This window comes from Pinus tabuliformis, chromosome 3_2 (assembly GCF_031772625.1).
Source record: "Pinus tabuliformis cultivar Carrire ecotype Pingquan chromosome 3_2, CPIR1, whole genome shotgun sequence".
Taxonomy (NCBI): Eukaryota; Viridiplantae; Streptophyta; class Pinopsida; order Pinales; family Pinaceae; genus Pinus; species Pinus tabuliformis.
Window position 1 is genome coordinate 1195131054 of NC_142302.1, and position 72089 is coordinate 1195203142.

The following is a 72089-nucleotide window of genomic DNA, read 5'->3' on the forward strand; positions in this document are numbered from 1 at the left end:
GTCATCCTGGTAAGCATATTTTGCTGTTTGCTTATTTTCTTGTCATCTGAGCAGCATTATCCTTCCTGTACTAATTAAAGTCCCCAACTATAAAAGATGCAACTCACAGAACCTAATGACGAAGTAAGAAAGGAAGACTAGACTGCATCCCTGGAAATAAACAACTCCTGTCTGAAATCAACAACCAACACAATCTAGAGAAATATTATTATATCAACCATCAAAAACAGTCTGTACAGAATGGGAGTTGCAGTTAACCAAATGTTTTACAATGACTTGCTTCCACATCATTAACTGATCATGTGTAATAGCACAGAAGATAAACGGTTATGTTGCTCTTTCTATAAGGCTTGGCCCAATTAGATTTGTATCAACTAGTTGAAAGGGTGATCACTTAATGAGGGTTTCTATTATCATTAACCTACTCATCCTAATTGTTTCTTCTCGGGTAAGGTAGGTGCCCTACAAGCCTGGGTGGTCAAAGGTATCCATGGAGAAGGCTTATCAAAAGGGTAATTGCTTAACAAGGTTTGCTGGTATAGTTATCCTGCTTGGGTTAAACTTTAAAGCATAGCTAACATTTTTGGCTGAGACAGGCCAAAAAATTTGAAAATTTGTGAATAATTTAGTGCTGTATTATTCACTTCTAATTGGATCTGATCTGGTTGCAATACAGGCCAACAATTTTGAAAATTTGTGAATAATTCAGTTTAGCTGTATTATTCAGTTCTAATTGGGTCTGATCTGGTTGCAGTATTGTTTACTATTGAAACTAAATCCCCAATTTTAACCTGAATTATGTTTCAAGTGTTAAATCCCTAAGCTCCTTGGTTGTGCCCAGATTGCTGTCCGTGGAGGCTGATTTGAGAGACATGCTATTGACGGACGATCAACCATGAATTGAAATGTCAAATCAATATGCATACTCACCGGACGCAACGCTGCTCTTCTCTTGCTGAGTTCGGCACTGGATAATGACATAGGGATCCATGTTACCTGCAACCACAGCCACATTAGAGAAAAATTAAATCAAAGATCCAACTGAACATACACCAGCACACATAATTCAGCGGTCTCTTTAACAATATTCGAATCCAAAGATTTATCAGATCGCCTAAAACGCAAGAGATTGGCTCGGATGATAGAGGAAATCAGTGTTTTGCAGCCCCTCGGCAGTGTTTTGCAGCCCCTCGGCGTTGACGAGCAGCACCTCCAGAGTTCCCCTCGGCATCTTGATTCTTTTCCTTCTACCTGCTGAAGTCGATATTCACAGATCGGGTCCTGGAATATAGTATCGCCGAGCGAGTAGGGTCTAGCGAGGGCAACCGTCTATCTGCTATCTGCGGGGTCGCATCGTATACCGCTCTAATCAATTGGATGGCTAAGATTGTTTTGATCGTCTAACATTTAAATCAAAGGCTCATAAATGTACACGTAAGTTAAGAGGAAAGTTGATTTCAAATGGAAACGCCTTACGGCGTAATAAATGTACACGTAAGTTAAGAGGAAAGTTGATTTCAAATAGAAACGCCTTACGGCGTAATTATTAATAATTATTTTTTGACTTTTTTATTAAAAAGTACCATTTACAATTAATATTATTAATAATTATATTATTCTTATCTACGTGTCTGTACACATTTCGTTATTTTCCAACCTCAATCATTAATTATTTCAGGAAAGTTTGTTCAAAGTCCGACATTATCCTTCAATTTTATTTCAGCAAAGTTTGTTCAAAGTCCGACATTATTCTTACATTTAATTATTTTCCCACCTGAATCATTAATTATTTCAGGAAAGTTTGTTCAAAGTCCGACATTATCCTTCAATTTTATTCGGAAGACGGCAATATTAGTTTAATGTGTGGACGGTCTAAAGCAAACGCTAAGATTTGATGTGGGATACTTACTGATTAAGTAACATGCAATAGCAACTACTTTCTTCCATAACTTCTTCTCTAAGCTAGCTCCACAAAGTGTAGTCGTAGTTATTTCCATCTAACATACTGTTCATTAGTTCTAGAACTCCATTCTACTGTAGAGTTGTCCTGTGTCTTCTAATGCCATTTTCATTACAACACTTATCGTACTCTACGAAACAAAACTCACTAGCATTATTAGTGTTGAAAATATTGATTTTCCTAACAATATGATTTTCCAAAATATTTTTAAACTCCTTGAATTAAGTAAAAACATCATATTTAGTTCTAAAAAATATATCCATGCCTTTCAAGAATAATCATCAATGAATGACACTTAACAAAGAGCCTTAGAAATTGAAGAAATTTTTACCAGACCAAATAGTAACACTGAAATGAATTAGGTTTAGCAACCCAAAATATTTGTTAGAACTAAATATAGTTGAACCTAATTTTGTTTTCTATATATGCAATGCCTGTAAAAATCAAATTCAAGGGAATGATTAATCAATCCTTCAACGAAGTTTTTGTTTATCAAGCCTTGTAGTTCCTTCTCATTAATATGACCCAACTTTGCTACTATGTCATTGTCTTCTATAGTGCTAGCTTGCTTTTAGAAACAAGAGCTTGTTTAGAAGGTTTTGAATAGAATAAAATATCCAATGTGGGTTATGAAGAAAATATTTTAATATGAATTAATATTGACATATACTTAAAAATATATTAATAACAAAAAAACCAATTTAATTTGCATTGATAAGATGACTCAATGCAGATGTTATGTAATATCTATAACATTCAAAAATACAATTTAAACAATAAAAAATTACACATTTTTTTTTTCACTCTAAGATAAGTTTGCATGTGAAGAAATTTGATCCCTGGGTCTATCCTACTTAGTGTTCAAAATCTTGATTGTCCTAACAATATGATTTTCCAAAATATTTTTAAAAATCCTTAAATTGAATAAAAACTTCATATTTAGTTCTAAGGAATATATTCATGCCTTTCAAGAATAATTAGTAATGAATGACACGTAACACAAAGCCTTAGAAATTGAACGAATTTTGACTAGACCAAATAGTAACATTAGAATGAATTAAGTCTAGCAACCCAAAATATTTGTTAGAGCTAAATAAAGTTGAACCCAATTTTGTTTTTTGTATATGCAATGCTTGTGAAAATCAAATTCAAGGGAATGACTATTCAATTCGTCGATGAAATTTTTGTTTTTTCAAGGCTTGTAGTTCCTTCTCATTATTATGACCCAACTTTTCTACCATAGAATTATGTTCCATATGGCCAACTTGTTTTTAGAAACAAGAACTTGTTTAGAAGGTTTTGATCATGAAGGTTTACATCCTATAGACATCTATGCTATCGAAATTAAAATCTATTACATTGAATAGTGCATGCATCAAGTTGGAATAAAGTTCTCTCGTGAACACTCTTAGTGAGCACCAAAGCTCATCAAACCATCTTACACCCTTTGTCAAAGAAAACAGCCTACATGCCTACATCATTAATTGTTCTTACTAATAGTAGGTTTTGTGCTAAAACCTGTAATGTGCAAAACTCAAGTGCTGCCATCAAGGAGTCTAATCAAGACTTTACAACAATCAACCATGTTGAGAGGGAATCATCATCAAGACATACCATCCCACCATCATATTTCTCATGCAATGAAAACTAGTGTTGATGGGAAATAATATGGAATGAAGCTCCAGATTCTATTAACCATGCACTCTAGCCTGCACAAATTGCAGACTCTACAACAAAGGCATCTCCACCATTCTCTTGAGAAGTTTTTTCATAATCATCATTCTTTTTTCTTCTCTTTTTTTTCCCCTTACAATCTCTTCTAAAATGTTTGACCTTAACACAATTTCAAGATTTGAGACTTTCATTTCCTACTGGAATTGGATTCTCCCTTTTCTCTCCTTTTCCTTTGTCCTTCGATCTTCCATGAACAACCAGGACTGCATTGGTGGATTTAGGATCTTTTCACTTCACCTCCTCTAAGAATAAGACATCTATGACCTCATCAAGTTTCAATAGCTTTATAGTGCTTCCAATGACCATTATCAAGTTGTTCCATGAATTTGTAAAAGAACACAATAGTGTCATTCCATCGTCCTTCTCAACCATCTTCCCTCCAACTAAAATCAACTAGGCCACAATAATACTAAATACATTCAAGTGAGAAACTATGTAATCACCATTACTCATTTTTAAGAAAAACAACTTTTTATAATAAATTTATTAACGAGGGCACAAATGTTCTATAATTATGAATTGGACAAGCACAACCTAACAAAGTTTCTAGCCTTTCTTTTCATCAACACATAATTTTTGTCTTTCATACCAATTTTGGTTGAGATAGTGCACCCATAGATCTTAATCTATAAAAAAATCCCTTCCACAACTCAAAATCAATGCCATTAAACTTGTTAATTTATAACTTAAATATGTTTTCCCAAATTTAATTTATAGCTTAAATATGTTTCAAATCCCTTCCACAACTCAAAATCAATGCCATTAAACTTGTTAATTTATAACTTAAATATGTTTCCCCAAATTTAATTTATAGCTTAAATATGTTTCTTTTTTCCTTGCAACAAGCTTCCCATTCGAACCAAAATTAAATAATAAAACCTTAATTTTAAAATCTTGATCCAAAAATATGCAAACCTTTACGTTTAAAATCACCCTTAAAATATATCTTCATTCACCTTAACCAATCTAGCAAATTTAACACTTTGCAATGGAATTCTTCAAATTTATAAACAATTTTTATTACATAGTCATACCATAGATGACACGATATCATTAAATCTTAAACATATTTAACTCTCTTGGGATACAATGGTAAACCTAATGGATCGAAGTCAAAGTGCTTCTGTATATATCAGTCCCTGCACAGCATTTACAAAGGTAGTCTTTTCCTATAACATTTTCCAACCCTTGGTTCATTACACCTCTTACTCTTTATAGAGTTCATTACAATCTTGGATTCCTTCCTCCAACATGAGGGGAATTCGAATTTACTTGACTTGACACCTATTCATACTTTGAACAAACTATTAATTACAAGTGGTAGTTAACTAATAGTCCTAGAGTCCTAATACAATTAGGACTACAACTCCTTATTATGCTAGCAACAACCTAGACTTTGGAATAACTCCTCCTCCTTAACTTCGACTTTGGTGATGACTATAACCTCCATGCTGGCCTTCAATCATCTCTCCTTTGACTATCCTAAAAACTAGGCAACTGTCCCCTGCAATGCTGCTTTGGTCTTCAAGGATATTCTTCGAAGTTTTTGCTAGCCACACTATCTCTTTTAGTCACATGACACATATTAAATTAATCATAGGACCATACTCTTACATTTTTGCCAAAACAAAACTCCTTGAAGTTTCCTTAAGGAAGACAAACTGGATGAGCTACGAAATGTATTGTTATTTTCGTAGCGCAAGGCTTAGTTCTTGCATATATCTTGCATTCCTTGAGTTCATCTTTACTTAGGGTCTCAACATTCTCAAATGATCTTCTTACATCTCTGCAACAACATCCTTCTCAAAAATAACCCCTTTTTCCTTTCAAGATTAATCCAAAAACAAACTGCAGCTACAGCAATTTCGTAGCGCGCTACGAAACTGCTGTGCATTGCATGTCACCTACAACAGTTTTGTAGCGTGCTACGAAACCACTGTGTGAGTCAAATTACACAGTTTTTTTCCCAAAAACTTTCCTCCTTAAGATTCTTCTCAGCTGTTCTCTTATGCCAATATCCCACATACACTTGAGCTTACCCATCCGTAAAACAACTTCAAAAAGTAATTTCCTAGCTTCAATCAAAATTGTGTTAAGGTTTCATCACTTACTGCCTTATTCATTTGTGTTGCTACCTTGATTTGAACCTTCTTCTTCTATGACTGTTGAGGAGTATCTTGAGTAATCAGTGTTGTCATTGGTTCCTTAACTTGCTTTCTAGTTTTTAGTTTCACAAACCTACTTGACCTAGCTTCTTCTTGGTGATTAGCTGTTGACGATGATATTTCCTTAGCCCTAGGGCTAAGTCCTGTTTCAGCTCTAAAACTAGACATAAATAGAAAAGCAGACCATTCTCTATCTACTTTCTGAAGTTCATGCAAGACAATTTATTTGAATAAGCCATGATGGAACAATGATGTTTCACAAGCTTCTTTCTTCAACTGTATTTTATCAGACATCTTGCCTAAGCTTCGAAACAGATAGAAAGGTAGGTCTAGAGATATTATTCCAGTGAAATGCAATAAGAGCTTGAAATGGTAAGAATACACCTTGTGGTATCTTCCTTCGCAGGTAAAATATCTTTGTATGCATGAGACTAAGTTGGCAAATGAGTCTTTGACATAACTCCTGGGCACTACTTTAGTTAAATCTGAGTCTATAAATTCTGGCTTCAGGAATATCTTGCAGGGTGCCATCTCAAACTTGAAATTCTTAAACCATCTCTCCTGACCTCTAGGAATCTTTGTGACTAAAGATATGATCTCAGGAGAAACTATTAATTCTAATACTCCAACCTTTGTATTCAAACCTGTGAAATTGAGAGAAAATTCCTTGCTTACTTGGCTGTGACCTCCTTGTAGTTTTTCGCCGAACCTCCAGCAGCCCACTTTTTTGAAGGCTTCTTCAACATCTTTATCCTTTGTGAGAGCATCTAAGCCTTCAGGCTCAGTACTCAAACACTAGCCTGATCTATGATTTTTCTTCTCTTCAGATATTTCTTCTTTAAAATCCCTGTAAAGGAAAACTGGAAGAAACTGCCCTGTTTAGTTTAAGAGCTGCCTCACTTGAATTGGATGAAGAGCTGCCTCGCTTGAATTGGATGAAGAGCTGCCTCGCTTGAAGCCTGCGAAAGAATTCTGGTCTATGCTCACCCTGGGCTTGTTAACTCGACCTTAAGGAAAGCATCAAGTGTTTCTCATGCCTCAAAATGACACGAAAATGACCAGGACCAATTCACCCTTACTTTTTCTTTTGGAAATTTGAAATGAGTGCGGACAAATGACTCCTAATGAATCTAATGATGAATGTGAATGGTTGCATGTGATAACTAAGGTTCATGGACTGACACCTGATGATGAAACATTAATGGATTCTGGTGTATTTGACAGCTAGACAAGATTTGGCACGAATCCCCGATTTCATAGTGCATCCACTCTAAATTCAGGGTTTTGCGCTACGAAAACTCCTAACTACAAATCCCCGATTTCATAGCGCATGTTATGTATTTTCATAGTTTTGCACTAAGAAAACTCCTAGAAAGTTTCGTAGCGCGTTCAAATTTTAAAATGACCAAATACATGACACTTTTGGAATGATGTGGGATCCATAATGGACAAAACCAGGTTGTTGACCTTTATTTGATAATGGAAACGAGACTCTGACTCTGTAACTTAGACTCTAAATAGAACATAAAAATGACCTGACCATGTCCAACACCATGACTAGAAACAAGGCAAACTTTCCAAAGTTTTAAAAAAAGATTTAGGGTGATAACATGTTGTGTAGCTTCTATGGAAGATCAGATGATGTGTTGGAGATAGTTCATATAGAGTATGCACTTTATTGTTCATAGTTTCTATTCTAGATGTATCATGTTGTTGCTCATGATATCTTGATGCATGTTGATGGATGAGATATTGTGCACTCATGTGGATGAGCCATGATGATTTATATTTATGTTGATATATGGAGTATACATCTTGTTTCTGGTGATGATTTGTTGCTCACTAATTTGATTCTTGTGCCTCATTCATGATATGTTGTTCACCTATGTTGAGGAGATGATGAGTTTCATGTGTTGTTGATGGTGCTACGTTTCTAGATCTTATGCTATTTTTGTTGTTTCCTAGTATTTCTTGGATATATGTTTGCTTGACCATATAGGAGAGATTATCTATATTGGTTCATATGCTCCTAATGCTGTTGTTTTTGCTATTGTTGTTCATGATTTGAGTTGATGATGCATTAAGTTGATGGTTGATTAGCCTCATGATGATGAGGATATGTATTTGTTGTTGCCCTATGACATATTGCCATGTTGCTACTATTAGATGATTTTATTGTTGTACCTATGTGGAGCATGATGGTTGCTAGTGATTCTAAGCCCATTTTTATAGTTTTACTCTCTGTTTTTTCATAATAAACATAAGATTTTACTAGGGAAAATTTTAAGGATGTAAATTTATATTATAGTTTAGAAGCCTTGGCAAAACTCACTAGTCAATTGTTGGGCATGGAATCCCCCCAAGGCATGTTTTGGGGCTCAAAGCCCAAGTTTTGACCCGATATTGTTGTAAAGACTCTGCAAATTGCAGATGCAGAGCGCGAAATGTATAACAAAGTCACAGGGTTGTCCGCCCTAGTTTAGTAATGTAATGTCGGCCTACCCATGGTCAACGGACCATGGGATTGTATAAATAGAGCGAGGCGAGCGAAGTGGAAGCAAAGAGAAAGAGTCTAAGTGTCTAAGGGTGTCTTGGGTCATAGGGTAGGAGAAGGCTCTACAGCTGAGTGCGCAGAGGCCTAGTAGTCCACAACTGAGTGTGCGGACCCCTGCAGCTGAGTGCGCAGGGCAGAGTCGAGTCTGTAATCGAGGAAGAAAATAATAAAGAAAAGTTTTATCTTAATTTTGTGTATCTGTTCTTGGGTTATTGCATGTTTGATATAAATTGCAAATATACTATTTATTTACTGCGCGCACCTATATGAATGGTTTATATTGTTAAGTATAACTTAAAGCATGCAAGTAGACTAAGATAATCAACTAACATTGGAATATCAGTAAGGACTTGGGTAATAACAACATTCAGCCCCCGAGTAGGGCTGCGCAAAGGTAGCATCTCAGGCTGCGAGGTACGGGAAAGTGCGCGTAGAAATGTGTGTGCAGGGTCGAACCACGGACCACTTGAACTCATCAGACATCTCCAAGGTGCGGAAACCTGGTTCTAGAACCCTCCCATACTACTTCGGGTGAGACCTCAATCTACGCTCCGCGGACTATTGCCGAAAGGGCTAGTAGTACTGGGATTTGTTTGGCTAAATCACCTCCGAACCTGGGTCAGGCCCCAACAAGCCAACAAATGGTTCTATTTCCGGGATCGGGATCTGCATAAGAGATGTCTAATGTCGTGTCATTGGAATCCGACAAAGAAAGAAATTGAAGAGTGGCTGGATGGAAATATTAAGGAGTTCGCGGCGCAGGAAATTAGGAATCCACGAGTGAAGGAAGAGTGATTAGAGCGCTACTTATATACGAAAATCCACAAAATTTTCTTTTCATCCTTCCCCTCTAAGTTGTAGGAGTGGATCGCGAAGTTATAAAACAGTCAAGGAAGGTGTAGGCTCGACAAACCTATTGTGTGGACTCCAGAGTTGGTGCGCAGACTAGAAGCATTAGAAGATAAGATCGCACGCGCTGTGGACCATTGGCTCGATCAAATTATAGGAGGGTTTATCACCAAGTTCACAGTAGACACTTCAGTTAGCTACAACGAGGCAGAATGACGCTTCCTCAAAGGACCGCGAGGTAAGTACGTTAAATCTTTGAACACTTGGATTAAGATGCTACTGTGTGAAAAGTGGGTTATGCGAATCAATTGATGTTTGGGGCTACACGAAGTGGGAGGATCTATAGAAACAAAGGTAGCGCAGAGATAGAAACTAGCCCCTTGATTTCACCTCGACGAGAAAGCGAGGAAGAGCTCACGAAAGTTTCACCAAGAAGTGTGATCAGTTTGATAAGGCAATGAATTCCACGCATACCATCCCCACCTACACCACCACCAGTTTCACCATATTCACCCCCATCTCCGCCCACACAACCTCTGCCACCACCACAGTTCAATATGGAGAGCGCAATAAAGTTGCCAGTGTTCAAAGGAGTAGGGAATGAAGATCCGGACCAATTTTGGTTCGTGGTAAAGGATATATGGGAAGTGCAAGGGGTCATGGATGACAACATGAAGAAAGAAATTCTCGTCAGCACTTTGCAGGACCATGCGCTGACATGGTACATTAAGCATTCCAACGACAATGCAGGAATCACGGATATCCAAGTTGTGCTAAACAAGGAATTTAGCAGGCCAAAATCGGAGACATAGTCGATTATCGGTTTTAAGGAAATCGTGATGCTCCCAGGCGAGACCCCATGGGAGTTGGATCAGAGACTAAAGGGTATGATTTGTGAAGCCAATATGACCTTAACGGATGGGCAGCATCACGCATGGTTCGTAGCGTCATTAACGCCGCATCTAAGGACTACGTTGTCACAGCACAAGCTATGCACTCAAGCCGAAGCATTGGAGATCGCAATGAGAATGCACGAAACCCCGATACAAGATCCTAACCTAGGAGTCCAATAGATCCATGCACAGTTGAAGAACTTGTGTCTGGAGATGCAGAGCTTGAAACAAGACAGGGCAGCCCACCTAGAAGCGCGCGAGGAGGTATGGTGCATAAAGTGCAAAGGCCAAGGACATGCTAAGAACCATTATCCAGTCTTCGCGAACTACCTGGTGGGAGGAGGGCCGATGCCATTGATACTAGAGGCACAAGCGGGATCAAACACAGTGCTTGCATTATGGTGCACGATTTGTCAGATAGGAGGGAAGCATGCTACAAATAACTGCCACCTATTATAGAAGTATACGCAGACGTCCCAACAGTTGTTCTATAATTCATGCAGGTCATTACGCCATGATGGGCACACTTGTAGGAGTTATGAATTGATGATGGATCGGACTCCTACCTACAGAGTTCAGACCGAAACACGACCCCTCGATCAAAATGCAGGGATGGTGCGCACTGGATTTCAAGGGTGTGGATGAGGTCGAAGCGGAATGGGACCAAGAAGGGATCGCGGATAGCTGATTTGTTACAATTTTGGGGGGGTAGGGCATTACGGCTGCGATTGTACAAATCCAACAAGAGAATCATGTTTATATTGTACCTAGTTTGATCATGAGATGGAGGACTGCCCCACACTGATAGCCAGGTTGTGCGATAAGGGAACACTCCAGCCTCCCCAGACTCATAACCTACAAATGATGAAGTCTGAGCCGTGCGAGGAGGACTCGAATGTAAACATCGTGCTCCGAAGCGGTATCACGACAGGAGATGACAAGGGAAAGTAGCCCGAAGACAGTGCTTGGGTTCAAAAGGCTCCAAAAAAGGAACCAAAGTTCAATTTCGAGTGCGTGAAGGAGACATTCATGGAAGCTAAGAAGAGCTTCACAGAGGCCTCCATTTTAGGTAGTAAAGACAAACTAGAACTGGAGATGGACCCATCAATGCTCACTAACCTTCTAGAGACATGCATGAAGCTGCTGCACGATAGCAAAGCAGTGAAAGGGCTGCAAGAACTCATCACTAGATGTGCTGGATCAGGGGAACCGCATGTAGTTCAGAAGCTCAGGAAACACACAATGCGAACAAGAAGGGAGATAAGATTGACTACGCAAATTAGAGAATATGAAATGGATCAAGTGATTTTGGATCTAGGATCGGACACGAACGTCCTACCAAAGCAGACATGGGAACACATGGGCAGGCCTGTGTTGCAATGGTCTCCTATTCAATTGTGAATGGCGAACCAAAAAAAGATCCTATCGATGGGAAGATTGCAGGGAATAACGGTAGATATCGAAGGTGCGAGCGCGCTTGCAGATTTCGAAGTGATAGAGATTGTTGATGACAACAATCCCTATCCTACGCTACTAAGAATAGATTGGGCCACTGACATGAATGGAGTGATAAATATAAAAAAGCGCAAGATGATTTTTGAGAAAAAGTCACTACGCGTAGTGGTACCTTTAGACCCTACGAAAGGATCGCGCTACACATAGCTAGTGCGCGACGACGATCTAGATTGTATCTACAAGATAACTGCTTAGGAACAAGATTGGGTGAATCCTACAGCGGATGGCAGGATTTAGTGGGAGCGCAAAAGCTCCTGTACCTCACACTCGGATGAGGAAATAGAATGATGGCAAAACCGGTTACACGAGGTAACCACGCTCAACTGCAACATGATGATAAGGTAACTGCGCTGCGTGATAATAGAGGTAAGATATCTGCCTATGTATGACGGGTTGACAGTGGTGGCTGATTTCCTAAACAAATTTGAAAAAGAGGTGCCGAAACAGCAGTGGTTCGATGCTCTAAAATGGGTACTCTGTGCTACACCCGCAAAGTGGTGGGGTATGCACCAACAGAATTTTGAGGACTAGCGAGAATGCAGAAGGATGATGCTCATGCAGTTTGGAAAGCCTCAAATGCGGATTAAAGTTGGGTATGATGAACGAAATAGCCTGTGTGCCCACCTCTCCAGATGGGTACAGGCGTATGGTACACAACCTGCACGAACGCACACTGTCCTCGCGATAAGAAATGGGACCGACAAGCAGGAGCGGGCAAGATGATGGCACGAACAACGAAGTATGATAAGACCAAGTGCGCCAAATATTATCTGCATGGAAGCCTTTGACAAAGTATGCGAAGTACTAAACACGGTCCACCATGTGAGACGCGTTGACTGGGACCTGTGCGTACCAACGGTTCTATGGGCTTATAGGACCATGTGCAAAACCCTGACCGCATGAACACTTCCGATGCTGAAGTATGAAGCAGATGTTGTAATCCCCATGGAGAATGCAATGGCTGGTCCGCGTATGGCAGCACCCATAGATATGACGGTTTGCGAAGCCCGGAAAGAAGGAATCACATAGATGCCAGAGAAAAAACACATGAGACTTGAGGAAGAAATCTAACCGGGAAACCTTTGACTTCGTGAACTTAAAAAAGAAAGGGTACGGTTAAGAGAGAAAAGTGCTTTGATGGACGTGGAGGTCAAGAAGCTAGAAGACGAGATAAGGGAAGAGTTTCTCGCCATGAAAACTAGGATGGTAAGGCAAGGTGCATACGATCATACTGACAAGTTTGAGAACTATCGCCATGAATTGGTTAGTCTGATGCCTTGGCTTGGGCGACATATTGCTCAGCGTAGGGACTAGGGTAGCACGTTGCAAATGAGGAAGTGCACAACCATAGAGGGTGGGGATTCTCTAAGAACAGTGATGGAGGACAGAATGGAGCCCCACACGGGTGGTGTGACCACCCAACTAGCTAGGGGAAGGATAGTCTTAGTGCTCCAAGTAGTTGGAAGGGAGGGCGGGACTATAAACTATCCTGCCCAGGAGCTGCATGATGTTGGAGATGCGCACAAAAGCAGAGAATCGCAAGGTCTGCGACAGTGCACGAGGGACTGCGCCGCCACACGGATTAGCCAGAAAGTGACCGTTGAAGTCACTGTTCATGATGGGATGTTTGACTTGAGGCCAAACGGAGTGGGCGACATGTTGGCCGGATAAATCAATCTTGCGGACAAGGCCGATCTCCCTAGTATTAAAAGATATCTAGCAATAAGCAGAAAAGCAAATCTATCTTTCTCTAAACATATTGCGATTCATTAATAAAAACTATAGAGGTGTTTAGACCCTATCTTAAGTCCAACACTAGTTTGTAGCAGCCATCCTTCGACCATCCGAAAGAGTTTCCTTTTGAGAACTTGCAAGCACAAACAAGCAAACATCAAATAACACCTGCATAGCTAATATCATAAACCATGTTCATTATGGTGATCAAGGAATCCATAAAATAAACCATAAAACACAGCTTATTGAGAAAAACAAACTTATTTGTATTAACTTTGAAATAGAAGAACCTTACAACCTTTTCAGCCTTGATGTTGAACAAGCTCTTCCTAGGGTCCGAAACAGGAATCTCCTTTACTTTGACAAGCCTTACACTCTTCCAAATGAGATCAAAGAGGTATGTAATCTCTCCTCATAAAAGCTCAATTAGGAAGACTAAGTTCCAGCAACATTTCACCTCAAAAATATTCAGCTTCCACCTCCTCAGTAACCAGCCCAATGCTTCATTTTATAGTGCAAAGGAAGGAGGTTACAGGTCCACCTATGAAGGGATAGAGTCCTCCTTCAAAGGGATAAGCTCCTCACATCAAGGGGTTAGCTCCTTAAGGTATGGGATGCATGAACCTTAAGGGAGCGAACTTGCCACCTCAAGATTCCTTCCAGAAGCTTCTAGAAATGACTCAAAGTGAGTTTTTAAGAATATACTTGTGCCTTTTTGACTTTTACAGGGGTCCGCACCCATAACACAGAGACAGAGTGGTCAGGTGCACAGGGGACATGACCTTTAGGTGCGGGACCGCAGGTAATGCTAAGAGAAAGTGCGGAACCAGAGTTTTATAGACTTTTGAGGGCTTTCTCTTATTTTCAAGGCTTGATATGAGGAACTAAGGCTTAAGACTTGCAAAGGAGGAAAGTATGAGTGGTAATGGACTCACATAGATTGCAGAATGTCAAGGTGACAATTTTTTGTGCAACACGGCAGACATTTAAGATGCGATTTATGGGCAATATTTGGGAAAATCTGCTGCCAAGAAAGCATTAATGAACCGGAATTGGGGGGAACGGTCGAATTTGAATTCAAAAGGCGCTATAAAACACAAAGGGCTGCCCAGCAAACAACACTTAGTCATTTGAGAATTGAGCAATTGAATAGAGCCCTGAGCATTGTGAGCCGAGCATTAATTGAGCCCCTGAATTCGTGAGTGATAGATTACAGCCCAGGTATGATGACAATGACTAAGGATGGTTTGGGAATAGAAGAGGTAACCATCAGCGAGGCTGCGCAAACCCCAACTGTGGAGGATGTTCCAGAAGGTGCCGAGGTTGTGGCAGAGATCCCCAAATCACTATGTACACCAAGACCCAAGAAGGATAAGTAGGCAATGGCTCCCGTATGCATGTCCCCGAGGAACCCGCTGCACAACAAACTATCAATGGAAGAGAAGGGGAAAGTTGTCACGATAGAAATAGATGAGGAAGAAGAAGATTTGCAGGCCCTTATCATCGCAGAGGAAGAAGACGAAGGCATGGAGGAGGATATTCAACCTACACACTCTGCGACAAAACTGCCCGCATATGTCCCCCCATGAAAAGGGAAGGCCAAAGTGCCCAAGGACCTGGAAAAAACCAAGAGTTCACTCTAGACCCCACTCCTCCCAGACGACATTTTGTTTGAAGGAACACACCTGGGCCGCGTGCCAACCATGAAGTTTGAAGATTGGGACCTTGCTGATCGTGAGAAGTTCCCTCACCTGGAGACCGGGATCCTCATGAAGCAGAGCACCAGAGCGGTGGTGACAATGTTAGAGTCGCGGAAATGGCTACACGAAATGGAAAAGGCCAAGCTACTGAACCTGTTATGGGTGTCGCATTTCCACCACGCCCCAATAACCATTTTCGTCATCAAGCAGCTGCTCTACCTAGTGCATGATGGGTATCTATGGTTGGAGGAGCCTATCCCCATCACGACAAACCTAATTCATCGCATTTCCCAGCTACCATACAAAGGAAAGGACCCCATGACCATATCAGAAGGGAAGAGTAGTGATTTGGCCCTCGCGAAGGCCATGAAGACAAAGTACAAGCTGGAGAAGAAGAAGCAGGGCTACACCATCTCCAGCATCAAGGACAAAGCGGTATGCATAGCAACCCAAATCCTGGCAGGCAAAGTTATGGGAAAGTGCCGCACAGACAAGGTATCGGCACCGATAATCGTACTGGCCAAGCAGTGTGCGGAGGGGGTCCAGTTTAATTGGGATGAATTCCTTTGCACGAAATTCTTGAAGAATTGTTGCGAAGCCCAGGAGCAGGGTAAAACCTTCCACTATGTGTAGTGCTTGTAGCGGGGGAACTGTCGGAGGATAGTCAATTCCCCACAATTGACAAAGATTTACCAGAGGCCGTGAAGTACGCTTCACTCTAGGCCATGAAGGATGCGAAAAGGATACGTGATAGCAAGATCTTCTAGGTGTTCATGGAGATGAACATCCGAATGTGGATCAACTGGAAGCCACGCTTGTCACCCACGGTGTACAACAATCTGCAGAGTTTTGCAGAATTTAAGGCAGACATGCACAACATCTTTATCAGGGCGTGAAAGGACCTAACGAAGCAGTGGACAAAGCTACCTTTTGTAGCCACTGACAACGCCATTTTCACTGTCTTGGAGACATGGCCTCCAGAATGGCGCACCCTAGATCTTGCAGAACTCGAGAGGGTGGCAACACAGAAGAAGAAAGATGATGCCAAGCTGCGCGTCACACAGTTGGCCGAGAAAAGGCAGAAGGAAACAGCAGCAGCTGAGGTACGGGTAGCGTGGGAAGTGGCACAGAAAGCCGTGGAGTAGAAAAAGGTTGCAGAAGTAGCCATAGCAGCACAGGAAGCCACCGTGAAGGCAAGCAAGGGCCAAGCAACACCCTCACAGGAGCAGGAGGTAGAGGAAGCAAAAACAGCAGAAGGGAGTGCGGACCCAGGGACCACATCCACACAGTTGAAGCGCCCACACACGGCAGAGCGAGCAGGACCGAGGAAGAAGGTCAAGGCCTCGAAATTGGCCATTGACCCGATCACCCTAACCAAGGGTGATCTGCATGACATCGGCAAGACAGTGCGTGATGTCACCAATGAGGCTCTTCAAGATTTTATGCAGGAGCACAGACTGTGTTGGGGGCCCTTAGAGCGTAGTTACAGGAGTTACAGGTGCGCCCCCCTCAGGTGGGTACCCTTTCAACCCACCTTGCAGCAGGATCCTCGACAACAGAGAAGATGTTGCATGCACAGATGGAAAACACAATAGTGTTGCCAGAAGGGGCCCTAGTGACATCAAATGAGGCCGATAGATTTTTAGTTAGCATGATGAAAGGCCTTGGCCTTAATCTGGTTGCCCTTCCGCGTGAGACACTATATCTGTTACAGGATGGGATAACGGCAGAGCTGCATGCTAGGGAGAGTCACACGATCCAAGTCCTCAGCGAACAAAAGATAAACATGGAACAACTCAGCTTGCAGCGCGACGAATTGGTGTCACAAAATCAGCAGTTGGTACAGGTGGTAGGCGACGCTTGCCGCAGTGTCCCGGAGCTAGCCATCCCAGCAGATCTACTAGTGGAGGTGCGGATCCACAAGTTAGCAACGAAGTCCATAAGTCCACGGAAGAAACGACAAAGGTTCAGCTGGACTTGAATCTTCAGATCGCTGAGCTGCGGTTAAAGGCGCAACCATCCACTCCCCTAGAAGTCATAGAATAGCGCATTAGCACTATCACATCGGGACTGGAGGAAATAAGAGGTGTAGTGTGAGATTGTACCAACATGTTGGAACAACCACTTGAGGTCTTCACGACTCTGCAGAGGACCCCAACATCCAGCACCTAGAAACAGAAGTGCGAGAACTCCAATAGCCATACGACAATGTCCGAGGAACTGCACAGACAGTCGTCCTCACCTAGAGGCTTGCGAGGATGCAGCATGCCAAATAACTGAAGGAGTAGGTGGATGCGACACAACACAAGGAGGCAATTCCCAAAGCGCGCGTTTAGCCTTGGATCGACGAGGCCTTCACTATCATGGCAAACATCGAAGGAAAGTTGGCGCACATATAAGGGATGCACACATTGATGCAGAGAATCACCCTAGACACAAAGGTCTCGGAACAGCAGATGCAGCAGATCCAGCAAGCAGCAGCTCAGTGTGCTGCAGACCTCAACACAATTCGAGAACAGTTGGAGGGACTCCGTGCCAAGATCACCGCGCTGACTGAGTGACTTGAGGGTGAGTCACGATGTTTGTGTTGGGGGCCTGTTGGGCATGGAATCCCCCCAAGGCATGTTTTGGGGCTCAAAGCCCAAGTTTTGACCTATTGTTGTAAAGACTCCACGAATTGCGGGCGCGATGCGCGAAATGTATGACTGAGTCACAGGGTTGTCCGCCCTAGTTTTGTAATGTAATGTCGACCTACCCATGGTCTGTGGACCATGGGATTGTATAAATAGAGCGAGGCTCTAAGTGTAAAACATAACTAAGCAGATCGAAGTGGAAGCAAAGAGCAAGAGTCTAAGTGTCTAAGGGTGTCTTGGGTCGTAGTGTAGGAGAAGGCTCTATAGCTGAGTGCGCAGAGGCCTAGTAGTCCACAGCTAAGTGCGCAGAACCCTGCAGCTGAGTGCACAAGGCGGAGTTGAGTCTTTAACCGAGGAAGAAAATAATAAAGAGAAGTTTTATATTAATTCTATGTATGTGTTCTTGGGTTATTTCATGTTTGATATAAATTGCAAATATATTGTTTATTTACTACGTGCACCTATATGAATGGCTTATATTGTTAAGTATAACTTAAATCATGTAAGTAGACTAAGATAATCAACTAACATTGGAATATTAGTAAGGACTTGGGTAATAACAGTGTTCGGCCCCCGAGTAAGGCTGCACAAAGGCAGCATTTCAGGCTGCAAGGTATGGGAAACTTCGTGTAGCGACGTGCGCGCAGGGTCGAACCACGGACCACTTGAACTCATCAGACATCTCTAGGGTGCGGAAACCTGGTTCTAGCACCCTCCCATACTACCTCTGGTGAGACCTCAGTCCGCGCTTCGTGGAATGTTTCTGAAAGGGCCAGTAGTACCAGGATTTGTTTGGCTAAATCACCTCTGAACCTAGGTGAGGCCCCAAGAAGCCAACATCAATATTACGAAATTTGTAAAATGTTTGGAAATATTTTTGTAAAAATATTCAAAATTATAATACTTTTATATAGTACATTTATAAAGTTTTGGGTATTTTCAAAGTAAAATTTGGGCAAATCATATTTAGAAAAAATGGAAATTAGTAAATATTTTTGTTGGAAAAAGCATAGAAAATTAGCCCACCTATGAATATTAGCCCCTAAATTTTTTCTTGCATTTTAGTCATTCTTTTCAATTATGACAATGTTTCTTATAGTTTATGCATAAGTACGAATCCATTATGATCTTCATGCAATTTTTAAGACACATATATGGACTTCATGAAAATTTTATGAGACAACTTTGGACTCGTATAAGATCATGGGAGGAAAAAACATATAATACCCAAGGATAGAACTCAGGCTTGCATTTTGAGTAACTAAACCGGTATTTCACATTTAGAAGGTAACCTTGTAGTGTATTTATACAACAAGATTTTTTAAATCTAGAATTAGAAAATTAAAAGCAAATGAATGTGTCAAATTAAATGAAAAATCATTTCCTACCGAAACCACTCAAAAATACTCAAGAGTGAGGGTTGGGCGTGCCTTCTACTGAACTAATCAAATTCAATTAAAAACTTTGAAATACCAATTTTGAGAACATTCTTGTAGACAATTTAGAATGAGCATAGAAATTTTGAAGGAGGTTTTTGTAAAATATATATAACTCCAAGTATATGCTCTTATTTTTTTTAAATGTCTCTATAAAGCTCATGGCGAACATTTTTCTAAGCCCGTGTTTATATTTTTACTCATTTTTTTTTCATAACAAACATAAGATTTTAGCCATTCTTTTCGATTACTACAATTGTTGCTTTGCATGAGTAGATGAATAACACATATAGTATGACATATAGTATGGTGATTTTAAAGGGTGTTAATAGATAAGCATCAAAGGCAAAGGGATATCTATCAATAATGAGGAAATTACCAGCTAAAAGTTATTAGAAATATGAAAGAGAGCGAGAGAGTTCGATTAAAAACAACACCAAAGACAATATTATTTTATTGATCTCATAGACATTACATATTTATAGTATCTAGATCACTGACAACGACACATATAGATAACTATTACAACTCACATATAGGAAACTGAATACTTCTAGATTGACACATATGGACTCACAATGACAACTCACACATTACATGGAAGCATTTCTTCCAACACCCTCCCTTAATGCTTACATGTAGAAAATATAAAAAAACACACATTACAACAATAAATAAATCTTTGTCAAATTTGTCTGATATGGTCATCATCAACACCCACATCCTCTCTGGAATCTCGCAAACTCCACTATTTCACCACCACATCTTCGAGCTGTCACTTGATTTAAATTGTAATCACCTCTGACCATTGTTGATGAACTTTGCAAGGTCAACAATATTGACAACTCCGCTTGTCGGGGCTTCCTGGATAAGAGCCATCAAGTAATGAGCCATCATATGGACCAACCACCATCTGTCAGATATTTCGCTTTCGGCTATCCGTCAGTTGATGGGATGGAGGTATGGATACTGAATGTGCTTAAGAGTTGATCAATTAACTTGACCTTACACAAGAATTGATGTTTCGAACACCGGGGCTTCCAGTTTAAGAACCACCAACCCTTTTTATAACCAAAATTACTAACATACAAGAATTGACGTTTCGGACACCGGGGCTTCCACTTTAAGAATCATCAACCATTTTTATAACTAATAAAAAAACAAACACCAACGCCATCTCACACACTTTTTTTTCTTTTTTTCTTTTTTTTTTCACTACATCACGATTCATTAAATTAGCTACTCGAATGATCTTCACTGCTTTCCACAAGAGAGCCGACCTGAGAGCACATCATTGCAATGGAAAAAAAATTCCTATGGATAAATACACAACATAGATCCGCTGCTCCACAATCATTTACGCCATGCATATCAAGATGAGAAGACCAACAACAATACATTGATTCTTTACGCCACCTAGATCAGGAAGAGAAAACCAACAATGTTCTTTTAAGAGGGATGATGACACCCAAAGAGCGAACTTTGCGACATGAGTCCAGAGATGGACTCTTCGAGCTTAAAGCTTTTCTGCCACAACACAGTCATTAGTGAAAAAAGCTTGTTTCATGCTTACGATCTGTGACTTTGCTAATGGTGAGACCCCTAGATTCTTGGTCTTTTTCTACGTCAGGGTGACGATAAGAGCCATCAAGTAATGAGCCATCCTATGGACCAACCACCATCTATCGAATATTTCGCTTTTGGCTATCCGTTAGTTGATAGGATGGAGGTCTAGATACTGAATGTGATTAAGAGTTGATCAAACAACTTGACCTTAGACAAGAATTGATGTTTCGAACACCGGGGCTTCCAGTTTAAGAACCACCAACCCTTTTTATAACTAATAAAAACACAAATAGCAATGCCATATCACACTCTCTTTTTTTCACTGCAACACGATTCATTAAATTAGCTACTCGAATGATCTTCATTTCTTTCCACAAGAGAGCCGACCTAAGAGCACATCATTGCAAAGGAAAAAAAAATCCTATGGATAAATCCACAACATAGTTCCGTTGCTCCACAATCGTTTATGCCATGCATATCAAGATGAGAAGACCAACAACAATACATTGATTCTTTATGCCACTAGATCAGGAAGAGAAAACCAAGTTACCAACAACGTTCTTTTGAGAGGGACAATGACACCCAAAGAGCAAACTTTGCAACATGAGACTGGAGATGGACTCTTCGGACTTAAAGCTTCTCTTCCACAACACAGTCAATAGTGAAAAAAACTTGTTTCATGCTTACGATCCGTGACTTTGCTAATGGTGAGACCCCTAGATTCTTGGTCTTTTTCTACGTCAGGGTGACGATAAGAGCCATCAAGTAATGAGCCATCCTATGGAACCACCATCTGTCGGATGTTTCTCTTTCAGCTATCTGTCAGTTGATAGGATGGAGGTCTGGATACTGAATGTGCTTAAGAGTTGATCAAACAACTTGACCTTACACAAAAATTGATGTTTTGAACACCAGGGCTTCCAGTTTAAGAACCACCAACCCTTTTTATAACCAAAATTACTAACATACAAGAATTGACGTTTCGGACATCGGGGCTTCCACTTTAAGAATCATCAACCCTTTTTATATCTAATAAAAACAAAAACACCAACACCATCTCACACTCTTTTTTTTCTTTTTTTTTTCACTACAACACGATTCATTAAATCAGCTACTTGAATGATCTTCACTGCTTTCCACAAGAGAGTCGACCTGAGAGCACATCATTGCAAAGGAAAAAAATTTCCTATGGATAAATCCACAACATAGATCCATTGCTCTGCAATTGTTTACGTCATGCATATCAAGATGAGAAGACCAACGGCAATACACTGGTTCTTTACGCCACCTAGATTAGGAAGAGAAAACCAACAACGTTCTTTTGAGAGGGACGATGACACCCAAAGAGCGAACTTTGCAACATGAGATTGGAGATGGACTCTTCGGACTTAAAGCTCCTCTGCCACAACACAGTCAATAGTGAAAAAAACTTGTTTCATGCTTACGATCCGTGACTTTGCTAATGGTGAGACCCCTAGATTCTTGGTCTTTTTCTACGTCAGGGTGACGATTTTCAGACATATCACTTCAGCAGATCTGTGTTTTGAGTGAGAGTTCAAGCCACAGGCTCCCACAGAACTCGCTTCATCTGCCCAAAACTCGTATCTTCTACCCGATATAACTCCAATCACAACATCTCCAACAGTTTCTTTATTGCACATGATTTTTATTTTTAAGGAGCAGATCTACACGATAGTTAAACCCTTCACACCTCCTCTAATATTCAACGGAAATTTCAGATGCAGCCATAGATCATTGATCTACTGACTCAATGGATATTCCACGTGGAAATCACTCTGTGTCTCTACACAGATCAATGATGCACACAAAACACTTCGGCATAAAAAAAATATGAAAATTTCACACACATTTCACACGCTCTATATCTATATATTTTACAAAGCTGTAAAATTCAAGGATCTCTTATTTTCTTGCTCTTCCCTTAAGGAATCAGGCCAGAACTGGCTCTGATACCATATTAGAAATATGAAAGAGAGCGAGAGAGTTCGATTAAACACAACACCAAAAACAATATGATTTATTGATCTCACAGACATTATATATTTATAGTATCTAGATCACTGACAACGACACATCTAGATAGTTCTCACAACTCACACATAGGAAAATGACTACTTCTAGATTGACACCTAGGGACTCACAATGACAACTCAATCATTACATGGAAGCATTACTTCCAACAAAAGTCACCACAAAAATCAGAGGAAGAATTTCGAGTGAAAATTTGTTAAACCCAACCCATATTATGTGATACGAGAGAAAATTAACACTCCAAGTTGATTTCACTTTTACAATTTTTGAGCCCAATTACAGTTTGGATTTTCTTTCAAACTAGTAACTACAATCTATCTAGGGGCAACTTAAACAGTTTCTTGAGATGATTTGGCTGGTGAACTTAGAAAAAGAAAGGGATGTTTTCACTTTTCATCAATGAAATTTTTGAGGTTACTTGTCATATGATAGATAATGAATGAATCCATGATCAATAGAATTTCTTGATTTCATGACCAACAATTGTGTCACCATGGTCTTAGCTACTTAATATCAATTAAATATATTTTAATTTCCTTTGGATTACTCATGTTCAACCTATTTGTTGGGGAGGGAAAACAAATGAGTTTTCGTGCAAGATTTGCACATAAATTCTATCTGTTTTATTTTTCTTGCTAAACCATGTTTGGTGAGTTGACATAAGCACATTCTCAACAATAAAAAATAGTACTTTTAAAACCCTGTAAAAAATTCTAGCCAATGAAATAAAACATTTTTAATAAGGAAAAACATATTTTGACAAAAAAAACATATTTTCCATATTAGTGATTAAGAAATAGGATACATGCTAGTGTTGGCTAGAACATTATGTAATTACAATTTTTTGAATAAAAAACTTAATAAACAAAAAAATTAAAATTTGCATATCTTATTATTGAAAAATTTTAAATATCAACTTAAAAATAAAAATAAATAAATATATTACAACGTGTCTATTTCAAAAAATAGACCTCCCACAATTTTAATTTAATTATTAGTTATTATTAGGTGGATGGTAGAGATTTAATCTCCATGAAATATGTCAAAATATTCATAGTAGTGTCATGGATCAAAGGTTAAGATTTATCTTAATTAAACTATTTTAATTAATTTATCTCAAATTAATTAATTAAAGAAAATGTCATATCGACATATGTTATATTGAACTTGTGGTATTTACCCATCATATTGTAATAAAAGTGATTTACATGTTAAGAATTTTTATGGTTAAAAATATTGTAACGTGTTTTTTAAAATGTATATATGTTTAGCTCATATATTAATTTTTTTAATTAATAATAATAATTTGCAATAAAGATATAATTTTTTTAATTTCAAATTATGTGAAATATGTATAATAAGTATTCTGATATTTATCAACTCAATATTTATTATCTATTTTATTTATATAATTAAACTAATATAATTTTTTTATATAAATTATACCGATTAAATTAAATTTATTTAATGAAACTTTTAACTAATTAATTTAGTAAAGTAATAAAAAAAAATTTACCATTAAAATGGCGCGATGTGAGTCTTCCACGTACAGCACCTTTATTATTAGTAAGTTTTATTGCATCGCTTTTGTTAGCTAAAGCTCACTTTTTCAATTTTAATTATTTTAACAATCAAGTTAGTCCATGAACCTTGTACAACTCTTCACATTTTAATAATTATCATCCATTTCAACTCTTCAAATTTTAATAATTATCATCAATTTCAGGTCTTTCTTTAGATTTCGTCAATGGAAGTCTTCCACTTTATTAATCACATTAAAAATATTAATGTGGTTATTCTAGTTTATTTTATTTTAAACATTAAAGATATTTAAGTTTATTTTAATTTAGTTATTAATAAGGAAAATTTTAATGACATAAATTTATCTTCAAGTTTAAAAACCTTAGTGAATTTCAGTGTTTTCTAATATGCAATCTTTAAAATGTTTGATGATATTTTTGTAAATATATTCAAATTTCTAATGATTTTATGCATAGTCTTTATAAATTTTCCTAGATATCAAAGGTAAAATAATTTTATATTATAAATTAGCCCACCTGCGAATATTAGCCCCTAAAATCTTCTTTGGTCATTAATTGATGGTGAATATAGCTATTATTGCATTTATTTATGTGTATGAATTGATTTATTATTGTTATGTTAGTGATATTTAAAGAGATAGGCTTTAATTCATGCAAAATGTTTCGAATTCTTGAGTTAGTATTTATTTCTTTAATGAAGGCAAACTCTTTCTTAATTAGAAGCAACTTTAAGTCTTATTTGAGGATTAAAATGTAGTTTGAGCGTAAATAATATTAAAAAAAAGAAGCCTATGTCCCTTGTAGTCCTCACTAGGGCCAATTTTAAGTGTGGTATGTCCTTTTTAGTAGGATTTAACCTTAATCTCATATATAAAACCAAATGCTACCTAAATTATATATTAAACTCTCGCTAAATGTATTTTTATTTCTTGTTTTCAAAGTGGCAAAACCTATCATAATTTAATAAAAAATGACATCCATCACTAGCTACTATCGCAATGCTTATTGACTCATCACTATTACTCAAGGAAAACCACTATCGCAATACCTATTGACTCGTCACTATTACTCAAGGAAAACCATAGTGCCTAGTACAATTTAAACACTTGCCTAGTTTCATTTGTTGCATGAAGCTCACAAAACTTATCATTACTAATTTTGTAACAACCCTGGCTAAAAATCCATGTAAAAAAAAAGACCAAGGTCATGGGACACATATTCCAAGTTGAATGGTGGGCAAAACATCCTAGTGGGTGTTCATTTCGGTTATTATGGCTAAAGGAATTTGGAAATGGCCAAGGCTTTGTACAGAAAAAATGGCATTTTTAGCAAATTTATTTATGAAAATAATGGAAATTAGGAGAAAAGGAAGGTGAAAGGTCATAGGTTGCATGCGAGGAGGAAAATGAAGGGAATAATGGAAATTGAAGAAAATAGAGGCCTCATTGATAAAAAAGGCTTATGAGGATCAGTTGGTAAGCTTTTCTTGGCATGTCTTGGTGGATCTCGCTTTTATTCTCTCTCTCTCTCATACTTTTGGACACTTAGAGTTTTCTTGGAGCACTCTTGGAGGAGTGTGGCATACTTGGAATTTGGAGCAAGAAGGCAAAGGAAAAGCAGGAAAGTGCAAGAGGACATCAGGATCAACAACTATAGTGGGTTTTGCTTGCAGGTACCGAGTTGCATGTATGATTTCCTTGCTAGTTTTGGCATGCATGTGGTTTCTTGGTTATGATCTATCATTGGCATGGAGGATTGCTTGGATTGACAGTGGTTTTTCCCAGCCTTGTCATTTCTTGGATAACCATGGTATTGTGGTTTTTACTTTTATTTTTTGGTTAGTTCTCATATTCCTTTAGTTGTGGGTTGAATTATTAGTTCTCGGCGCCTTGGTTGGACAAACACTCTCGAATCCCTATAACAGCCTGGGTTGAGTTACTGGTCCTGGAAGCCTTGGTTGGAAAAACGCTTTGGAAGCCTTGTAACAACTTCGGTTGAGTTACTAGTCCTGGAAGCCTTGATTGTACAAACGCTCTAGAAGCCCTTGGTGGGTTGAGTTACTAGTCTTGGAAGCCTTGTTTGGATAAACGCTTTGGAAGCCCGGCGACAGCTGTGAGTTGAGTTACTAGTCCTCGAAGCCTTGGTTGGGCAAATGCTCTAGAAGTCTGGTGACAGTTGTGGGTTGAGCTACTAGTCCTGGAAGCCTTGGTTGAACAAAGACTCTAGAAGCTAGGCAACAACTATGGGTTGAGTTACTAGTACTAGAAGGCTTGGTTGGAACAAACAATCTAGAGCCCTAGAAGGCTTCGCTAGAGACCAATCTGGTGATGGTTTGCGATGTCCGACTGTGAGATGGAATCACTGCTTGATGGGTTGAGGTGTTTTGGCCATTGGAAGCCCTGGTTCAGTTTTGATGGATTGTTACATGAGATACCACATTCATGCTTGGAATATGGCATGGGGGTGACTAGCTAAAGGGAGAATTGGTTTAGCCATGTCTATGGTCGGGTGGTACGTGGAAGTCCGAGACCTAGTTTCAATTTGCATACGCTAATAATAACTCTTTTCCTCTTGTAATTGATGGGTAAGTGTACTTGTTATTATGCGATCTTGATTATTGTTTTATCATTGTTATGCTACTCGTTATATGTTTCTTATGAGAATGTTTTATGGCAATGATGATGTATGGCTCTCAATATGTTTTGACTTGTAAATGAATGAACAATGTATCTATGGCCTAATAGATGAAATTGCAGTTAATGTGTTAAGGCATCAATGCTTCTTAGCGATTCTCAGATAAATATGAGACCCCTATCGTCAGTTATGTTGTGAGGACCTGTAGATTTCATATTTGTGATATGTTTGACGAAATTTCTGTCAGGGCTAGTAGGGGTCTAGTCTAGTCCTTGTTGTTGTTTTTGCAAATGTATCTTTGTCCTACTGTGAAATTTCATTTATGAAGGTGTCATTGAGTTCTAGGTAGTGACCTAGGCTCTATGCCTGAAAAAGGCACAAATCCTGGAGAAACAGGAAAAACATTGGGGAAAAAGTCCTTAGACGCTCACTTGCCCTTGTTGTGGGAGCCTTTCACGTGATGTGGGTAGAGGGGCCTGAAGGATTAGAGATGTGTGAGGTTTAGAAGTCTAAGCATTATTGTTTTAATTAATATCTTGACAAACCATTTATTAAATCTTGCTTTATGATTAATAGGATGCTTGATCGAAACTATTTGGAAGGCCCAATTATGTCCGACATCAGACGTTTGGAAAATATTAATGAATTTTAAGATCAACAATGGATTGTGCCTGTTCAGAGATGTTAGACGATAGTATTGACCAAAAGAATTCATTGACACTCTGCATTTTTCAGGCATCTATCAAATAATCAGCTGGACGGTTATATAACTGACTTACTTTTTATGATAGATATTCAGTACTTGTAAGTAGAAGGTTCAAACTATGCTCAAAATATCTCAAATTGATTTTATCAAGTTAAGACTTCCAATATTTGTGTGTATGGTATTTTATTTTATAGGGACTTGAGTAACAATCCATTCGAGGTCTCCAATGTGCCCACTTGTTTATCTACTCTCGCATCTTTAACCACTATGTAAGTTCAAGTGGTTTGAAATACAACACAAATTAAGCTTTACTATATTTCGAATTGACTGGCTTTTCCTTTCCCTTTGCCTTGTTCTATAGTGTGATAGAAAACAATAATTTGAATCGGGAGCTTCCTTATGAAGTTTTTAGCTCACCACAACTTGAGAGAGTGTAAGTGTATTTAATATTTTCTTTGTAGTACCTTCAATGTTACATTGTTGAAAGAACAAACTTGAAAATTCAGTGATCTTCCTTTTTCCAATGGTGTAGGATTCTCTCCAATAATTCTATAGATGGGACTCTGTCAATTATGGAAGGAACTTTAAGCTAGTAGCTCCAATTGATAGACCTTCAATACAACAACATCACGAATGTTCCATTGGGGAAAAACCTTACCAACAATTGGGTGTATGGGTTTCCATGATAACCCTCTAAACTAATTCATGTGGATTTCTGATTCATTTATATGTATGGGAAACCTTGTAGTGTCTATATGACTAGGAAGAGGAAAAAAAGTCATTGGATATGTGAAACTTTCTGAAAATTAAATGATTCGATATTAATCTAATTATATTCCAAAGTTGTACACCATCAATTTCCTTAATGTAACTATCTATTCTTTTTCGAAATGTAGAGTTGAAGGTAACCTAGTTTGTGATTCCAAAACATTCATATCCAAAAGCTCCATATGTCGCCCTGATGATGATGCTTCAAATACCTCCTACCACACCGATATGGCACATTGTGGAAACGATACCAAAAGTACTGAAGATTCAAAGAAAGTCAATCTTGAGAGTTGTCAGTGTGCAATACCATATGTCGGCACCACTGCCTTGAGAGCTCCCTCCTTTTCAACTTTGACGAATATTAACATATTTGAAAAGCTAGAGAAATCTCTATGGACACAATTAAACTTGACAAAGGGGTCAGTATATGTCTATTGCATGCGGTTTGATAACAACATGTATCTGAATATAACAGTCCAGATTTTTCCACCGTCCGGAAGGAAGTCTTTTGAGCAATCGAAAATCATAAATCTTGGTTTTTCTTTAAGCAATCAAAGATATAGACTGCCAAAGGAATTTGGAACTTATTATTACATACCAGCGTCTTACATATTTTTAAGAGGTGAGGAACTGTGAACAGAGTGGATCGAAATGGAATCTAAAGCACACACAAAGAGGCTAGAGCTTATGCACATTAAGAAGGTTATTTATTTTTCCTAGTGGGTCTCGAAGGTTAAATGATTTACAGGTTTGTTCCACTTTATCCACAGACTTTTGGTTTCTCGCTTTTTTTTATGGGTTTATGCTAGATCTCTAGGGTTACTCGGTATCCTTTTGTCTCCCGGGTGGTTATCTGAGTCTCACTGGATTTGACTTATAGCTAGGGGGTTTTTTATTTTTCTGGGGTCATCTTCCCTGTGTTGGGGGTTACTTATCCTCTCTGCACTATTACACTTCCTTGGATGTTTGCGGGACACCAGGTCATTTCTTGGAAGCTTATAGTATGTCCCCTCTACCCACAAATGCCTTTGTTGGTTTTCTCCAGTCATAAATCTTTTATACCCTTATGATGACTTGTATTACGATATATATCCTTTTTTGCATTATTAAGACCCACATCCTCCCCCTTTCAAAGAGCCCAAATGCCTATCTAGACTGAGATTCTTAATCTTGTTTGTCCCTAATTTTCCTTGGGCAGGGAACCTCCCTACGTCCAAACAGTTTTCTCCCTCTCTGGCATCGATGGGTAAACTCTTTTATCATTTCCCGACCATGCAAGACTTTTCGTTTTCGAATTTGCAATCAGTGGTGGACTTGCATGGGTTTTTGCTGTTGTTGTTGTTCTGAAGGCATATAGTTTTTCTCCACATCCACATTCGCTCTGTGTGGCTTCTGTTTCTCTCTGTTGTGCTCTGGTCTCGAAGCTGCACTGCGCTAGTTTGTATTTTCTGATGTCGGGGAGTTGTATTTTCCGGTGGTTTTCGAATTTCTTGTGGTGGAACGGAAATTACTCTAATGAGTGGACTGGCTTCTACATCTCTTTATTCTCTCTGACATCCTCTTTCTGTCCATGTGGATTGGGATTCTCGTACATGCTCAAAATTTCTTGTGTTCGATGCGATAGTACATTCGATTTCTTTGAAGGTTTTCTATGTTATGTGACGTACTGAACATAACAATTGAAAGGAATGGTCAGTAGGAGCTTTCTTTCCACCCTCCGACCTCCTCCATTTCCTCACAGCAATCTTCCTCTTCCTACAATTTCCAATGACCATAATATGAAAAAACATATTTAAGTTCATAGAATTGAAGTAATTTGATGGGAATTTATATGAAAAAACACAATTACATGTTAGGCTTATGGAATCGAAATTAATTTGATAATAAATTCTGGGAATATTTTAGAATTTGAGAATATGATAGAATCTACCTGGTCAATTTGTTTGACCTGTTTCACCTTAATCTTATTTGTAATCTCTCTAAGATTCTCATATTCTACAATATTCATGGATCTTGAATCTACTCAAAACCTACCATATTCATGGATCCATGAAATTCTAGAAAAGTATTTAACTTTAAAGTTTAAACTTAGATGGGGCATCCAACAATAGCAATGATGCCCCTAGCCAAGATGGGATAGTGGAGATTTTTAGAGATCCATCTCTTAAAACTAGGTCTGGGGATCGCCAATCAGCAATGGCCAGAATGAACAGAAAAAACCCTTCAGCCAGGGACCTAGATGAGAGGTTTTTGAAAATCCTGAAGATTTTCAAGTGGGGACCTGATGCTGAAAAGGCCATAGAAGTCCTACTGCTGAAGGTAGATCACAGATTGGTTAGGGAGGTTTTGAGCTTGATGTAGAAATTGGTGTAAAGTTACAGTTTTTCAAGTGGGCTGCCAAGAAAAAGAATTTCAAGCATGATTCCACCACATATATGCCCCTTATCCGTTGCTTAGCGCAGGCGGGACTAGTGGGGAAATGTGGCAGACAGTGCAAAAGATGGTGAAAAGTGACTGTAGCATGAATCCTAGCATATTGTCTGAAATTATTAGGATACTAGGCAAGATAAAGATGGTGGAAAAGGCCCTTTCCATATTTTATCTCATCAAGATAGAGAAGTGCAAACCCAATGTTTATGCTTATAATTGCATGTTTAGTGTGCTGATGAAGGCAAATTGTCATGATAAGGTGCAAGAGCTTTACAGTGAAATGTTCAATGAAGGGAAATGTTTTCCCGATACTTATACTATGCTCATCTCCAACTTTGGGAAACTTGGAGATGTGGACTCTATGATTAAGCTTTTTGAAAAAATGAAGGAGAATGGTCTGCAACCTAGTGTGAAGATCTATACGATCCTGGTTGGAAGTTTGTTTAAATCAAACAGATGCATAGAGGCCTTGAAGTTGTTCCAGGAAATGAAGGATACACGTTGTACACCGAATGTGTTTACATACACTGAAGTAATAAATGGGCTAGGCAAAGCAGGGAGAGTCCAAGAGGCATACAGAATATTTCAAGATATGCAGAAAGATGGTTGCTCTCCCGATGTGGTCATGTTCAACAAACTGATCGATATCATGGGTGATGCAGGCCTACTTGATGATGCTCTGAAGCTATTTGGACAGATGGAAACTGTAGGATGCAATCCTACTGTGGTAACATATAACAGCGTCATGGAAGCTCTTTTAAAATCTAACAATCCATCGGAGGCGTTGCATTGGTTTGAGAGAATGAAAGGAAAAGGCATTGCTCCAAGTTCATTTACATATTCCATTCTAATTGCTGGTTTATGCAAGGCGAACAGATTGGAAAAGGCATTGATGCTTCTTGAAGAGATTGACGAGAAGGGCTTTCCGCCTTGCCCTGCTGCCTATTGTAGTTTGATTTATGCACTTGGTAAGGCACGCCGTTATGATGCGGCAGTGGAATTATTTAAGGAAATGAAAGAAAACAACACTCCTTCCAGCTCAAGGCTCTATGCAGTGATGATTAAACACCTTGGTAAAGCAGGGCGTATTGATGCAGCCATTAAACTGTTTGAAGAAATGCAAAGTCAGGGATGTATTCCTGATGTGTATTCCTACAATGCATTAATGTCTGGCCTGGTAAGAGCAGCCATGGTTGATGAAGCTCATTCATGGCTTAAAAAAATGCAAGAATCCAATGAATTGTTGAAGCTTAGAGGCTAGGAACTAGCCAAGATCATGGGTAGGAGCTCTGAAGGCACTAAAAATGGGCCTATAGGGAACCCCCTGTTTGTGGATCTTTGGTAGCCCATAGATTTCTCTGAGTTTGCGTGTATGAGGAAAAAGCGTTGTTGGATGGAGGGATCTATAGAAGAAAATTTAAGGACTTTATTGACAAGATGGGTAATGGAATTGATGGGGTTTTTGGGCAGGATTTTATAGGAAGTAGAATGAAGAAGATCAAATAACTTAGATTTATAGTCAGAAGAGTTCATGATGAAGGTCGCATTACCTTTATCAGCCTTAAGGACAAGGACGTTAGGGTTATCATTAAAACACTTAATGGCTTGGAATTCATTTTTGGATAAACTGGGCTTGGGAGGTTTTGCCTTCACTAGAACTCTGTCACATTCTTGACGAACTTATTAAGCCTTATGAGACGCAAGACCACTCACAAAATTTGTCTTTTTTTTTAAATCATTTGTCAAACACTCACAAATATCGAAATTAAAATGCCCTCTACCAAAGGAATTATGTTACATCAAAGCCCACTCATCCAAAAAAAATTAGAAATAAAATTTCCAGAAAATTAGGAAATTATTTTTGAATTTACAAAAAACTTAGAATATTCAACATTTTCTAGAAAACTTTAATTAAAATTGCAAAGACTCACAAATACTTGAGTCAACAAAGTTTTACCACAATTAAAAAAAGATGCGTTAAAACCCACTTTACACTTAAACTCTACCATAAACACTGAACAACCTTTACACTTAAACTTTCCCTAAAACATTAGTTAAAATTACCATAAGTCCCAAAGTAATTAAAAATCAACAAACTTTAACCACAATTAAAAAAAAAAAATACCTTAAAAGCCATTTTACACTTAAACTCTCCCATGCAAACAGTGAACAACCCTTTACACTTCGATTCTACAATGTGAACAATAAACAACCACTTTACACATCAATTCTACAATGTGACTGATGAACAATTAGTGGCTATGCTTCACCGGAAAAAATCATAAAAATATCACCAACAAGAATCCAAATGGTAACATGTTTACACTACTGGGATTCCCATGTAGGCGGTCTTGAAACTTTGTCAGGTTACCCTGGAGATTTGTGACCAGATTCTGTAAAATAGACTAATCAGAAATTTCTGTCGCCTCATTTTTCTAATAGTGGTTCCTTAATGCCAATGTTGCAATCACTGATGTTGTTATTGGATCCATCTGCAGCCTTCCGCATTTCTGTGTTTCCCACGAAGTTGTCACCATCATTTGCCTTACCCCATAGTACACTATACAATCCTGCGATGATAAAAATGGTTCCCAACAAACTGCAAAATATGCAGAAGCTATTAGTAAAGCGGGTTCAACCCAAGAACTTGGAAAAGACATGGCTGCAGTAATATGAGAGATCTGACCTTCCCAGACGATATTTGACATGAAGGATCAGGGGTTCTAATATTGCAACCAATATTGTTGACGTTGGATTGAACATTGCAGCAAAGATAGGTCCCTTTAGACGGATACAATAAGTTTGTACAAAGAATGCAAATGCAAAACAGAGTATTCCCTGCACCATGTTTAGAAACATAAAGCTGGGTTATTTTTATTTGAATGGTAAATTCTGAGAATATCTCAAATTTAAATGAATAAGACTAAATATATTTATAAAAATTACAATCTGCAATCTAGTTAAGCTCAACAAACTAGAAATCCATAAACTAATTCATGAAAGAAAACATTTTAACAAAACAAAGATAGATCAGATGCTAACAGAGTAGACGATGCTAAAAAGCTGTATGTCCCACTTTAGCTTCCAAGCAGATGCCTTTGGTTCAAAACATAAAGCCACCAAAGCACATTGTACAGTTCCTTGCACCATCATTATAGCTGTTAATGAAAATTCAGCTGGATATTTCTGAACAACTGGAGCCTATATTCAAAACAAGAAGAACACAAAAATACACATATGTGATGTTTCCAATACTGAAAAGATGATTGCCTCTTACGGTGTGCAAGCATGAAGAAAATTATAAGTACCTGAAATGTAAGCCACCCAGACCAAAACAAACAGCTGGCAAACAGCATTAAGGCCCCCAGTATCCATGTGTTATGAAGAACCCCACTAAGTCCCACGAGAACAGGGCCTTTGTAGAAGGTCATCAGCATTGCACCACCCACACACACAATGGTGCCTACAACTTTTGCTTGGCCATATTTGTTCCTAATATCAACTTTCTCTATTCTGCACAACCCATGTTAATCAAACCAGACTGCATTGCACTGTAACTACCAAGAATCATTATCTTTATACTTTGATTGTCTGGATTGCTTTCATGAATCTGAGAAAACTAATCTTGGAGAGACAAATTGCAATTTTGTTTCTCTGTATGGAATTGGGATATATAAAAACAGATGAGTACCTAAATGTTGTGGCCATCACAAATGTGACAACAGGAATGAGATTTGTCGTTGCAGTAGCAAATGTGGCGGAAGTGTATTCCAGGCCTGCAAAGTACAAATTCTGAAATAGAGTGGTCCTGCAATAGTATTTTGACAATGTAGATTCACTGGCTAGTCAATTAATAAAGCAACAGAGTTTGCAGTTGCAGAAATTTTCACTACCTACTCACCCACAAAGTGCAAGAGCAAAAATCTGCCAGAAAATGGCACAGGTCATTGCTGGGCGTTTATTTCTGAAAGATAAGAAAATGTATTACATCAAAAAGAGCATATTTATCAGAACAGCTAAATTGGCGACCGCCATGAAAATCAAATCAAAATTCCATATTTACCCAAACATAATATTACGTACTTTTCAAGAAAATAAGCAAAAAGAGCAATGGCTACTGCAGCAACCACCAGCGTGTAGGCTACGAAGATAAAATGACTCATTCCATCATCCAGAGCAACTCTGGTAATGATATTCATGCCTGCAAGGCATGCTTGAACTGCAATCTGAGCTATGTGGGGTTTGAATTGGCCCAACCAGCTAGCCATTATTTCTCTCCCGAGATTCAGATGCTACTGGTGCTACCCAGAAGCCCAGGAAAACCAGGAGAAACATCTCAAATATAGTATTCCTTAACCAAACTAGAATTCAGTAAAATACGAGTTTACCTACTAGGCTTACACACAACTACTTGAATTGAAGGTTAGGTGTCGTTCAAGTCGCAGAATAGGACTTTCAGTGGAATAGTAGACGCAACGACGAGTCGTGACGTTGGCAATGAGGGACTGGCTGTCGTACGAGTTTTTGTGCTTCCTGTGTATGACAATCAATCACCAACCTCGGACCTAGATGAGAGGTTTTTGAAAATCCTAAAGATTTTCAAGTGGGGACCTGATGCTGAAAAGGCCATATAAGTCCTACTGCTGAAGGTGGATCACAGATTGGTTAGGGAGGTTTTGAGCTTGATGTAGAAATTGGTGTAAAATTACAGTTTTTCAAGTGGGCTGCCAAGAAAAAGAATTTCAAGCATGATTCCACCACATATATGCCCCTTATCCGTTGCTTAGCGCAGGCGGGACTAGTGGGGGAAATGTGGCAGACATTGCAAAAGATGGTGAAAAGTGACTGTAGCATGAATCCTAGCATATTGTCTGAAATTATTAGGATACTAGGCAAGATAAAGATGGTGGAAAAGGCCCTTTCCATATTTTATCTCATCAAGACAGAGAAGTGCAAACCCAATGTTTATGCTTATAATTGCATGTTTAGTGTGCTGATGAAGGCAAATTGTCATGATAAGGTGCAAGAGCTTTACAGTGAAATGTTCAATGAAGGGAAATGTTTTCCCGATACGGTAACTTATACTATGCTCATCTCCAACTTTGGGAAACTTGGAGATGTGGACTCTGCGATTAAGCTTTTTGAAAAAATGAAGGAGAATGGTCTGCAACCTAGTGCGAAGATCTATACGATCCTGGTTGGAAGTTTGTTTAAATCAAACAGATGCATAGAGGCCTTGAAGTTGTTCCAGGAAATGAAGGATACACGTTGTACACCGAATGTGTTTACATACACTGAAGTAATAAATGGGCTAGGCAAAGCAGGGAGAGTCCAAGAGGCATACAGAATATTTCAAGATATGCAGAAAGATGGTTGCTCTCCCGATGTGGTCATGTTCAACAAACTGATCGATATCATGGGTGATGCAGGCCTACTTGATGATGCTCTGAAGCTATTTGGACAGATGGAAACTGTAGGATGCAATCCTACTGTGGTAACATATAACAGCGTCATGGAAGCTCTTTTAAAATCTAACAATCCATCGGAGGCGTTGCATTGGTTTAAGAGAATGAAAGGAAAAGGCATTGCTCCAAGTTCATTTACATATTCCATTCTAATTGCTGGTTTATGCAAGGCGAACAGATTGGAAAAGGCATTGATGCTTCTTGAAGAGATGGACGAGAAGGGCTTTCCGCCTTGCCCTGCTACCTATTGTAGTTTGATTTATGCACTTGGTAAGGCACACCGTTATGATGCGGCAGTGGAATTATTTAAGGAAATGAAAGAAAACAGCACTCCTTCCAGCTCAAGGCTCTATGCAGTGATGATTAAACACCTTGGTAAAGTAGGGCGTATTGATGCAGCCATTAAACTGTTTGAAGAAATGCAAAGTCAGGGATGTATTCCTGATGTGTATTCCTACAATGCATTAATGTCTGGCCTGGTAAGAGCAGCCATGGTTGATGAAGCTCATTCATGGCTTAAAAAAATGCAAGATCGAGGATGTAAACCTGATATTAGTAGCCATAATATAGTTTTGAATGGTTTGTCTAAGGCAGGTGGGCCAAGAAAATGAAAAATTCGGGGATTCAGCCAGATGCCGTATCTTACAACACAGTTCTTGGTGCACTTAGCAATGCAGGCATGTTTGATGAAGTAGTCAAATTAATGAAGGAAATGACTTCTAAAGGATTTTCGTATAATTTGATTACATATTTTTCAATATTAGAGGCTATGGGCAGAGTTGATGAAGACTGCAAACCATTCATTCAATAAGGAGGTCTTTTGATTGTCCTGTACTTCCTGGTCAATAGTGATGGTTGCATTCGTGGCTTGGCTTTCTGGTTTCAGTGGGGATGATGGATTTTCTGAACGGTGAACCTCACGCAAAATGAGAGTTGCCTTGCCACTGTTTCATATGTCTGGAATATTACCATTTTTATTTTCTTTATCATCTTGATTATTACCAAAAACATGCAGGAATCATGTTCAGAGTAAGCTTCTTATACAAAATGGAATCTGTATTGTGGCCATTTTACACAGGTCATCCTGGTAAGCATATTTTGCTGTTTGCTTATTTTCTTGTCATCTGAGCAGCATTATCCTTCCTGTACTAATTAAAGTCCCCAACTATAAAAGATGCAGCTCACAGAACCTAATGACGAAGTAAGAAAGGAAGACTAGACTGCATCCCTGGAAATAAACAACTCCTGTCTGAAATCAACAACCAACACAATCTAGAGAAATATTATTATATCAACCATCAAAAACAGTCTGTACAGAATGGGAGTTGCAGTTAACCAAATGTTTTACAATGACTTACTTCCACATCATTAACTGATCATGTGTAATAGCACAGAAGATAAACGGTTATGTTGCTCTTTCTATAAGGCTTGGCCCGATTAGATTTGTATCAACTAGTTGAAAGGGTGATCACTTAATGAGGGTTTCTGTTATCATTAAACTACTCATCCTAATTGTTTCTTCTCTGGTAAGGTAGGTGCCCTACAAGCCTAGGTGGTCAAAGGTATCCATGGAGAAGGCTTATCAAAAGGGTAATTGCTTAACAAGGTTTGCTGGTATAGTTATCCTGCTTGGGTTAAACTTTAAAGCATAGCTAACATTTTTGGCTGAGACAGGCCAAAAAATTTGAAAATTTGTGAATAATTCAGTGCTGTATTATTCACTTCTAATTGGATCTGATCTGGTTGCAATACAGGCCAAAAATTTTGAAAATTTGTGAATAATTCAGTTTAGCTGTATTATTCAGTTCTAATTGGGTCTGATCTGGTTGCAGTATTGTTTACTATTGAAACTAAATCCCCAATTTTAACCTGAATTATGTTTCAAGTGTTAAATCCCTAAGCTCCTTGGTTGTGCCCAGATTGCTGTCCGTGGAGGCTGATTTGAGAGACATGCTGTTGACGGACGATCAGCCATGAATTGAAATGTCAAATCAATATGCATACTCACCGGACGCAACGCTGCTCTTCTCTTGCTGAGTTCGGCACTGGATAATGACATAGGGATCCATGTTACCTGCAACCACAGCCACATTAGAGAAAAATTAAATCAAAGATCCTACTGAACATACAACAGCACACATAATTCAGCGGTCTCTTTAACAATATTCGAATCCAAAGATTTATCAGATCGCCTAAAACGCAAGAGATTGGCTCGGATGATAGAGGAAATTAGTGTTTTGTAGCCCCTCGGCAGTGTTTTGCAGCCCCTCGGTGTTGACGAGCAGCACCTCCAGAGTTCCCCTCGGCATCTTGATTCTTTTCCTTCTACCTGCTGAAGTCGATAATCACAGATCGGGTCCTGGAATATAGTATCGCCGAGCGAGTAGCGTCTAGCGAGGGCAACCGTCTATCTGCTATCTGCGAGGTCGCATCGTATACCGCTGTAATCAATTGGATGGCTAATATTGTTTTGATCGTCTAACATTTAAATTAAAGGCTCATAAATGTACACGTAAGTTAAGAGGAAAGTTGATTTCAAATGGAAACGCCTTACGGCGTAATAAATGTACACGTAAGTTAAGAGGAAAGCTGATTTCAAATAGAAACGCCTTACGGCGTAATTATTAATAATTATTTTTTGACTTTTTTATTAAAAAGTACCATTTACAATTAATATTATTAATAATTATATTATTCTTATCTACGTGTCTGTACACATTTCGTTATTTTCCAACCTCAATCATTAATTATTTCAGGAAAGTTTGTTCAAAGTCCGACATTATCCTTCAATTTTATTTCAGCAAAGTTTGTTCAAAGTCCGACATTATTCTTACATTTAATTATTTTCCCACCTGAATCATTAATTATTTCAGGAAAGTTTGTTCAAAGTCCGACATTATCCTTCAATTTTATTCGGAAGACGGCAATATTAGTTTAATGTGTGGACGGTCTAAAGCAAACGCTAAGATTTGATGTGGGATACTTACTGATTAAGTAACATGCAATAGCAACTACTTTCTTCCATAACTTCTTCTCTAAGCTAGCTCCACAAAGTGTAGTCGTAGTTATTTCCATCTAACATACTGTTCATTAGTTCTAGAACTCCATTCTACTGTAGAGTTGTCCTGTGTCTTCTAATGCCATTTTCATTACAACACTTATCGTACTCTACGAAACAAAACTCACTAGCATTATTAGTGTTGAAAATATTGATTTTCCTAACAATATGATTTTCCAAAGTATTTTTAAACTCCTTGAATTAAGTAAAAACATCATATTTAGTTCTAAAAAATATATCCATGCCTTTCAAGAATAATCATCAATGAATGACACTTAACAAAGAGCCTTAGAAATTGAAGAAATTTTTACCAGACCAAATAGTAACACTGAAATGAATTAGGTTTAGCAACCCAAAATATTTGTTAGAACTAAATATAGTTGAACCTAATTTTGTTTTCTATATATGCAATGCCTGTAAAAATCAAATTCAAGGGAATGATTAATCAATCCTTCAACGAAGTTTTTGTTTATCAAGCCTTGTAGTTCCTTCTCATTAATATGACCCAACTTTGCTACTATGTCATTGTCTTCTATAGTGCTAGCTTGCTTTTAGAAACAAGAGCTTGTTTAGAAGGTTTTGAATAGAATAAAATATCCAATGTGGGTTATGAAGAAAATATTTTAATATGAATTAATATTGACATATACTTAAAAATATATTAATAACAAAAAAACCAATTTAATTTGCATTGATAAGATGACTCAATGCAGATGTTATGTAATATCTATAACATTCAAAAATACAATTTAAACAATAAAAAATTACACATTTTTTTTTCACTCTAAGATAAGTTTGCACGTGAAGAAATTTGATCCCTGGGTCTATCCTACTTAGTGTTCAAAATCTTGATTGTCCTAACAATATGATTTTCCAAAATATTTTTAAAAATCCTTAAATTGAATAAAAACTTCATATTTAGTTCTAAGGAATATATTCATGCCTTTCAAGAATAATTAGTAATGAATGACACGTAACACAAAGCCTTAGAAATTGAACGAATTTTGACTAGACCAAATAGTAACATTAGAATGAATTAAGTCTAGCAACCCAAAATATTTGTTAGAGCTAAATAGAGTTGAACCCAATTTTGTTTTTTGTATATGCAATGCTTGTGAAAATCAAATTCAAGGGAATGACTATTCAATTCGTCGATGAAATTTTTGTTTTTTCAAGGCTTGTAGTTCCTTCTCATTATTATGACCCAACTTTTCTACCATAGAATTATGTTCCATATGGCCAACTTGTTTTTAGAAACAAGAACTTGTTTAGAAGGTTTTGATCATGAAGGTTTACATCCTATAGACATCTATGCTATCGAAATTAAAATCTATTACATTGAATAGTGCATGCATCAAGTTGGAATAAAGTTCTCTCGTGAACACTCTTAGTGAGCACCAAAGCTCATCAAACCATCTTACACCCTTTGTCAAAGAAAACAACCTACATGCCTACATCATTAATTGTTCTTACTAATAGTAGGTTTTGTGCTAAAACCTGTAATGTGCAAAACTCAAGTGCTGCCATCAAGGAGTCTAATCAAGACTTTACAACAATCAACCATGTTGAGAGGGAATCATCATCAAGACATACCATCCCACCATCATATTTCTCATGCAATGAAAACTAGTGTTGATGGGAAATAATATGGAATGAAGCTCCAGATTCTATTAACCATGCACTCTAGCCTGCACAAATTGCAGACTCTACAACAAAGGCATCTCCACCATTCTCTTGAGAAGTTTTTTCATAATCATCATTCTTTTTTCTTCTCTTTTTTTTCCCCTTACAATCTCTTCTAAAATGTTTGACCTTAACACAATTTCAAGATTTGAGACTTTCATTTCCTACTGGAATTGGATTCTCCCTTTTCTCTCCTTTTCCTTTGTCCTTCGATCTTCCATGAACAACCAGGACTGCATTGGTGGATTTAGGATCTTTTCACTTCACCTCCTCTAAGAATAAGACATCTATGACCTCATCAAGTTTCAATAGCTTTATAGTGCTTCCAATGACCATTATCAAGTTGTTCCATGAATTTGTAAAAGAACACAATAGTGTCATTCCATCGTCCTTCTCAACCATCTTCCCTCCAACTAAAATCAACTAGGCCACAATAATACTAAATACATTCAAGTGAGAAACTATGTAATCACCATTACTCATTTTTAAGAAAAACAACTTTTTATAATAAATTTATTAACGAGGGCACAAATGTTCTATAATTATGAATTGGACAAGCACAACCTAACAAAGTTTCTAGCCTTTCTTTTCATCAACACATAATTTTTGTCTTTCATACCAATTTTGGTTGAGATAGTGCACCCATAGATCTTAATCTATAAAAAAATCCCTTCCACAACTCAAAATCAATGCCATTAAACTTGTTAATTTATAACTTAAATATGTTTCCCCAAATTTAATTTATAGCTTAAATATGTTTCAAATCCCTTCCACAACTCAAAATCAATGCCATTAAACTTGTTAATTTATAGCTTAAATATGTTTCCCCAAATTTAATTTATAGCTTAAATATGTTTCTTTTTTCCTTGCAACAAGCTTCCCATTCGAACCAAAATTAAATAATAAAACCTTAATTTTAAAATCTTGATCCAAAAATATGCAAACCTTTACGTTTAAAATCACCCTTAAAATATATCTTCATTCACCTTAACCAATCTAGCAAATTTAACACTTTGCAATGGAATTCTTCAAATTTATAAACAATTTTTATTACATAGTCATACCATAGATGACACGATATCATTAAATCTTAAACATATTTAACTCTCTTGGGATACAATGGTAAACCTAATGGATCGAAGTCAAAGTGCTTCTGTATATATCAGTCCCTGCACATCATTTACAAAGGTAGTCTTTTCCTATAACATTTTCCAACCCTTGGTTCATTACACCTCTTACTCTTTATAGAGTTCATTACAATCTTGGATTCCTTCCTCCAACATGAGGGGAATTCGAATTTACTTGACTTGACACCTATTCATACTTTGAACAAACTATTAATTACAAGTGGTAGTTAACTAATAGTCCTAGAGTCCTAATACAATTAGGACTACAACTCCTTATTATGCTAGCAACAACCTAGACTTTGGAATAACTCCTCCTCCTTAACTTCGACTTTGGTGATGACTATAACCTCCATGCTGGCCTTCAATCATCTCTCCTTTGACTATCCTAAAAACTAGGCAACTGTCCCCTGCAATGCTGCTTTGGTCTTCAAGGATATTCTTCGAAGTTTTTGCTAGCCACACTATCTCTTTTAGTCACATGACACATATTAAATTAATCATAGGACCATACTCTTACATTTTTGCCAAAACAAAACTCCTTGAAGTTTCCTTAAGGAAGACAAACTGGATGAGCTACAAAATGTATTATTATTTTCGTAGCGCAAGGCTTAGTTCTTGCATATATCTTGCATTCCTTGAGTTCATCTTTACTTAGGGTCTCAACATTCTAAAATGATCTTCTTACATCTCTGCAACAACATCCTTCTCAAAAATAACCCCTTTTTCCTTTCAAGATTAATCCAAAAACAAACTGCAGCTACAGCAATTTCGTAGCGCGCTACGAAACTGCTGTGCATTGCATGTCACCTACAACAGTTTTGTAGCGTGCTACGAAACCACTGTGTGAGTCAAATTACACAGTTTTTTTCCCAAAAACTTTCCTCCTTAAGATTCTTCTCAGCTGTTCTCTTATGCCAATATCCCACATACACTTGAGCTTACCCATCCGTAAAACAACTTCAAAAAGTAATTTCCTAGCTTCAATCAAAATTGTGTTAAGGTTTCATCACTTATTGCCTTATTCATTTGTGTTGCTACCTTGATTTGAACCTTCTTCTTCTATGACTGTTGAGGAGTATCTTGAGTAATCAGTGTTGTCATTGGTTCCTTAACTTGCTTTCTAGTTTTTAGTTTCACAAACCTACTTGACCTAGCTTCTTCTTGGTGATTAGCTGTTGACGATGATATTTCCTTAGCCCTAGGGCTAAGTCCTGTTTCAGCTCTAAAACTAGACATAAATAGAAAAGCAGACCATTCTCTATCTACTTTCTGAAGTTCATGCAAGACAATTTATTTGAATAAGCCATGATGGAACAATGATGTTTCACAAGCTTCTTTCTTCAGCTGTATTTTATCAGACATCTTGCCTAAGCTTCGAAACAGATAGAAAGGTAGGTCTAGAGATATTATTCCAGTGAAATGCAATAAGAGCTTGAAATGGTAAGAATACACCTTGTGGTATCTTCCTTCGCAGGTAAAATATCTTTGTATGCATGAGACTAAGTTGGCAAATGAGTCTTTGACATAACTCCTGGGCACTACTTTAGTTAAATCTGAGTCTATAAATTCTGGCTTCAGGAATATCTTGCAGGGTGCCATCTCAAACTTGAAATTCTTAAACCATCTCTCCTAACCTCTAGGAATCTTTGTGACTAAAGATATGATCTCAGGAGAAACTATTAATTCTAATACTCCAACCTTTGTATTCAAACCTGTGAAATTGAGAGAAAATTCCTTGCTTACTTGGCTGTGACCTCCTTGTAGTTTTTCGCCGAACCTCCAGCAGCCCACTTTTTTGAAGGCTTCTTCAACATCTTTATCCTTTGTGAGAGCATCTAAGCCTTCAGGCTCAGTACTCAAACACTAGCCTGATCTATGATTTTTCTTCTCTTCAGATATTTCTTCTTTAAAATCCCTGTAAAGGAAAACTGGAAGAAACTGCCCTGTTTAGTTTAAGAGCTGCCTCACTTGAATTGGATGAAGAGCTGCCTCACTTGAATTGGATGAAGAGCTGCCTCGCTTGAAGCCTGCGAAAGAATTCTGGTCTATGCTCACCCTGGGCTTGTTAACTCGACCTTAAGGAAAGCATCAAGTGTTTCTCATGCCTCAAAATGACACGAAAATGACCAGGACCAATTCACCCTTACTTTTTCTTTTGGAAATTTGAAATGAGTGTGGACAAATGACTCCTAATGAATCTAATGATGAATGTGAATGGTTGCATGTGATAACTAATGTTCATGGACTGACACCTGATGATGAAACATTAATGGATTCTGGTGTATTTGACAGCTAGACAAGATTTGGCACGAATCCCCGATTTCATAGTGCATCCACTCTAAATTCAGGGTTTTGCGCTACGAAAACTCCTAACTACAAATCCCCGATTTCATAGCGCATGTTATGTATTTTCATAGTTTTGCACTAAGAAAACTCCTAGAAAGTTTCGTAGCGCGTTCAAATTTTAAAATGACCAAATACATGACACTTTTGGAATGATGTGGGATCCATAATGGACAAAACCAGGTTGTTGACCTTTATTTGATAATGGAAACGAGACTCTGACTCTGTAACTTAGACTCTAAATAGAACATAAAAATGACCTGACCATGTCCAACACCATGACTAGAAACAAGGCAAACTTTCCAAAGTTTTAAAAAAAGATTTAGGGTGATAACATGTTGTGTAGCTTCTATGGAAGATCAGATGATGTGTTGGAGATAGTTCATATAGAGTATGCACTTTATTGTTCATAGTTTCTATTCTAGATGTATCATGTTGTTGCTCATGATATCTTGATGCATGTTGATGGATGAGATATTGTGCACTCATGTGGATGAGCCATGATGATTTATATTTATGTTGATATATGGAGTATACATCTTGTTTCTGGTGATGATTTGTTGCTCACTAATTTGATTCTTGTGCCTCATTCATGATATGTTGTTCACCTATGTTGAGGAGATGATGAGTTTCATGTGTTGTTGATGGTGCTACGTTTCTAGATCTTATGCTATTTTTGTTGTTTCCTAGTATTTCTTGGATATATGTTTGCTTGACCATATAGGAGAGATTATCTATATTGGTTCATATGCTCCTAATGCTGTTGTTTTTGCTATTGTTGTTCATGATTTGAGTTGATGATGCATTAAGTTGATGGTTGATTAGCCTCATGATGATGAGGATATGTATTTGTTGTTGCCCTATGACATATTGCCATGTTGCTACTATTAGATGATTTTATTGTTGTACCTATGTGGAGCATGATGGTTGCTAGTGATTCTAAGCCCATTTTTATAGTTTTACTCTCTGTTTTTTCATAATAAACATAAGATTTTACTAGGGAAAATTTTAAGGATGTAAATTTATATTATAGTTTAGAAGCCTTGGCAAAACTCACTAGTCAATTGTTGGGCATGGAATCCCCCCAAGGCATGTTTTGGGGCTCAAAGCCCAAGTTTTGACCCGATATTGTTGTAAAGACTCTGCAAATTGCAGATGCAGAGCGCAAATGTATAACAAAGTCACAGGGTTGTCCGCCCTAGTTTAGTAATGTAATGTCGGCCTACCCATGGTCAACGGACCATGGGATTGTATAAATAGAGCGAGGCGAGCGAAGTGGAAGCAAAGAGAAAGAGTCTAAGTGTCTAAGGGTTTCTTAGGTCATAGGGTAGGAGAAGGCTCTACAGCTGAGTGCGCAGAGGCCTAGTAGTCCACAACTGAGTGTGCGGACCCCTGCAGCTGAGTGCGCAGGGCAGAGTCGAGTGTGTAATCGAGGAAGAAAATAATAAAGAAAAGTTTTATCTTAATTTTGTGTATCTGTTCTTAGGTTATTGCATGTTTGATATAAATTGCAAATATACTATTTATTTACTGCGCGCACCTATATGAATGGTTTATATTGTTAAGTATAACTTAAATCATGCAAGTAGACTAAGATAATCAACTAACATTGGAATATCAGTAAGGACTTGGGTAATAACAACATTCAGCCCCCGAGTAGGGCTGCGCAAAGGTAGCATCTAAGGCTGTGAGGTACGGGAAAGTGCGCATAGAAATGTGTGTGCAGGGTCGAACCACAGACCACTTGAACTCATCAGACATCTCCAAGGTGCGGAAACCTGGTTCTAGAACCCTCCCATACTACTTCGGGTGAGACCTCAATCTACGCTCCGCGGACTATTGCCGAAAGGGCTAGTAGTACTGGGATTTGTTTGGCTAAATCACCTCCGAACCTGGGTCAGGCCCCAACAAGCCAACAAATGGTTCTATTTCCGGGACCGGGATCTGCATAAGAGATGTCTAATGTCGTGTCATTGGAATCCGACAAAGAAAGAAATTGAAGAGTGGCTGGATGGAAATATTAAGGAGTTCGCGGCGCAGGAAATTAGGAATCCACGAGTGAAGGAAGAGTGATTAGAGCGCTACTTATATACGAAAATCCACAAAATTTTCTTTTCATCCTTCCCCTCTGAGTTGTAGGAGTGGATCGCGAAGTTATAAAACAGTCAAGGAAGGTGTAGGCTCGACAAACCTATTGTGTGGACTCCAGAGTTGGTGCGCAGACTAGAAGCATTAGAAGATAAGATCGCACGCGCTGTGGACCATTGGCTCGATCAAATTATAGGAGGGTTTATCACCAAGTTCACAGTAGACACTTCCGTTAGCTACAACGAGGCAGAATGACGTTTCCTCAAAGGACCGCGAGGTAAGTACGTTAAATCTTTGAACACTTGGATTAAGATGCTACTGTGTGAAAAGTGGATTATGCGAATCAATTGATGTTTGGGGCTACAGGAAGTGGGAGGATCTATAGAAACAAAGGTAGCGCAGAGATAGAAACTAGCCCCTTGATTTCACCTCGACGAGAAAGCGAGGAAGAGCTCACGAAAGTTTCACCAAGAAGTGTGATCAGTTTGATAAGGCAATGAATTCCACACATACCATCCCCACCTACACCACCACCAGTTTCACCATATTCACCCCCATCTCCGCCCACACAACCTCTGCCACCACCACAGTTCAATATGGAGAGCGCAATAAAGTTTCCAGTGTTCAAAGGAGTAGGGAATGAAGATCCGGACCAATTTTGGTTCGTGGTAAAGGATATATGGGAAGTGCAAGGGGTCATGGATGACAACATGAAGAAAGAAATTCTCGTCAGCACTTTGCAGGACCATGCGCTGACATGGTACATTAAGCATTCCAACGACAATGCAGGAATCACGGATATCCAAGTTGTGCTAAACAAGGAATTTAGCAGGCCAAAATCGGAGACATAGTCGATTATCGGTTTTAAGGAAATCGTGATGCTCCCAGGCGAGACCCCATGGGAGTTGGATCAGAGACTAAAGGGTATGATTTGTGAAGCCAATATGACCTTAACGGATGGGCAGCATCACGCATGGTTCGTAGCGTCATTAACGCCGCATCTAAGGACTACGTTGTCACAGCACAAGCTATGCACTCAAGCCGAAGCATTGGAGATCGCAATGAGAATGCACGAAACCCCGATACAAGATCCTAACCTAGGAGTCCAATAGATCCATGCACAGTTGAAGAACTTGTGTCTGGAGATGCAGAGCTTGAAACAAGACAGGGCAGCCCACCTAGAAGCGCGCGAGGAGGTATGGTGCATAAAGTGCAAAGGCCAAGGACATGCTAAGAACCATTATCCAGTCTTCGCGAACTACCTGGTGGGAGGAGGGCTGATGCCATTGATACTAGAGGCACAAGCAGGATCAAACACAGTGCTTGCATTATGGTGCACGATTTGTCAGATAGGAGGGAAGCATGCTACAAATAACTGCCACCTATTACAGAAGTATACGCAGACGTCCCAACAGTTGTTCTATAATTCATGCAGGTCATTACGCCATGATGGGCACACTTGTAGGAGTTATGAATTGATGATGGATCAGACTCCTACCTACAGAGTTCAGACCGAAACACGACCCCTCGATCAAAATGCAGGGATGGTGCGCACTGGATTTCAAGGGTGTGGACGAGGTCGAAGCGGAATGGGACCAAGAAGGGATCGCGGATAGCTGATTTGTTACAATTTTGGGGGGGTAGGGCATTACGGCTGCGATTGTACAAATCCAACAAGAGAATCATGTTTATATTGTACCTAGTTTGATCATGAGATGGAGGACTGCCCCACACTGATAGCCAGGTTGTGCGATAAGGGAACACTCCAGCCTCCCCAGACTCATAACCTACAAATGATCAAGTCTGAGCCGTGCGAGGAGGACTCGAATGTAAACATCGTGCTCCGAAGCGGTATCACGACAGGATATGACAAGGGAAAGTAGCCCGAAGACAGTGCTTGGGTTCAAAAGGCTCCAAAAAAGGAACCAAAGTTCAATTTCGAGTGCGTGAAGGAGACATTCATGGAAGCTAAGAAGAGCTTCACGGAGGCCTCCATTTCAGGTAGTAAAGACAAACTAGAACTGGAGATGGACCCATCAATGCTCACTAACCTTCTAGAGACATGCATGAAGCTGCTGCACGATAGCAAAGCAGTGAAAGGGCTGCAAGAACTCATCACTAGATGTGCTGGATCAGGGGAACCGCATGTAGTTCAGAAGCTCAGGAAACACACAATGCGAACAAGAAGGGAGATAAGATTGACTACGCAAATTAGAGAATATGAAATGGATCAAGTGATTTTGGATCTAGGATCGGACACGAACGTCCTACCAAAGCAGACATGGGAACACATGGGCAGGCCTGTGTTGCAATGGTCTCCTATTCAATTGTGAATGGCGAACCAAAAAAAGATCCTATCGATGGGAAGATTGCAGGGAATAACGGTAGATATCGAAGGTGCGAGCGCGCTTGCAGATTTCAAAGTGATAGAGATTGTTGATGACAACAATCCCTATCCTACGCTACTAAGAATAGATTGGGCCACTGACATGAATGGAGTGATAAATATAAAGAAGCGCAAGATGATTTTTGAGAAAAAGTCACTACGCGTAGTGGTACCTTTAGACCCTACGAAAGGATCGCGCTACACATAGCTAGTGCGCGACGACGATCTAGATTGTATCTACAAGATAACTGCTTAGGAACAAGATTGGGTGAATCCTACAACGGATGGCAGGATTTAGTGGGAGCGCAAAAGCTCCTGTACCTCACACTCGGATGAGGAAATAGAATGATGGCAAAACCGGTTACACGAGGTAACCACGCTCAACTGCAACATGATGATAAGGTAACTGCGCTGCGTGATAATAGAGGTAAGATATCTGCCTATGTATGACGGGTTGACAGTGGTGGCTGATTTCCTAAACAAATTTGAAAAAGAGGTGCCGAAACAGCAGTGGTTCGATGCTCTAAAATGGGTACTCTGTGCTACACCCGCAAAGTGGTGGGGTATGCACCAACAGAATTTTGAGGACTAGCGAGAATGCAGAAGGATGATGCTCATGCAGTTTGGAAAGCCTCAAATGCGGATTAAAGTTGGGTATGATGAACGAAATAGCCTGTGTGCCCACCTCTCCAGATGGGTACAGGCGTATGGTACACAACCTGCACGAACGCACACTGTCCTCGCGATAAGAAATGGGACCAACAAGCAGGAGCGGGCAAGATGATGGCACGAACAACGAAGTATGATAAGACCAAGTGCGCCAAATATTATCTGCATGGAAGCCTTTGACAAAGTATGCGAAGTACTAAACACGGTCCACCATGTGAGACGCGTTGACTGGGACCTGTGCGTACCAACGGTTCTATGGGCTTATAGGACCATGTGCAAAACCCTGACCGCGTGAACACTTCCGATGCTGAAGTATGAAGCAGATGTTGTAATCCCCATGGAGAATGCAATGGCTGGTCCGCGTATGGCAGCACCCATAGATATGACGGTTTGCGAAGCCCGGAAAGAAGGAATCACATAGATGCCAGAGAAAAAACACATGAGACTTGAGGAAGAAATCTAACTGGGAAACCTTTGACTTCGTGAACTTAAAAAAGAAAGGGTACGGTTAAGAGAGAAAAGTGCTTTGATGGACGTGGAGGTCAAGAAGCTAGAAGACGAGATAAGGGAAGAGTTTCTCGCCATGAAAACTAGGATGGTAAGGCAAGGTGCATACGATTACTGACAAGTTTGAGAACTATCGCCATGAATTGGTTAGTCTGATGCCTTGGCTTGGGCGACATATTGCTCAGCGTAGGGACTAGGGTAGCACGTTGCAAATGAGGAAGTGCACAACCATAGAGGGTGGGGATTCTCTAAGAACAGTGATGGAGGACAGAATGGAGCCCCACACGGGTGGTGTGACCACCCAACTAGCTAGGGGAAGGATAGTCTTAGTGCTCCAAGTAGTTGGAAGGGAGGGCGGGACTATAAACTATCCTGCCCGGGAGCTACATGATGTTGGAGATGCGCACAAAAGCAGAGAATCGCAAGGTCTGCGACAGTGCACGGGGGACTGCGCCGCCACACGGATTAGCCAGAAAGTGACCGTTGAAGTCACTGTTCATGATGGGATGTTTGACTTGAGGCCAAAAGGAGTGGGCGACATGTTGGCCGGATAAATCAATCTTGCGGACAAGGCCGATCTCCCTAGTATTAAAAGATATCTAGCAATAAGCAGAAAAGCAAATCTATCTTTCTCTAAACATATTGCGATTCATTAATAAAAACTATAGAGGTGTTTAGACCCTATCTTAAGTCCAACACTAGTTTGTAGCAGCCATCCTTCGACCATCCGAAAGAGTTTCCTTTTGAGAACTTGCAAGCACAAACAAGCAAACATCAAATAACACCTGCATAGCTAATATCATAAACCATGTTCATTATGGTGATCAAGGAATCCATAAAATAAACCATAAAACACAGCTTATTGAGAAAAACAAACTTATTTGTATTAACTTTGAAATAGAAGAACCTTACAACCTTTTCAGCCTTGATGTTGAACAAGCTCTTCCTAGGGTCCGAAACAGGAATCTCCTTTACTTTGACAAGCCTTACACTCTTCCAAATGAGATCAAAGAGGTATGTAATCTCTCCTCATAAAAGTTCAATTAGGAAGACTAAGTTCCAGCAACATTTCACCTCAAAAATATTCAGCTTCCACCTCCTCAGTAACCAGCCCAATGCTTCATTTTATAGTGCAAAGGAAGGAGGTTACAGGTCCACCTATGAAGTGATAGAGTCCTCCTTCAAAGGGATAAGCTCCTCACATCAAGGGGTTAGCTCCTTAAGGTATGGGATGCATGAACCTTAAGGGAGCGAACTTGCCACCTCAAGATTCCTTTCAGAAGCTTCTAGAAATGACTCAAAGTGAGTTTTTAAGAATATACTTGTGCCTTTTTGACTTTTACAGGGGTCCGCACCCATAACACAGAGACAGAGTGGTCAGGTGCACAGGGGACATGACCTTTAGGTGCGGGACCGCAGGTAATGCTAAGGGAAAGTGCGGAACCAGAGTTTTATAAACTTTTTAGGGCTTTCTCTTATTTTCAAGGCTTGATATGAGGAACTAAGGCTTAAGACTTGCAAAGGAGGAAAGTATGAGTGGTAATGGACTCACATAGATTGCAGAATGTCAAGGTGACAATTTTTTGTGCAACACGGCAGACATTTAAGATGCGATTTATGGGCAATATTTGGGAAAATCTGCTGCCAAGAAAGCATTAATGAAACGGAATTGGGGGGAACGGTCGAATTTGAATTCAAAAGGTGCTATAAAACACAAAGGGCTGCCCAGCAAACAACACTTAGTCATTTGAGAATTGAGCAATTGAATAGAGCCCTGAGCATTGTGATCCGAGCATTAATTTGAGCCCCTGAATTCGTGAGAGATAGATTACAGCCCAGGTATGATGACAATGACTAAGGATGGTTTAGGAATAGAAGAGGTAAACCTCAGCGAGGCTGCGCAAACCCCAACTGTGGAGGATGTTCCAGAAGGTGCCGAGGTTGTGGCAGAGATCCCCAAATCACTATGTGCACCAAGACCCAAGAAGGATAAGTAGGCAATGGCTCCCGTATGCATGTCCCCGAGGAACCTGCTGCACAACAAACTATCAATGGAAGAGAAGGGGAAAGTTGTCACGATAGAAATAGATGAGGAAGAAGAAGATTTGCAGGCCCTTATCATCGCAGAGGAAGAAGACGAAGGCATGGAGGAGGATATTCAACCTACACACTCTGCGACAAAACTGCCCGCATATGTCCCCCCATGAAAAGGGAAGGCCAAAGTTCCCAAGGACCTGGAAAAAACCAAGAGTTCACTCTAGACCCCACTCCTCCCAGACGACATTTTGTTTGAAGGAACACACCTGGGCCGCGTGCCAACCATGAAGTTTGAAGATTGGGACCTTGCTGATCGTGAGAAGTTCCCTCACCTGGAGACCGGGATCCTCATGAAGCAGAGCACCAGAGGGGTGGTGACAATGTTAGAGCCGCGGAAATGGCTACGCGAAATGGAAAAGGCCAAGCTACTGAACCTGTTATGGGTGTCGCATTTCCACCACGCCCCAATAACCATTTTCATCATCAGGCAGCTGCTCTACCTAGTGCATGATGGGTATCTATGGTTGGAGGAGCCTATCCCCATCACGACAAACCTAATTCATCGCATTTCCCAGCTACCATACAAAGGAAAGGACCCCATGACCATATCAGAAGGGAAGAGTAGTGATTTGGCCCTCGCGAAGGCCATGAAGACAAAGTACAAGCTGGAGAAGAAGAAGCAGGGCTACACCATCTCCAGCATCAAGGACAAAGCGGTATGCATAGCAACCCAAATCCTGGCAGGCAAAGTTATGGGAAAGTGCCGCACAGACAAGGTATCGGCACCGATAATCGTACTGGCCAAGCAGTGTGCGGAGGGGGTCCAGTTTAATTGGGATGAATTCCTTTGCACGAAATTCTTGAAGAATTGTTGCAAAGCCCAGGAGCAGGGTAAAACCTTCCACTATGTGTAGTGCTTGTAGCGGGGGAACTGTCGGAGGATAGTCAATTCCCCACAATTGACAAAGATTTACCAGAGGCCGTGAAGTACGCTTCACTCTAGGCCATGAAGGATGCGAAAAGGATACGTGATAGCAAGATCTTCTAGGTGTTCATGGAGATGAACATCCGAATGTGGATCAACTGGAAGCCACGCTTGTCTCCCACGGTGTACAACAATCTGTAGAGTTTTGCAGAATTTAGGACAGACATGCACAACATCTTTATCAGGGCGTGAAAGGACCTAACGAACCAGTTGATAAAGCTACCTTTTGTAGCCACTGACAACGCCATTTTCACTGTCTTGGATACATGGCCTCCAGAATGGCGCACCCTAGATCTTGCAGAACTCGAGAGGGTGGCAACACAGAAGAAGACAGATGATGCCAAGCTGCGCGTCACACGGTTGGCCGAGAAAAGGCAGAAGGAAACAGCAGCAGCTGAGGTACGGGTAGCGTGGGAAGTGGCACAGAAAGCCGTGGGGTAGAAAAAGGTTGCAGAAGTAGCCATAGCAGCACAGGAAGCCACCGTGAAGGCAAGCAAGGGCCAAGCAACACCCTCACAGGAGCAGGAGGTAGAGGAAGCAAAAACAGCAGAAGGGAGTGCGGACCCAGGGACCACATCCACACAGTTGAAGCGCCCACACACGGCAGAGCGAGCAGGACCTAGGAAGAAGCTCAAGGCCTCGAAATTGGCCATTGACCCGATGACCCTAACCATGGATGATCTGCATGACATGGGCAAGACAGTGCGTGATGTCACCAATGAGGCTCTTCAAGATTTTATGCAGGAGCACAGACTGTGTTGGGGGCCCTTAGAGCGTAGTTACAGGAGTTACAGGTGCGCCCCCCTCAGGTGGGTACCCTTTCAACCCACCTTGCAGCAGGATCCTCGACAACAGAGAAGATGTTGCATGCACAGATGGAAAACACAATAGTGTTGCCAGAAGGGGCCAGAGTGACATCAAATGAGGCCGATTGATTTTTAGTTAGCATGATGAAAGGCCTTGGGCTTAATCTGGTTGCCCTTCCGCGTGAGACACTATATCTGTTACAGGATGGGATAACGGCAGAGCTTCATGCTAGGGAGAGTCACACGATCCAAGTCCTCAGCGAACGAAAGATAAACATGGAACAACTCAGCTTGCAGAGCGACGAATTGGTGTCACAAAATCAGAAGTTGGTACAGGTGGTAAGCGACGCTTACCGCAGTGGTCCGGAGCTAGCCATCCCAGCAGATCTACTAGTGGAGGTGCGGATCCACAAGTTAGCAACGAAGTCCACAAGTCCACGGAAGAAACGGCAAAGGTTCAGCTGGACTTGAATCTTCAGATCGCTGAGCTGCGGTTAAAGGCGCAACCATCCACTCCCCTAGAAGTCATAGAATAGCGCATTAGCACTATCACATCGGGACTGGAGGAAATAAGAGGTGCAGTGTGAGATTGTACCAACATGTTGGAACAACCACTTGAGGTCTTCACGACTTTGCAGAGGACCCCAACATCCAGCACCTAGAAACAGAAGTGCGAGAACTCCAATAGCCATACGACAATGTCCGAGGAACTGCACAGACAGTCGTCCTCACCTAGAGGCTTGCAAGGATGCGACACAACACAAGGAGGCAATTCCCAAAGCGCGCGTTTAGCCTTGGATCGACGAGGCCTTCACTATCATGGAAAACATCGAAGGAAAGTTGGTGCACATATAAGGGATGCACACATTGATGCAGAGAATCACCCTAGACACAAAGGTCTCGGAACAGCAGATGCAGCAGATGCAGCAAGCAGTAGCTAAGTGTGCTGCAGACCTCAACACAATTCGAGAACAGTTGAGGGACTCCGTGCCAAGATCACCGCGCTGACTGAGTGACTTGAGGGTGAGTCACGATGTTTGTGTTGGGGGCCTGTTGGGCATGGAATCCCCCCAAGGCATGTTTTGGGGCTCAAAGGCCAAGTTTTGACCTATTGTTGTAAAGACTCCACGAATTGCGGGCGCGATGCGCGAAATGTATGACTGAGTCACAGGGTTGTCCGCCCTAGTTTTGTAATGTAATGTCGACCTACCCATGGTCTGTGGACCATGGGATTGTATAAATAGAGCGAGGCTCTAAGTGTAAAACATAACTAAGAAGATCGAAGTGGAAGCAAAGAGCAAGAGTCTAAGTGTCTAAGGGTGTCTTGGGTCGTAGTGTAGGAGAAGGCTCTATAGCTGAGTGTGCAGAGGCCTAGTAGTCCACAGCTAAGTGCGCAGAACCCTGCAGCTGAGTGCACAAGGCGGAGTTGAGTCTTTAACCGAGGAAGAAAATAATAAAGAGAAGTTTTATATTAATTCTATGTATGTGTTCTTGGGTTATTTCATGTTTGATATAAATTGCAAATATATTGTTTATTTACTACGTGCACCTATATGAATGGCTTATATTGTTAAGTATAACTTAAATCATGTAAGTAGACTAAGATAATCAACTAACATTGGAATATTAGTAAGGACTTGGGTAATAACAGTGTTCGGCCCCCGAGTAAGGCTGCACAAAGGCAGCATTTCAGGCTGCAAGGTATGGGAAACTTCATGTAGCGACGTGCGTGCAGGGTCGAACCACGGACCACTTGAACTCATCAGACATCTCTAGGGTGCGGAAACCTGGTTCTAGCACCCTCCCATACTACCTCTGGTGAGACCTCAGTCCGCGCTTCGTGGAATGTTGCTGAAAGGGCCAGTAGTACCAGGATTTGTTTGGCTAAATCACCTCTGAACCTAGGTGAGGCCCCAAGAAGCCAACATCAATATTACGAAATTTGTAAAATGTTTGGAAATATTTTTGTAAAAATATTCAAAATTATAATACTTTTATATAGTACATTTATAAAGTTTTGGGTATTTTCAAAGTAAAATTTGGGCAAATCATATTTAGAAAAAATGGAAATTAGTAAATATTTTTGTTGGAAAAAGCATAGAAAATTAGCCCACCTATGAATATTAGCCCCTAAATTTTTTCTTGCATTTTAGTCATTCTTTTCAATTATGACAATGTTTCTTATAGTTTATGCATAAGTACGAATCCATTATGATCTTCATGCAATTTTTAAGACACATATATGGACTTCATGAAAATTTTATGAGACAACTTTGGACTCGTATAAGATCATGGGAGGAAAAAACATATAATACCCAAGGATAGAACTCAGGCTTGCATTTTGAGTAACTAAACCAGTATTTCACATTTAGAAGGTAACCTTGTAGTGTATTTATACAACAAGATTTTTTAAATCTAGAATTAGAAAATTAAAAGCAAATGAATGTGTCAAATTAAATGAAAAATCATTTCCTACCGAAACCACTCAAAAATACTCAAGAGTGAGGGTTGGGCGTGCCTTCTACTGAACTAATCAAATTCAATTAAAAACTTTGAAATACCAATTTTGAGAACATTCTTGTAGACAATTTAGAATGAGCATAGAAATTTTGAAGGAGGTTTTTGTAAAATATATATAACTCCAAGTATATGCTCTTATTTTTTTTAAATGTCTCTATAAAGCTCATGGCGAACATTTTTCTAAGCCCGTGTTTATATTTTTACTCATTTTTTTTTCATAACAAACATAAGATTTTAGCCATTCTTTTCGATTACTACAATTGTTGCTTTGCATGAGTAGATGAATAACACATATAGTATGACATATAGTATGGTGATTTTAAAGGGTGTTAATAGATAAGCATCAAAGGCAAAGGGATATCTATCAATAATGAGGAAATTACCAGCTAAAAGTTATTAGAAATATGAAAGAGAGCGAGAGAGTTCGATTAAAAACAACACCAAAGACAATATTATTTTATTGATCTCATAGACATTACATATTTATAGTATCTAGATCACTGACAACGACACATATAGATAACTATTACAACTCACATATAGGAAACTGAATACTTCTAGATTGACACATATGGACTCACAATGACAACTCACACATTACATGGAAGCATTTCTTCCAACACCCTCCCTTAATGCTTACATGTAGAAAATATAAAAAAACACACATTACAACAATAAATAAATCTTTGTCAAATTTGTCTGATATGGTCATCATCAACACCCACATCCTTTCTGGAATCTCGCAAACTCCACTATTTCACCACCACATCTTCGAGCTGTCACTTGATTTAAATTGTAATCACCTCTGACCATTGTTGATGAACTTTGCAAGGTCAACAATATTGACAACTCCGCTTGTCGGGGCTTCCTGGATAAGAGCCATCAAGTAATGAGCCATCATATGGACCAACCACCATCTGTCAGATATTTCGCTTTCGGCTATCCGTCAGTTGATGGGATGGAGGTATGGATACTGAATGTGCTTAAGAGTTGATCAATTAACTTGACCTTACACAAGAATTGATGTTTCGAACACCGGGGCTTCCAGTTTAAGAACCACCAACCCTTTTTATAACCAAAATTACTAACATACAAGAATTGACGTTTTGGACACCGGGGCTTCCACTTTAAGAATCATCAACCATTTTTATAACTAATAAAAAAACAAACACCAACGCCATCTCACACACTTTTTTTTCTTTTTTTCTTTTTTTTTTCACTACAACACGATTCATTAAATTAGCTACTCGAATGATCTTCACTGCTTTCCACAAGAGAGCCGACCTGAGAGCACATCATTGCAATGGAAAAAAAATTCCTATGGATAAATACACAACATAGATCCGCTGCTCCACAATCATTTACGCCATGCATATCAAGATGAGAAGACCAACAACAATACATTGATTCTTTACGCCACCTAGATCAGGAAGAGAAAACCAACAATGTTCTTTTAAGAGGGATGATGACACCCAAAGAGCGAACTTTGCAACATGAGTCCAGAGATGGACTCTTCGAGCTTAAAGCTTTTCTGCCACAACACAGTCATTAGTGAAAAAAGCTTGTTTCATGCTTACGATCTGTGACTTTGCTAATGGTGAGACCCCTAGATTCTTGGTCTTTTTCTACGTCAGGGTGACGATAAGAGCCATCAAGTAATGAGCCATCCTATGGACCAACCACCATCTATCAAATATTTCGCTTTTGGCTATCCGTTAGTTGATAGGATGGAGGTCTAGATACTGAATGTGATTAAGAGTTGATCAAACAACTTGACCTTAGACAAGAATTGATGTTTCGAACACCGGGGCTTCCAGTTTAAGAACCACCAACCCTTTTTATAACTAATAAAAACACAAATAGCAATGCCATATCACACTCTCTTTTTTTCACTGCAACACGATTCATTAAATTAGCTACTCGAATGATCTTCATTTCTTTCCACAAGAGAGCCGACCTAAGAGCACATCATTGCAAAGGAAAAAAAAATCCTATGGATAAATCCACAACATAGTTCCGTTGCTCCACAATCGTTTATGCCATGCATATCAAGATGAGAAGACCAACAACAATACATTGATTCTTTATGCCACTAGATCAGGAAGAGAAAACCAAGTTACCAACAACGTTCTTTTGAGAGGGACAATGACACCCAAAGAGCAAACTTTGCAACATGAGACTGGAGATGGACTCTTCGGACTTAAAGCTTCTCTTCCACAACACAGTCAATAGTGAAAAAAACTTGTTTCATGCTTACGATCCGTGACTTTGTTAATGGTGAGACCCCTAGATTCTTGGTCTTTTTCTACGTCAGGGTGACGATAAGAGCCATCAAGTAATGAGCCATCCTATGGACCAACCACCATCTGTCGGATGTTTCTCTTTCAGCTATCTGTCAGTTGATAGGATGGAGGTCTGGATACTGAATGTGCTTAAGAGTTGATCAAACAACTTGACCTTACACAAAAATTGATGTTTTGAACACCAGGGCTTCCAGTTTAAGAACCACCAACCCTTTTTATAACCAAAATTACTAACATACAAGAATTGACGTTTCGGACATCGGGGCTTCCACTTTAAGAATCATCAACCCTTTTTATATCTAATAAAAACAAAAACACCAACACCATCTCACACTCTTTTTTTTCTTTTTTTTTTCACTACAACACGATTCATTAAATCAGCTACTTGAATGATCTTCACTGCTTTCCACAAGAGAGTCGACCTGAGAGCACATCATTGCAAAGGAAAAAAATTTCCTATGGATAAATCCACAACATAGATCCATTGCTCTGCAATTGTTTACGTCATGCATATCAAGATGAGAAGACCAACGGCAATACACTGGTTCTTTACGCCACCTAGATTAGGAAGAGAAAACCAACAACGTTCTTTTGAGAGGGACGATGACACCCAAAGAGCGAACTTTGCAACGTGAGATTGGAGATGGACTCTTTGGACTTAAAGCTCCTCTGCCACAACACAGTCAATAGTGAAAAAAACTTGTTTCATGCTTACAATCCGTGACTTTGCTAATGGTGAGACCCCTAGATTCTTGGTCTTTTTCTATGTCAGGGTGACGATTTTCAGACATATCACTTCAGTAGATCTATGTTTTGAGTGAGAGTTCAAGCCACAGGCTGCCACAGAACTCGCTTCATCTGCCCAAAAGTCGTATCTTCTACTCGATATAACTCCAATCACAACATCTCCAACAGTTTCTTTATTGCACATGATTTTTATTTTTAAGGAGCAGATCTACACGATAGTTAAACCCTTCACACCTCCTCTAATATTCAACGGAAATTTCAGATGCAGCCATAGATCATTGATCTACTGACTCAATGGATATTCCACGTGGAAATCACTCCGTGTCTCTACACAGATCAATGATGCACACAAAACACTTCGGCATAAAAAAAATATGAAAATTTCACACACATTTCACACGCTCTATATCTATATATTTTACAAAGCTGTAAAATTCAAGGATCTCTTATTTTCTTGCTCTTCCCTTAAGGAATCAGGCCAGAACTGGCTCTGATACCATATTAGAAATATGAAAGAGAGCGAGAGAGTTCGATTAAACACAACACAAAAAACAATATGATTTTATTGATCTCACAGACATTATATATTTATAGTATCTAGATCACTGACAACGACACATCTAGATAGTTCTCACAACTCACACATAGGAAAATGACTACTTCTAGATTGACACCTAGGGACTCACAATGACAACTCAATCATTACATGGAAGCATTACTTCCAACAAAAGTCACCACAAAAATCAGAGGAAGAATTTCGAGTGAAAATTTGTTAAACCCAACCCATATTATGTGATACGAGAGCAAATTAACACTCCAAGTTGATTTCACTTTTACAATTTTTGAGCCCAATTACAGTTTGGATTTTCTTTCAAACCAGTAACTACAATCTATCTAGGGGCAACTTAAACAGTTTCTTGAGATGATTTGGCTGGTGAACTTAGAAAAAGAAAGGGATGTTTTCACTTTTCATCAATGAAATTTTTGAGGTTACTTGTCATATGATAGATAATGAATGAATCCATGATCAATAGAATTTCTTGATTTCATGACCAACAATTGTGTCACCGTGGTCTTAGCTACTTAATATCAATTAAATATATTTTAATTTCCTTTGGATAACTCATGTTCAACCTATTTGTTGGGGAGGGAAAACAAATGAGTTTTCGTGCAAGATTTGCACATAAATTCTATCTGTTTTATTTTTCTTGCTAAACCATGTTTGGTGAGTTGACATAAGCACATTCTCAACAATAAAAAATAGTACTTTTAAAACCCTGTAAAAAATTCTAGCCAATGAAATAAAACATTTTTAATAAGGAAAAACATATTTTGACAAAAAAAAACATATTTTCCATATTAGTGATTAAGAAATAGGATACATGCTAGTGTTGGCTAGAACATTATGTAATTACAATTTTTTGAATAAAAAACTTAATAAACAAAAAAATTAAAATTTGCATATCTTATTATTGAAAAATTTTAAATATCAACTTAAAAATAAAAATAAATAAATATATTACAACGTGTCTATTTCAAAAAATAGACCTCCCACAATTTTAATTTAATTATTAGTTATTATTAGGTGGATGGTAGAGATTTAATCTCCATGAAATATGTCAAAATATTCATAGTAGTGTCATGGATCAAAGGTTAAGATTTATCTTAATTAAACTATTTTAATTAATTTATCTCAAATTAATTAATTAAAGAAAATGTCATATCAACATATGTTATATTGAACTTGTGGTATTTACCCATCATATTGTAATAAAAGTGATTTACATGTTAAGAATTTTTATGGTTAAAAATATTGTAACGTGTTTTTTAAAATGTATATATGTTTAGCTCATATATTAATTTTTTTAATTAATAATAATAATTTGCAATAAAGATATAATTTTTTTAATTTCAAATTATGTGAAATATGTATAATAAGTATTCTGATATTTATCAACTCAATATTTATTATCTATTTTATTTATATAATTAAACTAATATAATTTTTTTATATAAATTATACCGATTAAATTAAATTTATTTAATGAAACTTTTAACTAATTAATTTAGTAAAGTAATAAAAAAAAATTACCATTAAAATGGCGCGATGTGAGTCTTCCACGTACAGCACCTTTATTATTAGTAAGTTTTATTACCTTGCTTTTGTTAGCTAAAGCTCACTTTTTCAATTTTAATTATTTTAACAATCAAGTTAGTCCATGAACCTTGTACAACTCTTCACATTTTAATAATTATCATCAATTTCAACTCTTCAAATTTTAATAATTATCATCAATTTCAGGTCTTTCTTTAGATTTCGTCAATGGAAGTCTTCCACTTTATTAATCACAAGACTTCCATTTTATTAATCACATTAAAAATATTAATGTGGTTATTCTAGTTTATTTTATTTTAAACATTAAAGATATTTAAGTTTATTTTAATTTAGTTATTAATAAGGAAAATTTTAATGACATAAATTTATCTTCAAGTTTAAAAACCTTAGTGAATTTCAGTGTTTTCTAATATGCAATCTTTAAAATGTTTGATGATATTTTTGTAAATATATTCAAATTTCTAATGATTTTATGCATAGTCTTTATAAATTTTCCTAGATATCAAAGGTAAAATAATTTTATATTATAAATTAGCCCACCTGCGAATATTAGCCCCTAAAATCTTCTTTGGTCATTAATTGATGGCGAATATAGCTATTATTGCATTTATTTATGTGTATGAATTGATTTATTATTGTTATGTTAGTGATATTTAAAGAGATAGGCTTTAATTCATGCAAAATGTTTCGAATTCTTGAGTTAGTATTTATTTCTTTAATGAAGGCAAACTCTTTCTTAATTAGAAGCAACTTTAAGTCTTATTTGAGGATTAAAATGTAGTTTGAGCGTAAATAATATTAAAAAAAAGAAGCCTATGTCCCTTGTAGTCCTCACTAGGGCCAATTTTAAGTGTGGTATGTCCTTTTTAGTAGGATTTAACCTTAATCTCATATATAAAACCAAATGCTGCCTAAATTATATATTAAACTCTCGCTAAATGTATTTTTATTTCTTGTTTTCAAAGTGGCAAAACCTATCATAAGTTAATAAAAAATGACATCCATCACTAGCTACTATCGCAATGCTTATTGACTCATCACTATTACTCAAGGAAAACCACTATCGCAATACCTATTGACTCGTCACTATTACTCAAGGAAAACCATAGTGCCTAGTACAATTTAAACACTTGCCTAGTTTCATTTGTTGCATGAAGCTCACAAAACTTATCATTACTAATTTTGTAACAACCCTGGCTAAAAATCCATGTAAAAAAAAAGACCAAGGTCATGGGACACATATTCCAAGTTGAATGGTGGGCAAAACATCCTAGTGGGTGTTCATTTCGGTTATTATGGCTAAAGGAATTTGGAAATGGCCAAGGCTTTGTACAGAAAAAATGGCATTTTTAGCAAATTTATTTATGAAAATAATGGAAATTAGGAGAAAAGGAAGGTGAAAGGTCATAGGTTGCATGCGAGGAGGAAAATGAAGGGAATAATGGAAATTGAAGAAAATAGAGGCCTCATTGATAAAAAAGGCTTATGAGGAACAACTGGTAAGCTTTTCTTGGCATGTCTTGGTGGATCTCTCTTTTATTCTCTCTCTCTCTCATACTTTTGGACACTTAGAGTTTTCTTGGAGCACTCTTGGAGGAGTGTGGCATACTTGGAATTTGGAGCAAGAAGGCAAAGGAAAAGCAGGAAAGTGCAAGAGGACATCAGGATCAACAACTATAGTGGGTTTTGCTTGCAGGTACCGAGTTGCATGTATGATTTCCTTGCTAGTTTTGGCATGCATGTGGTTTCTTGGTTATGATCTATCATTGGCATGGAGGATTGCTTGGATTGACAGTGGTTTTTCCCAGCCTTGTCATTTCTTGGATAACCATGGTATTGTGCTTTTTACTTTTATTTTTTGGTTAGTTCTCATATTCCTTTAGTTGTGGGTTGAATTATTAGTTCTCGGAGCCTTGGTTGGACAAACACTCTCGAATCCCTATAACAGCTTGGGTTGAGTTACTGGTCCTGGAAGCCTTGGTTGGACAAACGCTTTGGAAGCCTTGTAACAACTTCGGTTGAGTTACTAGTCCTGGAAGCCTTGATTGTACAAACGCTCTAGAAGCCCTTGGTGGGTTGAGTTACTAGTCTTGGAAGCCTTGTTTGGATAAACGCTTTGGAAGCCCGGCGACAGCTGTGAGTTGAGTTACTAGTCCTCGAAGCCTTGGTTGGGCAAATGCTCTAGAAGTCTGGTGACAGTTGTGGGTTGAGCTACTAGTCCTGGAAGCCTTGGTTGAACAAAGACTCTAGAAGCTAGGCAACAACTATGGGTTGAGTTACTAGTACTAGAAGGCTTGGTTGGAACAAACAATCTAGAGCCCTAGAAGGCTTCGCTAGAGACCAATCTGGTGATGGTTTGCGATGTCCGACTGTGAGATGGAATCACTGCTTGATGGGTTGAGGTGTTTTGGCCATTGGAAGCCCTGGTTCGGTTTTGATGGATTGTTACATGAGATACCACATTCATGCTTGGAATATGGCATGGGGGTGACTAGCTAAAGGGAGTATTGGTTCAGCCATGTCTATGGTCGGGTGGTACGTGGAAGTCCGAGACCTAGTTTCAATTTGCATATGCTAATAATAACTCTTTTCCTCTTGTAATTGATGGGTAAGTGTACTTGTTATTATGCGATCTTGATTATTGTTTTATCATTGTTATGCTACTCGTTATATGTTTCTTATGAGAATGTTTTATGGCAATGATGATGTATGGCTCTCAATATGTTTTGACTTGTAAATGAATGAACAATGTATCTATGGCCTAATAGATGAAATTGCAGTTAATGTGTTAAGGCATCAATGCTTCTTAGCGATTCTCAGATAAATATGAGACCCCTATCGTCAGTTATGTTGTGAGGACCTGTAGATTTCATATTTGTGATATGTTTGACGAAATTTCTGTCAGGGCTAGTAGGGGTCTAGTCTAGTCCTTGTTGTTGTTTTTGCAAATGTATCTTTGTTCTACTGTGAAATTTCATTTATGAAGGTGTCATTGAGTTCTAGGTAGTGACCTAGGCTCTATGCCTGAAAAAGGCACAAATCCTGGAGAAACAGGAAAAACATTGGGGAAAAAGTCCTTAGACGCTCACTTGCCCTTGTTGTGGGAGCCTTTCACGTGATGTGGGTAGAGGGGCCTGAAGGATTAGAGATGTGTGAGGTTTAGAAGTCTAAGCATTACTGTTTTAATTAATATCTTGACAAACCATTTATTAAATCTTGCTTTATGATTAATAGGATGCTTGATCGAAACTATTTGGAAGGCCCAATTATGTCCGACATCAGACGTTTGGAAAATATTAATGAATTTTAAGATCAACAATGGATTGTGCCTGTTCAGAGATGTTAGACGATAGTATTGACCAAAAGAATTCATTGACACTCTGCATTTTTCAGGCATCTATCAAATAATCAGCTGGACGGTTATATAACTGACTTACTTTTTATGATAGATATTCAGTACTTGTAAGTAGAAGGTTCAAACTATGCTCAAAATATCTCAAATTGATTTTATCAAGTTAAGACTTCCAATATTTGTGTGTATGGTATTTTATTTTATAGGGACTTGAGTAACAATCCATTCGAGGTCTCCGATGTGCCCACTTGTTTATCTACTCTCGCATCTTTAACCACTATGTAAGTTCAAGTGGTTTGAAATACAACACAAATTAAGCTTTACTATATTTCGAATTGACTGGCTTTTCCTTTCCCTTTGCCTTGTTCTATAGTGTGATAGAAAACAATAATTTGAATGGGGAGCTTCCTTATGAAGTTTTTAGCTCACCACAACTTGAGACAGTGTAAGTGTATTTAATATTTTCTTTGTAGTACCTTCAATGTTACATTGTTGAAAGAACAAACTTGAAAATTCAGTGATCTTCCTTTTTCCAATGGTGTAGGATTCTCTCCAATAATTCTATAGATGGGACTCTGTCAATTATGGAAGGAACTTTAAGCTAGTAGCTCCAATTGATAGACCTTCAATATAACAACATCACGAATGTTCCATTGGGGAAAAACCTTACCAACAATTGGGTGTATGGGTTTCCATGATAACCCTCTAAACTAATTCATGTGGATTTCTGATTCATTTATATGTATGGGAAACCTTGTAGTGTCTATATGACTAGGAAGAGGAAAAAAAGTCATTGGATATGTGAAACTTTCTGAAAATTAAATGATTCGATATTAATCTAATTATATTCCAAAGTTGTACACCATCAATTTCCTTAATGTAACTATCTATTCTTTTTCGAAATGTAGAGTTGAAGGTAACCTAGTTTGTGATTCCAAAACATTCATATCCAAAAGCTCCATATGTCGCCCTGATGATGATGCTTCAAATACCTCCTACCACACCGATATGGCACATTGTGGAAACGATACCAAAAGTACTGAAGATTCAAAGAAAGTCAATCTTGAGAGTTGTCAGTGTGCAATACCATATGTCGGCACCACTGCCTTGAGAGCTCCCTCCTTTTCAACTTTGACGAATATTAACATATTTGAAAAGCTAGAGAAATCTCTATGGACACAATTAAACTTGACAAAGGGGTCAGTATATGTCTATTGCATGCGGTTTGATAACAACATGTATCTGAATATAACAGTCCGGATTTTTCCACCGTCCGGAAGGAAGTCTTTTGAGCAATCGAAAATCATAAATCTTGGTTTTTCTTTAAGCAATCAAAGATATAGACTGCCAAAGGAATTTGGAACTTATTATTACATACCAGCGTCTTACATATTTTTAAGAGGTGAGGAACTGTGAACAGAGTGGATCGAAATGGAATCTAAAGCACACACAAAGAGGCTAGAGCTTATGCACAGTAAGAAGGTTATTTATTTTTCCTAGTGGGTCTCGAAGGTTAAATGATTTACAGGTTTGTTCCACTTTATCCATAGACTTTTGGTTTCTCGCTTTTTTTTATGGGTTTATGCTAGATCTCTAGGGTTACTCGGTATCCTTTTGTCTCCCGGGTGGTTATCTGAGTCTCACTGGATTTGACTTATAGCTAGGGGGATTTTTATTTTTCTGGGGTCATCTTCCCTGCGTTGGGGGTTACTTATCCTCTCTGCACTATTACACTTCCTTGGATGTTTGCGGGACACCAGGTCATTTCTTGGAAGCTTATAGTATGTCCCCTCTACCCACAAATGCCTTTGTTGGTTTTCTCCAGTCATAAATCTTTTATACCCTTATGATGACTTGTATTGCGATATATATCCTTTTTTGCATTATTAAGACCCACATCCTCCCCCTTTCAAAGAGCCCAAATGCCTATCTAGACTGAGATTCTTAATCTTGTTTGTCCCTAATTTTCCTTGGGCAGGGAACCTCCATACGTCCAAATAGTTTTCTCCCTCTCTGGCATCGATGGGTAAACTCTTTTATCATTTCCCGACCATGCAAGACTTTTCGTTTTCGAATTTGCAATCAGTGGTGGACTTGCATGGGTTTTTGCTGTTGTTGTTGTTCTAAAGGCATATAGTTTTTCTCCACATCCACATTCGCTCTGTGTGGCTTCTGTTTCTCTCTGTTGTGCTCTGGTCTCGAAGCTGCACTGCGCTAGTTTGTATTTTCTGATGTCGGGGAGTTGTATTTTCCGGTGGTTTTCGAATTTCTTGTGGTGGAACGGAAATTACTCTAATGAGTGGACTGGCTTCTACATCTCTTTATTCTCTCTGACATCCTCTTTCTGTCCATGTGGATTGGGATTCTCGTACATGCTCACGTATTGGGATTTCCTAATTTTTTTATCCTTTCTATCAATACTTTCCCATTTTGGATTTAGAACCGATGGTATACCTTCCATTTGGGGGATGTGGGTGTTATTGTCCGTGGGTCCTCTTTCTTCGTGGTTTGTAATTTTTTGATCCCTAGATATTTGGTAGTGATTCCCTAGGGGTATATTCATAAATTTTGAGCTACTGCTTTGGCATTCTCGTATGCTTGTCATTCCAATACGTTTCCCTTTCTATCTGTATCATTTAAAATTTATTTCGTTCTAGGAATATGGATGTGTTCGAGTCCGACACATCTGCACATGAGGCTTTCATTCGCACCACCATGGAAGTTGAATCAAACTTTCGATTACTTTCTGAGGTGGATCGGTGTGGGGGTCCAGATGTCATGAACACTTGGCACTCGCAACAAGACCCGATGCACTTGCCAGATGGTTTGCATGTGGCTCCTGATCTGCATAGGGTAGATCATACAAAAATCAGACGACGATATCAGTGTCAACAACGGTCCATCAAGATTACTACCTCGGAACCTGGTTTGGTTTTCGGTCATGGTGTGTTGATTGATCATGTTACCAGCGTTTAGAAGAGGGCTTTTGTGGGTAAGTGGCACTTTGCTGATCTGAGTGAAGCTGAAATGGGGGTCTGGGTTGATATTAAATGGAAGACTCTACTGGGATACATGCCTATGGTGATGAGACTGTTAAGTGGTTGTACAGTTTCCACTTTCTCATTCAGGATGACTTAATGAAAATTAAGGCCATTCCTTGGATAAAAGGGAGGAGATTTTTGGCACTGCATTCTTGGTATATTGGCTTTAATCCTCTGAAGGAAACCCCACAAAACAAACTCATTTGGGTTAAATTTTCTGGGCTGCCTATTGAATTCTAGCCTAAACAAGTTCTCATGGACATTGGAAAAGCTTTTGGAATGTTTGTATATGTAGATATGCGGTGTTTGGGGGCACATGATAAATTTGAATTAGTACTTATAAAAATAGAATGAGAAAGAATGCTCCTTGAAAGGAGTAAGCTTTCCACTCCAAAATCCCTCAAAAAATGGATCTGGTTTCGAACACTAGGAATCTTCATTAAATGACAGGGAACACATTTCTAGATTTTCTCAACCAGTGGAGCTCCAAAATTTATCAATAATTTCATGATATTTGGTTCATTTATTATCCAATCTTGGTCCATCCTGTAGTAGGGACCAAGTCCCTATATTATCTCATTCAAAATTTACTCCATATTCTCTCAATATTCTACAAAAATAAATAATATAAGGCACGTAATATGCAATTATCTCTAAACCTTCCTAAGAACATATTAAAGCTAAAAAAACATTATCTAGTGTAGAAGGGGAGATTTAATATAGCCTTTATGTGCCTAGGAAAGGTTAAATGGCCCTTAATTTGTGTCTAATTTGGAGGCCCATCAATAGGTTCAATCGCACCGATGATTCATGCTCAATGCGGTCACAACCGCACATTTAAAACAACAAGCTAGTGGTTAAAGCTTTCTAACCACACGGATGAAGCTCTGTGCATGCGGTTGGGGAAAAAACCCATTTTTTCTTAAAAAATTCCATGCATTAATGGAAATAAAATATGAATATTAAGAAAACAAACCCCAAACAATCGCAATTGACTCATAAAAATTTGGGAGAGCATCGAAAACCAAAATAGGATAAAATCAAAGAGGTACAAAAATCATAGTGAGCTATGCTCGTATTGAAATAATTCCTTGGTAATAACAAAATCATTGAAATAAAATAAGACCCACCCTTATATCATGGGATAAATCTCATGTAAGTAAAAGAAAAGGTGAAAAGGGATGCATTTTAGCCAAACAGCTGAGGTAAGTTGATATTGGGTTTCTCTCACTAAAATGGAGTGGAAAATAGGGTTATGATAAAAATAAAGTAAAATCCTTTCATGCTAAAGAATTTTTTGATAATAATTATTTCATAATTGAGATAGTTCAGAAAATTCTCGTAATTTTGAAAAAGGTTTCTATATTTTGTCATTCCCAAGGGGATCAACATGACCCACTTTTTTATGAGTTGGCTAAGGGTCCATTATTGTAGAAGTTTCCTAAATTTGGTAAGCCCCTAGGTGTCTAGATACATTCTTTTGGAGGATAGAATGATCCTATATATTCTCACCAAGACGAAAGAGGATTAGAGGAAGTATCCAAACTATAGTGCAAGCGCTCTTTTGTATTGGGAGAGGAGACCTTGCTACAAGCTTGAGAAGAGGATCTCCTTTCCCAATACAATAGAGCCCTCGCACTATAGTTCAGATACTTCCTCTAACCCACTTTCCTCTTGGTGATATTATATAGGCTCATTCTATCCTCCAAGAGAATATATCTAGACACCTAGTGGCTTGATAAGTTAGGAATCTTATACAATAATGGACCCCTATCCAACTCATACAAAAGTGGGTCAAATTGATCTCCTTGAGAATGACAAACTCTAGAAACCTTTTTCACAATTATGAGTTTTTCTCAATTATCTCAATTATGAAATAATTATTATCTCATAATTAAAATATTTTGGAAAAATAATTATGAGAAATAATTCAATCATGTAATTCTATCCTTTTATCATGAGATAAATCTCACATAAGTAAAATAAAAGGTGAAAAGGGATGCATTTTAGCCAAACAAATGAGGTAAGTTGATATTGGGTTTATCTCACTATAATGGAGTGTAAAAGAGGGTTATGACAACTCCTATTTTGTTTTAATTTAAATATTAACACCTATTCCATGTCGTTGATGGGGGATACATCAAGTCCCTCCTATAACGGATCACTTCATTTCGACTTCAACACATTATCTAGGAAGATGATTTAGAAACCTTTTAGTACCTTGGAACTTGCACGCCTCATTGGAAGGTTTCCTCAATTTCAATGACATGGTTATGTCATTCACCCTTGATTGAATGACTCTATGGGTGTTCAAATTTAGATCATTTATTTGCACTCCATAAAATTTATTAGAGTACCTTGAGGACCATTTCCACTATTAGTGGTTCCTCTCACATATGTTAACAATTCTCCTCATTGACTGGTAATAATATGATTTCTACCATGTTTGACCTCAAGACCTTTATTCACATGGTTACATTCGTATTATGGATAGATAGAGATGAAGAACCTGGATCTTTGCTATTATATCTAGGTTGCGTGAAGTTTTGAATATTCATGACTATGACATAGATCCACGATTTATGTTTGGTGGCTATGTTCATATTGAATCTTCCAAGCATGGATCCATGATGTATGTTTGGTGGCCATGATCTCATTTTATTGGCATGGATTTTTTTACATTACCATACTTATACATAGAGATACTTATGTTCTAAGTATGGGAATTCCTACCTCAGAGATGATCATATGAAAAGATTATACTTAATCTTTTGATTGTTGACTTATAGGTTTCCAACTAGTTTTTCCTTTATTTGAACCTTTGCATGATAAAGCACTTCAGTCATCATACATTTTATGACTTTGTACTTTCGGGGGAAATTTGTTACATATTATTTTACTGGATCTAGGAAAATGATGTAAAATCCAGATCTTTTTCCATCCGAAGAACTATTGTCATCAATCCTTGGAAAAGATGGAAGAAATGACTCTCCATAAAATATAATAATATTGGATTACATACCTTAAAAATTGTATTTATAGAGACCACCATAGGTATTTTTCAGTACAACATGCGACATCTCTCCTTGCATAGCTAACATCTTGCATTGTCATCACAACTTGCCTTATCATAAAGTGCGTCAATTTTCTTACATGGGTAAAAAATAAAAAGTAAATGTTACAAAGATTTCATTCTAGAAGCCTCGTGGAGGTATCTTTCTTATTGGTGAGGATATGAGCTCCAATCCCTGCTTAAGTGGTTCCCATCCCTACTGTTATCACTAAACAAATTTCAAAGAAAAGGGGTAAGGTAAGGAAGAATTGGTCTTGGTCACTTTCGTGTTCCTTTCATGCATAAGAAGCACTTGGCAAGCTCAGGGTCAGCATAGATCAGAGTTCTTCATTTCAATTCAAGCAAGGCAGTTAGCACTCAAGAAGAAGAATGTAGCTTTGAGGAAGTCAAAAAGGAAATTGATGTCTACCAACCTTGAGATTGCCCAATTCAAGGAAAGGGCAAGGAAACATGCAATTGAAAAGGAAAATTGAAGATCTGAAGACACAGCTAAGCCAGCGGGAAAGGTTTCCTTAACTAAGGAAAGTCACTTAGCAAGTAAGGTTAAGTCATCAAATTTTGATGATTTACCTTGTTGAATTTTTCCTTGAAGAATGATGCCTCTGCATTCAGTTTTGAAAAACTTTAGGACAGATGAAAGGGACATTCCAAGATAAAGAAACTCAAGACAGTCGAATTTTGGCATTAAGCTGTGTTTTCGTGATTGCACAGCAGTTTCGTAGCGCACTACGAAACTGCTGAAGATAATGCCTAATGCACAGCAGTTTCGTAGCGCACTACGAAACTGCTGTAGCTGCATATTTTGATATAGTTGACAAATTTTGAGGGACAAAAGGGAAACCTTTTTAAAAAATAGTTTCTAAAGAAGGATCATTTACACAATACAAACATCCAGCAAGGGCAAAACAGGCAA

At 38.6% G+C, this 72089-nt stretch overlaps 1 protein-coding gene and 2 pseudogenes across 2 annotated transcripts; 2 read left to right on the plus strand and 1 right to left on the minus strand.

Annotated features, from left to right (window-relative positions):
• The first annotated feature begins 14636 nt into the window (after nucleotides 1-14636).
• LOC149185012 (uncharacterized) lies at nucleotides 14637-32181 on the plus strand (annotated as a pseudogene).
• Nucleotides 32182-32992: 811 nt separating this feature from the next.
• On the minus strand, nucleotides 32993-38614 carry LOC149185013 (WAT1-related protein At1g21890-like). Of its 2 annotated transcripts, none has more exons than XM_089417754.1 (7): nucleotides 38344-38614; nucleotides 34772-34834; nucleotides 34562-34678; nucleotides 34179-34383; nucleotides 33913-34071; nucleotides 33557-33708; nucleotides 32993-33469 (listed from the first exon to the last, which is right to left on the minus strand). In XM_089417754.1, the coding sequence occupies exons 2-7, from the start codon at nucleotides 34816-34818 to the stop codon at nucleotides 33298-33300; spliced, it is 852 nt and encodes a 283-aa protein (XP_089273880.1). In that variant the 5' UTR covers nucleotides 34819-34834; nucleotides 38344-38614; the 3' UTR covers nucleotides 32993-33297. The 2 variants fall into 2 exon arrangements, with proteins under 2 accessions (XP_089273880.1, XP_089273879.1); XM_089417753.1 differs by lacking the exon at nucleotides 38344-38614 and adding an exon at nucleotides 34954-35246.
• LOC149185014 (uncharacterized) lies at nucleotides 35160-37146 on the plus strand (annotated as a pseudogene).
• Nucleotides 38615-72089: the final 33475 nt, after the last annotated feature.

Excerpts from the sequence above, each read along its gene's own strand:
- LOC149185013 (XM_089417753.1), bottom strand. The coding sequence starts at position 35,138 with ATGGCTAGCTGGTTGGGCCAATTCAAACCCCACATAGCTCAGATTGCA. Across the intron at positions 34,072-34,178 it reads CTGGGTGGCTTACATTTCAG|GCTCCAGTTGTTCAGAAATA; the intron begins GTACTTATAATT and ends TTTTGAATATAG. Across the intron at positions 33,709-33,912 it reads TTTTTAGCATCGTCTACTCT|GGAATACTCTGTTTTGCATT; the intron begins GTTAGCATCTGA and ends AACATGGTGCAG.